This window comes from Arachis hypogaea, chromosome 14, assembly GCF_003086295.3.
Source record: "Arachis hypogaea cultivar Tifrunner chromosome 14, arahy.Tifrunner.gnm2.J5K5, whole genome shotgun sequence".
NCBI classification, from domain to species: Eukaryota; Viridiplantae; Streptophyta; class Magnoliopsida; order Fabales; family Fabaceae; genus Arachis; species Arachis hypogaea.
In genome coordinates, this window is record NC_092049.1 from 31,027,256 (window position 1) to 31,093,902 (window position 66,647).

The 66,647-nt window shown below is 37.9% G+C and overlaps 2 protein-coding genes across 2 annotated transcripts; one reads left to right on the forward strand and one right to left on the reverse strand.

The window, feature by feature from the left end:
• The first annotated feature begins 13,480 nt into the window (after nt 1–13,480).
• On the forward strand, nt 13,481–16,081 carry LOC140178564 (uncharacterized). Its single transcript, XM_072215752.1, has 4 exons — nt 13,481–13,639; nt 13,826–15,148; nt 15,401–15,469; nt 15,593–16,081. Exons 1-4 carry the CDS (start codon nt 13,481–13,483, stop codon nt 16,079–16,081), a joined length of 2,040 nt encoding a protein of 679 aa, XP_072071853.1.
• Nucleotides 16,082–37,503: 21,422 nt separating this feature from the next.
• LOC112741918 (transcription factor Pur-alpha 1) lies at nt 37,504–41,051 on the reverse strand. Its single transcript, XM_025791102.2, has 5 exons — nt 40,391–41,051; nt 40,249–40,296; nt 38,527–38,667; nt 38,212–38,448; nt 37,504–38,112 (listed from the first exon to the last, which is right to left on the reverse strand). Exons 1-5 carry the CDS (start codon nt 40,694–40,696, stop codon nt 37,960–37,962), a joined length of 885 nt encoding a protein of 294 aa, XP_025646887.1. The 5' UTR covers nt 40,697–41,051; the 3' UTR covers nt 37,504–37,959.
• Between the last annotated feature and the right edge of the window lie 25,596 nt (nt 41,052–66,647).

A 66,647-nucleotide genomic window follows, 5' to 3' on the forward strand; every position in this document is an offset into this window, starting at 1 on the left:
AAAAATATTTTTAAAATTTTCAAAAATAACTTAAGAAAAATGAAAAAGATTTGATTTTTGAAAAAGATTTTGAAAAAGATGAGATTTTTTTTTTTAAATTGAAAATTTGATTTGACTCATAAAAACAACTAGATTTTAGAAATATTTTTGAAAAAGTCAAATCTAATTTTCGAAATTTTAAGAGAGAAAAAGGGAAAGATATTTTCTTTTTTGAATTTTTATGATGAGAGAGAAAAAATAAGAAAAATGATGCAATGCATGAAAGTTATGGATCAAAACAATGAATGCATGAAAGAATGCTATGAATGTCAAGATGAACACCAAGAACACTATGAAGATCATGATGAACATCAAGAACACATTTTTGAAAAATTTTTAATGCAAAGAAAACATGCAAGACACCAAACTTAGAATTCTTTAATGCTTAGACATAAAGAATTCAAGAATGCATATGAAAAACAAGAAAAGACACAAAACATGCAAATGCAAAGATCAAACAAGAAGACTTACCAAGAACAACTTGAAGATCATGAAGAACACTATGAATGCATGAATTTTTTCGAAAAAAATGCAAGATGAACATGCAATTGACACCAAACTTATAACATGACTCAAGACTCAAACAAGAAACATGAAATATTTTTGGATTTTATGATTTTCTAATTTTTTTTGTATTTTTTTTTTCGAAAATTAATTGAAAAACAAAAACAAGGATTCCAAAATTTTTAATATGAATTCCAGGAATCTTGCCATGTTAGTCTAAAGCTCCAATCTGAGGGTTAGACATGGCTTAATAGCCAGTCAAGCTTTAGCAGAACTTTACATTCAGTAGCCAATTTGCTGAGAAAGATAAAGAAGCTCTTCTCTTGAGTCCAAAAGAATTGAGACATGGCTTTACAGCCAGCCAGGCTTCAACATGCTTCATGAAACACTAGAAATTATTCTTAAAAATTCTGAAGAAAAATATATTTTTGAAAATATTTTTTTTTTCGAAAACAAAGGAAAAATTTTTTTTGAAAGATTTTTGAAAAAATTTTGAAAATAAAACAAAAAGAAAATTACCTAATCTGAGCAACAAGATGAACCGTCAGTTGTCCAAACTCAAACAATCCCCGGCAACGGTGCCAAAAACTTGGTGTTGTTGCCGGATCAAACTTGGCACTGATGTTACCGGACCAAAAGCTTGCCGAAAACTCAAACAATCCCCGGCAACGACGCCAAAAACTTGGTATGTGAAATTGTTACTCAGGATGTGAATTGTTGTTCGAAATTGATTCCCTGGCAATGGCACCAAAAACGGATGCACAGAACCACGGTCTAAACATATCTTCAAAACTTCGCATAACTGACCAGCAAGTGCACTGGGTCGTCCAAGTAATACCTTACGTGAGTAAGGGTCGAATCCCACGGAGATTGTTGGTATGAGGCAAGCTATGGTCACCTTGTAAATCTCAGTCAGGCGGATATAAAATAGTAATGGGGTTTTCGAAATTTAATAATAAAAGAAGGATAGAAATACTTATGTAAATCATTGGTGAGAATTTCAGATAAGCGTATGGAGATGCATTCGTTCCTCTGAACCTCCGCTTTCCTGCTGTCTTCATCCAATCAGTCTTACTCCTTTCTATGGCTGGCTTTATGCAAGGGCATCACCGTTGTCAGTGGCTACATCCCCTCCTCTTGTGAAAATGGTCCAAGATGCCCTATCACGGCACGGCTAATCATCTGAGGTTCCCGATCATGCTAGAATAGGATTCACCCTTCTTTTGCGTCTGTCACTACGCCCAGCACTCACGAGTTTGAAGCTCGTCACAGTCATTCAATCATTGAATCCTACTCGGAATACCACAGACAAGGTTTAGACTTTCCGGATTCTCTTGAATGCCGCCATCATTCTAGCTTACACCACGAAGATTCCGATTAAGAGATCTAAGAGACACTCATTCCATCTAAGGTAGAACGGAGGTGGTTGTCAGGCACGCGTTCATAGGGAATGATGATGATTGTCACGTTCATCACATTCAGGTTGAAGTGCGAATGAATATCTTAGAAGCGAAATAAGATGAATTGAATAGAAAACAGTAGTACTTTGCATTAATCTTTGAGGAACAGCAGAGCTCCACACCTTAATCTATGGAGTGTAGAAACTCTACCGTTAAAAATACATAAGTGAAAGGTCCAGGCATGGCCGAATGGCTAGCCCCCTAAAACGTGATCACAGGATCAAAAATACAATCCAGGATGTCTAATACAATAGTAAAAAGTTCTATTTATAATAAACTAGCTACTAGGGTTTACAGAAGTAAGTAATTGATGTATAAATCCACTTTCGGGGCCCACTTGGTGTGTGCTTGGGCTGACCTTGAATGTTACACGTGCAGAGGCCCTTTCTGGAGTTGAACGCCAGGTTGTAACGTATTTCTGGCGTTCAACTCTGGTTTGTGACTTGTTTTTGGCGTTTAACTTCAGACAGCAGCATAGAACGGGCGTTAAACGCCCTTTTACGTCGTCTAAACTCGGACAAAGTATGGACTATTATACATTTCTGGAAAGCCCTGGATGTCTACTTTCCAACGCAATTAGAAGCGCGCCATTTTGGGTTTTGTAGCTCCAGAAAATCCACTTTGAGTGCAGGGAGGTCAGAATCCAACAGCATCAGCAGTCCTTCTTCAACCTCTGAATCTGATTTTTGCTCAAGTCCCACAATTTCAGCCAGAAAATACCTGAAATTACAGAAAAACAGACAAACTCATAGTAAAGTCCAGAAATGTGAATTTAACATAAAAACTAATGAAAACATCCCTAAAAGTAACTAGATCCTACTAAAAACATACTAAAAACAATGCCAAAAAGCGTACAAATTATCCGCTCATCAATAAGCTGAGCGTTGTTATTCCTGTAGGCCAAAGTTCACCTACAGTGAATATCAATTGTGTATCTCAAAGTGTTGCTCCTGTAGGCCGAATTTCAGCTACAGATAGTTGTTCATCTTGTAAGCCGAAATTCACTTACAGGGGTGCCATTTCTGTAAGCCGAAGTTCACTTACAAGGGTGCCGTTTCTGTAGGCCGAAGTTCACCTATAGAAAGTTGTTGTGTTGTGGTTAGACTATACCCGTAAGCCGAAGTTCACTTACAAGAGTGCTATTTCTGTAGGCCGAAGTTCACCTACAAAGATGAAGCCATATCTAGGACTAGTTCCTAGGTAATGTCGGGCTGCAGGGTGTAAACTGACACGTGAGCTCATGGCCTGCATAGGACAGACATGCATCATACTTGGTTGTGTATTTCCTCTGTTATGATTGTTGTATGAATGTATGCTTTCCTTATTTGTATGTAATCTCTATGTCTGTGTTTTACTTTCTTGTATCCTTCTGTTCGTGATCTGTTTTCTGTTTTTTCTATTTATCTGTCTTCTATTTACTGCTTCTCTATATTCTGTTATTCGTCTGCCAAACAACACAGAATTAATAAACTTAACTAATAACCCCAGCCTTACTAAGAACTCCCTAGTTCTTACCCCTTCTCTCCCTTATCCCTTCAGATGGAAGTAACAGTACCCTTCTGTAGTTCGTTGATGATTATTCTGCAAAGAAGATTCCACTCTAGGTAGTCTTCCGAGTCTAGAGTGAACTCGATTATCTTATATATGTATATACTATGAGACCAGCCAACATCTGCACCCCATTTGTATGCGAACTTTATCCTAAATCCTATGTACGAGACTCCTGTTATGTTGCTACTTGATGGAGTACCAGTGGGACGTCATATGGTAATGTATGATCATACAGAGGAGTAGTATACGACCTTCTACCTTTTTGATGACATTCGACCTGACTCGAGTGTTGAAGACCTAAAATGTATTTTCCCTCGCTTTAGTAGTTTAGAGGGACTAGGTGAGTATAGAGTCTAGGCTAGCCTGGGCACTAGCTTATGGACTTCTTGAACAGATCAGGGCCTGGGATGTTGTATGTATATATATGTATAAGGTTACTATCTAACTATATCTAGGGGTGTTCTAACTAAAGATTTTTACTCTAATAAAGGCAAGATAAATGAATATTGTTAACTTTTTGAGATGTATATACGTGTGGTTGTTTATAACTATTGTATCTGTTATTATTTGCGAATTGATTGTGAATGATTCCGTTTATTAGTCCAAACATTTTTAAAAAAAAATACCTCGCTAAATAACTACGCTTTTAACAATGAGTCAGGCTCATATAATAAATAATAGATAATAATTAGGAAGACAATTTGGTAGCGCTAAGTTTCCAATATGATCTAGACATACTGAAAATTGGGACGTTACAGGTACTTCTCAAAACTAATTGAGCAGTGCATCATGTTGATTGCTTTAGCGTTCAGCTCCACCTTTTTCTTGTTTTTATTATTCCATTCAGCTTCTTCTTTGGGTGTTACAACTCTTTCTACACTTGTTTGGGTTACAACTTGTGGACCGTTCATGATGATCTTCCAAATATTGTAGTCCACAGATTGAACAAATATCCACATTCTTTCCTTCCAGTAGTTATAGTATTTGTCGTTGAAGAAAGGAAGTTTGTTGTTGGACCGACCTTCAGTGAGTGTGTAAGCCACGACATTTGAACCCATGTTATTTGCCATTGGATATTTTCTCCATGCTGTGAAGCTTAATCTCTTTAGACCAAGCTCTGATACCAATTGAAGGTTTGTAAATGGCCTAAAGAAGGAGGTTAAATATAAGAACCGAAAAAGGTGGAAAATATAAGAGGTTAAATATTAGGACTCGGTAGATTTTTCTGAGTTGGAAAATATAATTTTCTGCAGAAAATTACGTAAAAATGCGTACCAGTAAATTAGCCAGCAGCACCGGCTTAAGTCTCTCCGGTACTGCGTGAGAATAATAAAAATCATAGAAAAACTTAGGAATAATTAAAGTTAAAAATCGAGCCCTAATTCTAAAGGTTTGGCCCAATTTTGGGTCAAATGGACTAAAAACACTAGCGGGTTGGACCGGGCCCAAGTTGGGCCCAAGCCCAACATATATATATATATATATATATATTAAATGAAGGCCAATCAACCTCACACATAACCTAAAAACACAAAGGGCAGCTGCTGAATTGAGAGAGAGAGGAGGAGGAAGAAGTGGTACTATTCACTTTCTTCTTCAAATGATCATATCTCAAGTTACAGTGCTCCAATTTGCGTTTTGTTTGCGGCCATGCGAAGCTCTCGCTGAGTTCGTCATTTCTACCAAAGTATAGCTGGTAAGGAATCATATTTTACACTCCCTTTCTCAGTCCTAACAATTTTCACGTTTTTAGGTTTAAGTTTTGAAGAAGTTTTGTGATTTTGATTGTTTAGGAGTGATCTAGCAGTATTGAAGTATTGTTGTGTTTTGCCCCTATTTCCTTTGGGTAAGGTGAGTTGCTTTGAAACTCTTGTGGTTTAGTATTTTGTGAACCCTCAATATTCATTTTGGGTATATTGCTTGTGTATAGTTTGAATTTGTGATTGTTGGAGTTGATTTGGAGCATTCAATTTTTGTTGGTGAGTTGTTCATGATTAGAGGCTTGATTTTGGACTCAAATTTGGTATTTTTCACATATTAGAAATCGGCCAAGGTATGGTTTCGGTTTTCTCTATGTAATATGTAATATTTCTGGACACTTAGGCTAGTAGGCCTTAGGATAGGATTGAATTGGTTGTTGATAATTGTTGATATATGATGATTATGATGATTGGATGATTTCGAGGAATGATGATGTTGATAAATGATGTTGAAGTTGTGAATAATGATGATGATAATGGTTGATGATTGATGAGGATATTGAATTACGAACACGAGATTTGAAATGAATAATGAATTCTGAGGATTGATAATGAAGTATGTTGCTAAGTTATGGAATGATGAGAAAGTATACAAGTATAAATTAGGAACTTTTGGGCTATTTTGGAAGTGGGATAATTGGTTTTGAATTGAGAGTTTTGGTAAATTTGAGTTTTAAAGGTTTTGGTAAAAACTTATTTTTTGCCAAATTTAGCAGATCATATTTTAAGCCTTGGTTTTTGAAATTGATTGGATTTTCTATCAAATTAAAGATAACTCAAATAGCTTTAAAACGGTATAGATTTCGTGAAAATCAAAATTTTGTAGAAAAATATATTATCATTGGAATTTGGTGTAAAAAATCTGAATTTTGTGATGTTGCAGAAAACTGTAAGTTCTGGTTTGTGTACCCACGCACACATCTGTGCCTATGCACTGAGTAGAACAGGTGTTATGACTCGTGCGTACGCACACCCTGTGAAGGTTGTATGTTGTGCTTACGCACAACATCATGCATATGCACAAGCTGGGAAGAGCATTCTATTGAGTGCGTCCGCACGTATTCATGCGTACTCACAAGATGGAAAATTTTACTTTGTGTGCATACGCACAAGTTAAGAAAACTCTATTGGTGCGTGCGTACGCACAACCCTATTGTTTTCAATCATTTTACCTTCCGGGTAAGCTTGTGAACTTTCATAACGCTTGTTTAAAATCCTTTAGCTTGTTTTTAGGCCTGAAACATAGAGAATACCATAAGTGAGTTTAACTGGATATTTTATGGTAAAAAGTTTAGAAGGCGGAGACTTAGCTTTCTAGAGTACTGAGGATGGATTAATAGAGTGAGATGGCAGAGTACTGTAATGATGATTAATGTGAAGAGTTGTGGAATTATGGACTTATGATGGTTATGACGAGTCTGGAGACTCAAAGAAAAATGATGAATTATTGAATGTTGAAAGTGATCACTGAATGAGATATGCATATGTATTGTATTATACTGATATTGTTGAGACGCTATGCGCCTGGCAGGGACGGTAGGTTAATCCCACCTATCGAGGTTGCGGCGGTGGCATAAGGGCGGTGGTTAGTCACGCTTACGTTCAGATGTGAGGTCTGTGGCTGAGTATCCCACTCGCATCCTTTCAGAATCACAAGAGTATGCCGGGCACTATATCCCTGGACCGTGTGCCGGGCATGATATCCTTGGGGGTTCACATTTATATTCGTGACCAAAAGGCAACATCTCTATGGGAATGTGTCGGGTTGGCAGTTGAACCGATAATTTAATATCACAGCCAAATAGGACATGCATTCATCATGTGCATATTCTATATGTTTGCTTGCTTTGCCGACTTGCATTGTTTACCTAATTGTATAACATGCTTAATTGCTTCTTGAATTACTTGATATACATGATCATACTTGTGTTTTACTTGTATTTCTATTACTTGTGTTTTCTACTAGGATTGAGGAGGTTCGGAAGGCGGTGGCGATGGGATCGCAAGGAGGTTAGGCTGGTGAAAGATGTAGGATAGCGGTGAACTGATAGTTTCGAAATCCCCTAAAATAGATGACCTGATTAAGGATTTATTTAAATTTCTTTATAAGTTGAATCTCATGATGATGTGAAGTTTTAGGATTGCCTCTGGCGTTCCAAAATCTTGTATCTTACATTACTGGGCACTGTTACCATACTGAGAACCTCCGGTTCTTATACCATATTCTGTTGTTACTTTTCAGATGCTGGTCATAACCCACCTCGGTGAGTTGTGCGATGGTGACAGAGCGGAGGATCCCTGATATCTATTTTGTGTATTTTTGGATATTTTGTTATAGTTCTCTCTATCTTTTGTATATTTATACTTTGTTGCCTTAGAGGCTTGACTATGAGAGATAAGTTGTATAAGCTGTTTTAACTCAAAACTCTGTTATGTCTATATGTAAGATGTAACTAGTCCGCCTAAACTCCGTGGGTTAAGACTAGTACTCTATAACTATTATGCTTATATATGTGTGTGTGTGTGTGTGTGTGTGTGTGTGTGTATGTGTGTGTGTGTGTGTACTTTGTTATTTTTTTGCCTGTATCTTGACCTTTACTCTTTTAGTTATCATGTGAACGCTTTGCGCTTTTGTATCTCAGTTTTTGAACTATAATCCTTCATCGGGCTTCTCGTACTATTATTCCTTTCTATATATATGTATATTATCGTATAAGCCTTAGAATTGTCGTGGCACTTAGTTATCCTTTACTTTACGGGTAAAGGTAAGGCTTAGTGTAATTAGGGTGTTACATTTAGTGGTATTAGAGCGGTTCGTCCTCGTGAGCCTGAGGGATGGACGGATTATGCTTCATTGCATACTCTGGGTCATTTTTCTTTTGTGCTATTTAGGATATCTGCTTGATATGTATAGCATGCTTGTTTGTGAGTGCCTTTTTGGAATAATTGAAGTACTAGGCTTGAGATATTGAGAATGATCACCTTGATATCGATTGTATGGTGTAGACAAGATCTGAATGGCATCTTGCAGATGAGGTCGGTCAAGTACACGGACCCACTAACGACCAAGCCGAGTTTATGGCTGCGATGACTAACTTAGCAAACTTTATGCAAGCGAACGCTATTGTCATGACTCAAGCTATGGAAACGATAGGATGACCAGCTAGAACTGGGAACGGAGAAGGGACCGGGTCTAATTTGGATGTGGTTTCGATGGCACTAACCATTTTCTTGAAAGTTAATCCCCCAATTTTCAAGGGAACAACAAATCTTACTAAAGCAAATAACTGGTTCAAAGCTGTGGAGTGTGTGTAAGTACTGCGACTAATCAACCGGTTAATTAAGTGATTAATTGCCCAAATTAGATTCTTAAAAGTTAGAGAGAGAATTTTAGGATTTAAAGGTAATTTTTGGACCTAGTGGGTTTTTCTGAGTCAGAAAATATGCCTTCTGCGAAAAACTGTGAAAAATTGCGAATCGGTAGTTGAACCGGTTGAACCGGTTCAAGTCTGCCCGATACCGCATGAGAAAAAGTAAAAACCAGCAAAAACCTTAGAAAAATGTTAGAAATGAAAAACCGGACGTTAATTTTAAAGGTTTGGCTCAAAGTTGGGCCAAACGGGCTAAAAACGCTAACGGGTTGGACCGGGCCCAAGTTAGGCCCAAGCCCAATATATAAAAGCACTTAAGTGAACCCTTTTCACACACTAAACACAACAACACACAACAAAAAATAGAAAGGGGAAAAGGGGAAGAAGAAGCACAATTCACCCTCTTCTTCCAAAGCTCATATCTTGAGCTAGAGAGCTCCGATTGCCGCACTGTTTACGACTACGCGTTCCTCGTGAAGAGCTCTATAAAACCGTTAGAGATTGAAGTGGGAGAACATGTATTTCTTCACGTGACACCGACAACTGGGATTGGAAGAGCAATTAAGACCAAGAAGTTGAATCCAAGATATATAGGACCATTTGAGATTTTGAAGAGATTCGGGTCGGTGGCGTATCAAGTTGCCTTGCCACCTCATCTGTCTAACTTGCATGACGTATTCCACATGTCACAACTTTGTAAGTACACGTCAGATGCGGCTCATGTGTTGGAGCCTGAGTTGGTTGAGTTAAATGAGAATTTAACCTTCCAAGTAACACCAGTGAGAATCGATGACACTAGTGTGAAGCAGCTGCGAAGGAAAGAAGTTCAGTTGGTTAAAGTTGCTTAGGAGTGAGCAGAAGTAGAAGAGCACACTTGGGAATTGGAATCTGAGATGCGAAAGGATTATCCCGAGTTTCTCTCAGGTAATTCAAATTTTGAGGGAAAAAATTCTTATTTGGTGAGGAGAATGTAAGAACCGCGACTAATCAATCGGTTAATTAAGTGATTAACTGCCCAAATTAGATTCCGAAAAGTTAGAGAGAGAATTTGAGGATTTAAAGGTATTTTTCGACTCAGTGAGTTTTTCTGAGTCAGAAAATGTGCCTTCTGTGAAAAACTGTAAAAAATCGTGAACCGGTTCAATTCTGCCTGGTACCACATTAGAAAAAGTGAAAACCGGCAAAAACCTTAGAAAAATATTAGAAATGGAAAACCGGGCGTTAATTTTAAAGATTTAGCCCGAAGTTGGGCCAAACGGGCTAAAAACGTTAACGGGTTAGACCGGACTCAAGTTGGACCCAAGACCAACATATAAAAGCACTTTAGTGAACCCTTTTCACTCACTAAACACAACAACACACAGCAGAAAATAGAAAGGGGAGACGGGGAAGAAGAAGCACTATTCACCCTCTTCTTCCAAAGCTCATATCTTGAGCTAGAGAGCTCCGATCGCCGCACCGTTTGCGGCTACGTGTTCCTCGTGAAGAGCTCTACAAAACCCATACAAGAAACTGGAGAGGTAACTACGAAATCCTTTCTATTCTTCTCTCCAAAATTTCGGTTCCTAGGGCTTTGGGGTTAAATGAGTTTTTGTGATTTTGGATGTTTAGGTTTTCTCTAAGCCTTGCTTAGCCTTGAGTTTTGACATCCAAATCTGTTGGAAGAGGTAAGAGCCATTAAACCCTTGTGAATTTATGTTTAATTGGAACTCTAGGTTGATTTGAGTTGAATTGTATGCATATAGTTTGATTATTGTGGCTTTGGGAGCTTTTGGAACCTAATTGTGCTTATTGGAGTTGAATTGAAAGCTTGGATTGTGTTGGAAAGCATAGCTTGTGCTCGTTTGGGTTTTGGTGCATAAAGGGAATCGGCCAAGGTATGGTTTCGGTTTCCTCTATGTAGTATGTAATATTCATGGACACTTAGGCTAGTGACCCATAGGATAGGTTTGAATTATAATGGTTGATGAGTTGTTTGAAATGTTAAGGTATGATGATTCATGATGGTATGATGATTATTGAGATGAAGGTATGATGATTGCTAATGTTAAGATATATGTGAAATTAATGTTAATGATATGGTTATGTAGTTTGAAGAGTTGAATGGAGATTTATTGTGATATTGCATGATTGGTATTGGTGGTTGGAGAATGGTGAAATGTGATGAAAATATGTGCTAAGTGGTGAATTTTTGACCCAAGAGGGTAGTTGTGCTGTAAATGGGAGGTTGATGTTGTTTTGGTTGGAGGTGGTTTGAGAATTGTGAAAATTTGGTAAATTATGGCTTTTGGTAAAATGGGATTTTTGGTGAAATTTTCTCGATCATAACTTTTGCCTCAGTTTTCAAAATGATTTAAATTTGTTTATAATTAAAGATCTTTGAAAACCCTTTACATCGATATAAAGTTTGTGAAATTTGGAATTTTGTAGAGGAAGTTATGATCATTCAAAGTTGGTGTTAAAAATCTGAAATTCTACAAAGTTGCAGAATTTCAGGATTTCTGATATGTGCGGCGCACACCCTGTAAAAATTTTGACCTGTGCGGATGCACACACCTGTGTGCACGCACAGGCAGGGAAGTGCATTTTATTTGCAGCGCTAGCACAGCTTGTGCGCGCACATATCTAAGGAAAAATTTCAACCCGTGCAGACGCACACGTCGGGAAGGCCAGTCTGTTGGGGGCGCTGGCACAGGTTGTGCGAGTGAACAGACCTTTTTAGTTTTGACACCTATGCGTACGCACACTTTTAAAAATTTTCCTAGGCGTGCGCACGCACATCTCTGTGAGGCCGCACACGTCCTGTTTCTCAAATTTTACTTGTTTATCAACTATTCTACCTTCCCAACAAGGTTGTAAGCTTCTATAACACCATTTTAAGACTTTTGGGCCTAGTTTTGAGTAATAGAACATGGGATATGACTTAAAGGTTCTAGTACATGATTTTATGATAAATTAGAAAATAGAGGCCTAGGTTTCTGGCATGCTGAGAACGATTTGACGTTAGGAGAAGGGTGATGGATATATGAGACGAGGAATGATGAACTTTTGATAAGTGGAAACTGAGTTATGAATGGACAGTGGTTGAGACGAGTCGAGGACTCGGATTGAGATGATGGATCTCTGTATACTGAAAATGCTTTTCGAAAACCACTGAAATAATGTATTTACTGAGATTATGAGACGTTATGCGCCCAGCAGGGACGGTGGTTAATCCCGCTTGTCGTGGTATCGGCGGCGGCGTAAGGACGGTGGTTAATCCCGCTTACGTTGAGATGTGAGGTCTGAGGCAAGAGTATCCCGCTCGCATCTCTTCGGATCTATAGGCGTGCAGGCGTCGGTACCTGGACAGTGATCCGGGCACTATATCTCGGGGGTTCCCATATGAGAAATACGAAGGGCGACGTCTCCATAGAGATGTGTCGGGTTGGTAGTTGAACCGACAATGTGATATCACAGCCAGTAGGGCAGGCGTTCATCATATGCATTTTCTATCTGCTTATTTGCTTTGCTGACTTGTAATTGTATGTCTAATTGAATAACATGACTATTTGCTTACTTGATCTACTTGCCTTGTATGCTTTTACTTGTGAATTTCTTGCATTGTTATTAATTGTGCTTTCTACTGGGACTGAGGAGGTTTGGAAGGCGGTAGCGATGGGATTGCATGGAGGATAGGTTGGTGAAGGATGTGGGACAGTGATGTTTAGTTAGAATAGAAATCCCTTAAGATAGATTACCCGGTTTATTTATGATAAGGTTTATATTATGCTTATTTGTTTTAGAATGCTTAAGTTTGAATCTTGTGATGGATATGAAGCTTAGGATTGCCTTTGGCATCCCGGAGTCTTATATCCTACATCACTGGGCACTGTTACCATACTGAGAACCTCCGGTTCTCATACCATGTCTTTGTTGTGTTTTTCAGATGCAGGTCGCAACCCACCTCGGTGAGTTGCTTTGGATGGTGACAGAAGCGGAGGATCTTGGATTCTTTTGGAGTCTTTTAGTTTATTTTGTTTATATGTCTCTCACTTTTGTATTTTGTCTTTGCCTAGAGGCTTGTATTATGAGAGAACAACTTGTATAAGCTGTTTTTAAACTGTCAGGTTTCTATATGGTCTGTATATGGCTAGCCGGCTTAAACTCCACAAGTCGTGGCTAGTTTTCTTATGATGTTACACTATTATACTATTACCTTGTTTATATCACTTCTGTTTCTTATGCTATAAGATAGTAGCTTCGTTAGTACGTTTTGCACTTCTGAAGCCCTGTTTTTGAGCTATATCCTTCATCGGGCTTCTAGATTTTATTATTTCTTCTATATATATATATATATATATATATATATATATATATATATATATATATATATTACGTATGAGTTTTGGAACTGTCGTAATCTCTGATTAGCCTTTGCTTTATGGCGCGAGGTAAGACTTAGGGTAATTAAGGTGTTACATTTAGTGGTATCAGAGTGGTTCGTCTTCGTGAGCCTGAGGGATGGACCGATTGTGCTTCATTGCATACTCTGTGTGTCTTTTTCTTTGATGCTATTAGGTTATCTGTTTGATATTGCATAGCATGCTTGTTTGTGAGTGCCTGCTTGGGATAATTGAAGCACTAGGCTTTTGATATTGAGACTGATCACCTTGATATCGATTGTTTGGTGTAGACAGAAACCCTAATGGCCACTCGCGGGCGAGGTCGAACGCGTACCCAAGAGAGTAGGAATGAGCAACCGGCTGATAACCATGCCGAGTCTATGGTGGCCATGGCTAACTTAACGAACACCATGGAAGCGAATGCTGCTGCGACTCAGCAAGCTGTGCAGAGGTTAGGCCAACCGGCGAGGAATGGTAATGTGAATGGCAAAGGAAATACCAATGATAATGTTGAGGGAAATGGCGATAACACGGGAGGAGTTCCGATGACCTTGGCGATGTTTTTCAAGGTTCATCCGCCCACTTTCCGAGGATCCATAAATCCTACTGAAGCGGATCACTAGTTTCAGGCTATAGAGCATGCTTTACAGGCGCAGCATGTTCCACTCAATCAGTATGTAGAGTTTTCTACTTATCAGCTTGTGGGAGAGGCCCAGCCCTGGTGGTAAGCAGAGTGACGCTTGCTACAACTTCAGAACGCTGACATTCTGTGGGAGGTGTTTCAAACGGCCTTCTATAAGAAGTATTTCCCTGAGTCTGCAATGGAGGCAAAGGAGATGGAACTGATGCAGCTGAAGCAAGGTTCCATGTCTATGGCAGATTACACCAACAAGTTTGAGGAACTCTGTAGGTTTTCTAGGGTATGTCAAGGTGCCCCGGAGACTTACGAGAGTTGGAAGTGCATTAAGAATCAGAGAGGTTTAAGGGATAGCATTATGACTGCTGTGGCGCCTATGGAGATCCGTGTCTTCTCTGACTTGGTGAACAAGGCGAGAGTGGTGGAAGAATATGCCAAGACGGTAGCTTCATCCAAGGAAACTCGTGGAGGGAGCTCTAGTCGGGGGCGTGGCAAGTATTTTCATCCGAAAGGGCAAAGCTTCAAGAGAGGAGGATATGCGCTTCAAGGTCAAGGAGGTTTCAGAAAGAACACTCAGACTCAATTTCAGTATGCTAAGGGGAGAGGAAATCAGAGTAAGAATTCTCCGGATTTGACTTGTGTACATTGTGCGCGTTTCCATCCTTATGACTCATGCAAAATTGGTTTAGGTGGTTGTTTTATTTGTGGGTTTTCTGGCCACATTGCGAGGGATTACACTCGTGGGAGGAACCAGAATGCGGGCCAGAGTCAGCATCAAGGTCGAGTCTTTGCTGTGAATGCCAAGGATGCTTCTAAAGCGGATCCGTTGATGAAAGGTATATGTCTAATTGGTGATAAGTCATTAGTTGCATTATATGATACTGGAGCTTCGCATTCGTTTATTTCATTTGCTAAAGTTGAGAAACTAGGCTTGAAAGTGTCAGAGTTACCTTTTGATATGCATGTACATACTCCGCATCAGACAGTTATGACTAGGTCAGGTTGTAGACAAGTAGGTTTCAAGCTCGAGGGTAGAGACTTTGTGCAGGATTTGATCTGTTTACCAATGGTGGGGCTAGAGATGATTTTGGGGTTTGATTGGCTGTCGAAGAATCTGGTTTTGTTGGATTGTTTTGAACGGACAATTCGGTTTATGCCGGACAGAGAAAAGGGAGCGGTGGTAGCTATGGGATATTACCTGAACTCTGTAATGGTGCATTGTAGTGGGAAGGAGTGGCAGGGCTATATTCTATTGGCTGCTAATGCGTTGGGTGATGCCCAGAACTTGGATCAAATACCAGTGGTTAAAGATTTTCCAGAAGTGTTCCCGGAAGATATCCCTGAGTTTCCACCTCAAAGGAAAATTGAATTTACGATTGAATTGGTGCCGGGAGCCGGACCAATGTCGATTGCGCCTTATAGAATGGCTCCGATAGAGCTGGCAGAGTTAAAGACTCAGTTGGAAGAGCTTCTGAACAAGAGGTTCATTCGACCGAGTGTATCACCGTGGGGAGTGCCAGTTTTATTGGTAAAGAAGAAAGATGGAGGAATGCCATTATGTGTGGATTACCGACAGCTGAATAAAGTGACTGTGAAGAATAAGTACCCGCTGCCAAGGATAGATGACTTGATGGATCAATTACAAGGAGCTGGAGTGTTTTCCAAGATAGATTTGAGATCCGGTTACCATCAGATAAGGGTGAAGGAGGATGATATTCCTAAGACTGCGTTTAGAACACGCTGTGGACACTACGAGTTTACGGTAATGTATTTTGGGTTAACGAATACACCTGCTGTTTTCATGGATTACATGAACAAAGTCTTTCGTCCCTTTTTGGACAAATTCGTGGTGGTTTTCATAGATGACATCTTAGTTTACTCTAAGATGGCAAAGGAGCACGAGGAACACTTGAGGACTATGTTGCAAATCTTAAGGGAGCGGAAGTTGTACGCTAAGCTGTCAAAGTGCGAGTTCTGGAAGGAGGAGGTAAAGTTCTTAGGCCATGTGGTGAGCAAAGGAGGAATAGCTATAGATCCTTCTAAGGTAGAAGCGGTGATGGAGTGGGAAAGACCAACGACGGTGACGGAAATTAGGAGCTTCTTGGGCTTAGCAGGATATTACCAAAGATTCGTTGAAGGATTTTCCGGGATTGCATTACCAATGACGAAGTTAACAAGGAAAGAAGTGCCATTTGTGTGGACGTCGGAGTGTGAAGAGAGTTTTCAGACTTTGAAGCAGAAGTTAACTTCAGCACCTGTTTTAATCTTGCCGAAACCGCATGAACCGTTTGAAGTATATTGTGATGCGTCACTGAAGGGTTTGGGTTGTGTGTTAATGCAACACCGGAATGTGGTGACTTACGCATCGCATTAGCTGAGACCGCATGAGGTAAACTACCCCACTCATGACTTGGAATTAGCGGCAATTGTGTTTGCATTAAAGATTTGGAGGCACCACTTGTATGGAGTAAGGTTTAGCATCTTTTCTGATCATAAGAGTCTCAAGTACATCTTTAATTAGAAAGAGCTTAATATGCGCCAGAGGAGGTGGATGGAGTTGCTTAAAGATTATGATTTCGAGTTGAGTTATCACCCTGGAAAGGCGACGTGGTAGCAGACGCTTTGAGTAAAAAATCTCTAACAATAGCTTGGATGAGGATTAAGGAAGAGGAGCTAGTAGATAAGTTCATGGATCTTAAGCTAGACATTGGTGAAGTTGCTGGAAGAGCTTGTTTAAATCAGCTGTAGATCTCAAGCACGTTCAAATAAAAAATACAAAGGGCTCAGCAAGATGAGCAGAAGCTTCAGCAGTTGTTTCAACCAGTTGGTGATAAGAGGCGTGAAGAATTCACTAAGGATGATGAAGGGTTATGGAGGTACAAGCGAAGAATTTGCATACTGGATGTTGGGAGTTTGAGATAGGATTTGTTGTCGAAAGCTCACAACAGTGGGTTTTCTATTCATCTCGGAAGCACGAAGATGTATTATGACTTAAAGAAGATGTTCTGGTGGCTAGGGATAAAGGGTGATATAGCAACAGTAGTATCCAAGTGTTTAACTTGCCAGAAGGTAAAGATAGAGCACCAGAAACTGTCGGGAATGCTACAACCACTTGAGATTCCTCAGTGGAAGTGGGAAGGAATTGCCATGGATTTTGTGACCGGTTTACCGAGGACTAGGTCGGGATTTGATGCGATTTGGGTGATCGTGGATCGCTTGACCAAATCCGCTCATTTTCTGCCTATCCGAATAAATTGTTCTATGGAGGAGTTGGCGAGATTGTACATCAGGGAGATAGTAAGGTTGCATGGTGTGCCATCGAGCATAGTGTCGGACCGTGATCTCCGATTCACTTCAAGGTTTTAGAGAGATTTTCAAAGGGCTTTCGGTACGAAGCTATGTCTCAGTACTGCATACCATCCCCAAACTATTGGACAGTCGGAAAGGACTATTCAAACCTTAGAGGATATGCTGAGAGCATGTGTTTTGGATCAACCCGTAAGTTGGGACCGATACATGCCATTAGTGGAGTTTGCGTACAACAACAGCTTTCATGCAAGCATTGAGATGGCTCCGTATGAGACCTTGTATGGACGAAAGTGCCAGTCTCCCCTTTGTTGGTATGAATCTGGTGAAGCAAGTGTTTTGGGTCCTGAAGTAATAGCAGAGACTACTGAGAACATTAAGAAGATTCGTGCACAGATTCTAACTGCTCAGAGTCGACAGAAGAGTTATGCGGATCAGAGGAGGATACCGTTAGAGTTTTAAGTGGGAGAACATGTATTTCTTCGGGTGATACCGACAACTGGGATTGGAAGAGCAATTAAAGACCAAGAAGTTGAATCCAAGATATATAGGACCGTTTGAGATTTTGAAGAGATTCGGGCCGGTAGCGTATCAAGTTGCCTTGCCACCTCATCTGTCTAACTTGCATGACGTATTCCACGTGTCACAACTCCGTAAGTATACGTCGGATGCGGGTCATGTGTTGGAGCCTGAGTTGGTTGAGTTAAAGGAGAACTTAACCTTCCAAGTAACGCCAGTAAGAATCGATGACACTAGTGTGAAGAAGCTGCGAGGGAAAGAAGTTCAGTTGGTTAAAGTTGCTTGGGAGCGAGCAGGAGTAGAAGAGCACACTTGGGAATTGGAATCTGAGATGTGAAAGGATTATCCCGAGCTTTTCTACGGTAATTCAAATTTTGAGGGAAAAAATTCTTATTTGGTGGGGAGAATGTAAGAACCGCGACTAATCAACCGGTTAATTAATGATTAATTGCCCAAATTAGATTTCGAAAAGTTAGAGAGAGAATTTGAGGATTTAAAGGTGTTTTTGGACTCAGTGGGTTTTTCTGAGTCAGAAAATGTGCCTTCTGTGAAAAATCGTGAAAAACTGTGAACCAGTTCAAGTCTGCCCAGTACCACATAAGAAAAAGTGAAAACCGGCAAAAACCTTAGAAAAATGTTAGAAATTGAAAACCGGGTGTTAATTTTAAAGGTTTGGCCCGAAGTTGGGCCAAACGGGCTAAAAACATTAACGGGCTGGACCGGGCCCAAGTTTGGCCCAAGACCAACATATAAAAGCACTTAAGTGAACCCTTTTCACTCACTAAACACAACAACACACATCAGAAAATAGAAAGGGGAGAAGGGGAAGAAGAAGCACTATTCACCTTCTTCTTCCAAAGCTCATATCTTGAGCTAGAGAGCTCCAATCGCCGCACCGTTTGTGGCTACGCATTCCTCGTGAAGAACTCTACAAAACCCATACAAGAAACTGGAGAGGTAACCACGAAATCCTTTCTATTCTTCTCTCCAAATTTCAGTTCCTAGGACTTTGGGGTTAAATGTGTTTTTGTGATTTTGGATATTTAGGTTTGCTCTAAGCCTTGCTTAGCCTTGGGTTTTGACATCCAAATCTGTTGGAAGTAGTAAGAGCCATTAAACCCTTGTGAGTTTATGTTTAATTAGAACCCTAGGTTTATTTGAGGTGAATTGTATGCATATAGATTGATTATTGTGGCTTTGGGAGCCTTTGGAACCTAATTGTGCTTATTGGAGTGGAATTGAAAGCTTGGATTATGTTGGAAAGCATAGCTTGTGCTCGTTTGGGTTTTGGTGTATAAAGGAAATCGGCCAAGGTATGGTTTCGGTTTCCTCTATGTAGTATGTAATATTGATGGACACTTAGGCTAGTGACCCATAGGATAGGTTTGAATTATAATGGTTGATGAGTTGTTTGAAATGTTAATGTATGATGATTCATGATGGTGTGATGATTATTGATATGAAGGTATGATATTGCTAATGTTAAGATATATGTGAAATTAATGTTAACGATATGGTTATGTAGTTTGAAGAGTTGAATGGAGATTTATTGTGATATTGCATGATTGGTATTGGTGGTTGGAGAATGGTGAAATGTGATGAAAATATGTGCTAAGTGGTGAATTTTTGACCCAAGAGGGTAGTTGTGCTGTAAATGGGAGGTTGATGTTGTTTTGGTTGGAGGTGGTTTGAGAATTGTGAAAATTTGGTAAAATGGGGTTTTTGGTGAAATTTGCTCGATCATAACTTTTGCCTCAATTTTCAAAACTGATTGAAATTTTTTAGAATTAAAGATCTTTGAAAACCCTTTACATCGATATAAAGTGTGTCAAAACTGGAAGTTTGTAGAGGAAGTTATGATCATTCAAAGTTGGTGTTAAAAATATGAAATTCTGCAAATTTACAGAATTTCAGGATTTCTGATATGTGTGGGCGCACACCCTCGTGCGAACGCACACCCTCTAAAAATTTTGACCTGTGCAGACGCACACACCTGTACGCACGCACAGGCAGGGAAGTGCGTTCTGTTTGCAGCGCTAGCACAGCTTTTGTGCGCACATATCTAAGGAAAAATTTCAACCCGTGTGGACGCACACGTCTGTGCGGACGCACACGTCGGGAAGGCCAGTCTGTTGGAGGCGCTGGCATAAGTTGTGCGAGTGAACAGACCTTTTTAGTTTTGACACCTGTGCATACGCACACCCCTGTGCGTACGTACACTTTTAAAAATTTTCCTGGGCGTGCGCACGCACATCTCTATGCGGCCGCACACGTCCTGTTTCTCAAATTTTACTTGTTTTTCAACTATTCTACCTTCCCAACAAGGTTGTAAGCTTCTATAACACAATTTTAAGACTTTTGGGATTAGTTTTGAGTAATAGAACATGGGATATGACTTAAGGGTTCTAGTACATAATTTTATGATAAATTAGAAAATGGAGGCCTAGGTTTCTGGCGTGCTGAGAACGGTTTGACGTTAGGTGAAGGGTGATGGATATATGAGATGAGGAATGATGAATTTTGATAAGTGGAAACTGAGTTATGAATGGACAGTGGTTGAGATGAGTTGAGGACTCGGATTGAGATGATGGATATCTGTATACTGAAATAATATTTTTACTGAGATTATGACACGCTATGCGCCCGGCAGGGACGGTGGTTAATCCCTCCTGTCGTGGTAGCGGCGGCAGCGTAAGGACGGTGGTTAATCCTACTTACGTTGAGATGTGAGGTCTGAGGCAAGAGTATCCCGCTCGCATCCCTTCGGATCTATAGGCGTGCAGGCGCCGGTACCTGGACAGTGATCCGGGCACTATATCTCGGGGGTTCCCATATGAGAAATCCGAAGGGCGACGTCTCCATGGAGATGTGTCAGGTTGGTAGTTGAACCGACAATGTGATATCACAGCCAGTAGTGCAGGCATTCATCATATGCATTTTCTATCTGCTTATTTGCTTTGCCGACTTGTAATTGTATGTCTAATTGAATAACACGACTATTTGCTTACTTGTCTACTTGCCTTGTATGCTTTTACTTGTGAATTTCTTGCATTGTTATTAATTGTGCTTTCTACTGGGATTGAGGAGGTTTGGAAGGCGCTGGCGATGGGATCGCATGGAGGATAGGTTGGTGAAGGCTGTGGGACAGCGGTGTTTAGTTAGAATAGAAATCCCTTAAGATAGATTACCTGGTTTATTTATCATAAGGTTTATATTATGCTTATTTGTTTTAGAATGCTTAACTTTGAATCTTGTGATGGATATGAAGCTTAGGATTGCCTTTGGCGACCCGGGGTCTTATATCCTACATCACTGGGCACTGTTACCATACTAAGAACCTCCAGTTCTCATACCATATCTTTGTTGTATTTTTCAGATGCAGGTCGCAACCCACCTCGGTGAGTTACTTTGGATGGTGACAGAAGCGGAGGATCTTGGATTCTTTTGGAGTCTTTTGGTTTATTTTGTTTATATGTCTCTCACTTTTGTATTTTGTCTTTGCCTAGAGGCTTGTATTATGAGAGAACAACTTGTATAAGCTGCTTTTAAACTGTCAGGTTTCTATATGGTCTGTATATGGCTAGCCGGCTTAAACTCCGCAACTCGTGGCTAGTTTTCTTATGATGTTACACTATTATACTATTACCTTGTTTATATCACTTCTGTTTCTTATGTTATAAGATAGTATCTTCGTTAGTACGTTTTGCGCTTTTGAAATCCTATTTTTGAGCTATATCCTTCATCGGACTTCTAGATTTTATTATTTCTTCTATATATATATATATATATATATATATATATATATATATATATATATATATATATATATATATATATTACGTATGAGCTTTAGAACTGTCGTAATCTCTGATTAACCTTTGCTTTACGGCGCGAGGTAAGGCTTAGGGTAATTAGGGTGTTACAGTGTGCATTACAAACTCAGCATGTCTCGAATAATCAGTTCGTGGAGTTTGCTGCATATTAATTAGTGGGAGAAGCTCAGCATTGGTGGCAAGGAGAGTGTCAATTTCTACAACTACAGAATATGGATATTCCATGGGAGTTATTTCGGACTGCTTTCTACAAAAAGTATTTTCCTGATTCAGTAAGGGAAGCCAGAGAGTTAGAGCTTATACAGCTGAAGCAAGGTTCAATGTCTGTAGCTGAGTATACAAGTAAGTTCGAAGAGCTCTGTAGGTTCTCAAGGGTATGTCGATGAGCCCTTGAGTCCTATGAGAGTTGGAAGTGTGTAAGGTACCAAGAAGGTTTGAGGAAAACTATTATGAATGTTGTGGTTGCATTAGAGATTCAGAGATTCTCTGAATTGGTAAACAAGGCAAGAATTGTTGAAGATTATGCCAAGAAGACGACTCTGGTGGGAGATGATCGGGGAGGTACTAGTAGCAGAGGTCGTGGGAAGTGTGCTCCGCCAAGAGGCCAGAATTTCAAGAGAGGTAGACATACCCCTCAGCGATCCCAAGGTCAAGGGCATATCAGAAGGATTAACCATGACTAGTATCACCAGGCGAGAGGGGGAGGTAAGCAGGCGTGGGCTCAACAAGAGGAGTTAAGGTGCCCGAGATCTGGAAGATACCATCCGGATACGCCGTGCATGGCCGGGTTCAGTGGATGTTACCACTGCGAATTGTCAGGGCATATCTCTATACGTTATCCTTACAGGAAGGACTAGGGTACGGATCGGTCTCAGCAACGGGATTAAGGATCTCTAATTTGAGGTAACGATAAAATTGATAACTGAGTTTTAATCACGTTGTAGGAGGTTGTAATTCGACCCTCCTTACTAACTTATGATGGGGACAAGGATTTAGAACTAGGAATATCAGATTGAATGTCAGGCTTAGGACCAGAGTTTAGCTTAATTTTATTTTATTGAACGTTGCTGTTAGGGATGGCCAAACTTAGCGTCAAAGGTACCAAGGGAAGAAGATAATTCTGGTGGATGCAGCCAAGCGATTCAGATTCTTTGTAAGAACCAATTAGAGTGACATAGCGGAAGGCGTGAGGGAGCACTGATATAGTAGAATTATGAAAGATGAAGTACTTTAACAACTTGAATTAGGTTGGCGATATTAAGTAGCAGAACACTTTGTGGAAGGAGGGAAAGTTGTAGATGAGGGTTATATACACTTGGTGATGAATGCGACTCTGCTGGATTACCAACGGTTGAACAAAGTGAGTATGAAGAACAAGTATCCGTTGCCGAGGATAGATGACTTAATGGATCAGTTGAAATGATTTTTCTTTCAGTTACTCCTAGACATTGGTGCTCAAAGCCTTTGGCATACTCTATTAAATGCACTTGATCTCGACTCTTAGTGCTCTGTCTCAAGGATTACTTGACACATTTACACCACAAGCATATGACTAAGGAAACAACTCTTTGAGTTTTTAATCATGTCTGACCTCCCAAGTCATTAATTCTCAGAGCCTTGGACCTTGCTTTTATTTTTCTTTTGCTATTTTTTTTTTGCTTCAAGGATTAAGCTTTTGTTTAAATTCTTGTTCTTCACACATCAACATCCTTTTATTCAAATTCAAATATGCACTATTCATATCATGCATTCAGAATCACAGATAATACCACCACATTTAAGTAAATAAGACTACTCTTAAATATAAACTCAATTTTTCATGCAATACATCACTTCTTTTCTTTTCTTTTTCAGATTCAAGCTCAGTGAGCAGTACATGAGAGAAATTTTTATTTTTACTAAAAGAAAGTAATAGAATGAAACTAAAAGTACTAAATATCATGCAGGCATTCAAAGCAACAGAAAACAGAAGACAACAAAATAAGAATAGAAGGGGAAATAGAATAAAAGGAACTCAACCACCTCAGTTATACTGGTGGCCGTCTCATTCCTCCGGCTGTGCTCCTCCATGAAGAACATTCATCTCCCCATGGTGCCACTAATGATAAGGTAAACAGAGAGTGCACTCTACAACACCAAACTTAAAAGTTTGCTTGTCCCCAAGCAAAGAAAAACTCCAGGGTGTCAAAAATTCCTTTTAATTGCTCCTGTTCCTGTTCTAACCACTCTGCATGACCAAAACACATGTAAAACATGAAAAATTCTAAAAAAATTGAGATAAAGTAATTTAAAACCAGAACTAAAATAACTATAATGCTAAAATAAAAATAACTATAAAATTAAAACCAAAGTAACTGCAAAACCAAGGATACTAGTAGTTGGGTTGCCTCCCAACAAGCACTTCTTTAGGCTGTGTTTGGTTCATGTATGGGTTAAAACATAGACACAAGAACATAGACATGATGAGACACAAAATTTTTACTTTGTTTGGCAACTTCACATAAGACATGACACTAAATTACAAATGTCAATATTATCCTTATAAAAAAATACCACTATCACCACTTTTTTTCTGTCATCACTACCACTTCTCTACTGCAATTTATAACTATTAGACTAATCAAATAATTCATTCAAACAACATAATACAAGATCATAATGTGTATTAATCTAATATCACTTTACATCTTAAAAACCAAACAGGACAAGAGTTCAAATAAATCAAATTTCCTTTTTTTTACAAACAAATTCCAAATAAATTGATAACAATCTCCAACAAGAAAAAGTAAAAAAGACAAATTGCTAAACTAGCTGCATGCAACAATGAAAACATCAACTCATGCTAATGTACTCTCCAAAGACCAAACCAAATCTGAATTTATAATAATTTTTTTATGGTCAAGCTCTACAATAATAAAAAATTAAATATACATTAAAAAAAAGAAGAGTACATGCGGTGAAGAATAGAGGAGAAGGAGGAAGAAGATGATGGCATGGAAGACGGTAGTGAAGAATAGAGGTAGATCTGGAAGACGACAACGAAGGCAACACGAAAACAAACGTAGATTTGGAAATCAATGCACAATAGTATGCAGAGGAGGCTACAGTGATTTTTGTTGCAGAGGCAACAATGGCAGAAAAGGGCGAAAAAAAGTATAGACAAAGATGAAGAAGAGAAAATGAGGGAAAAGATCATGATGGTGTCGGTGACGGTAACAGAGTCGGCGACGGCTACAACAATAGAAGATCTTGATGTGGAAGAGGAGATGGAAGAAGGAAGACCTAAGAGGGATAAACTGAACTGGGAGGGAAGGGAATGATGTAGAAGGGAGGGAAGATTTTGGAATTTTATAAATTTATTAAGGATAGCATTGTCCAAAAAATTATTATAATCTGTGTCAATCTAAAAAGATCCATGTCTCACCATTTTGAGAAGACACAAATTACATGTCTCTAGTGTGTAACCATGTGTAACCGTGTCTTTCTTAAATTTATGTCTTACAAAACAAACACTGGACATGTACTACCGTGTCTGTGTCTTTGATGGACACGGACATCAAACAAACACTGCCTTAATGTCACTAGCCTGACACTTGGTTGTTGAATTTTCTTCCTCTTCTTCTACTTGGTTAAAAGAAATGTCTCCAAGGGGGGAGAGGTGAAAATTAGTGTCCCCTGATATAAATTTCTCCTAACAATCTTTCTTTTATTATGGTTAACTTGATTCACCTTGCTTGTTGGGGTAGATGTTAGATTGGTTTTTGCTGACCTTCTTTTTTTCATGGATATTTTCTTCTATTTCTTGGTCAAAATCCCCTTTTTAGTGCTTTCCTTGGTTGTCTTCACTTCTTTGATTTCAAAATTTGGGTGTTGTGTGATGGTTAGAGTGTACCCTTCATCAAGAATTTCTTGAATTGGTGGTTCAATAAACTCACCCTCTATGCCACTCTCTGCTTCATTAGCACCAAGGAAAGCATATTCAAGTGTTAGGGGAGAAGACTTCAATTCAAATGTGGGCAGTGCATTCAGATTTTTCTTCTCAGGAGCTTGCATGCATAGAATTATAGGGAGTTGTGTGGTTTCTTCTGGAATTATTGGAATGTGCAAGCATGGAGTGTGCATGGCTTCCTCCTTTGTTTGTGTATCATCCTCCTTTGTTTGTGCATCTTCCTCCTTTGTTTTTGCATCTTCCTCTTCTTCCATGTGTGAGGGTGGAGAGTTCTCTAATTCACTGGAGTATGAACTCCTTTGATTGATTTTCTCACTTTCTTCCATAGGATCTTGCATTGTATCTCTTGGGAAGGAATTTGCTTGTTTCTCTTCCTGGGGCTTGATAATCAACTCCACATATTTCTCTATATTTTTTACACTCATCTTCATATCATGTATGAATTCTTTCATGTGAAGCTCAAGAGCTGATGGTTCTTGATATGAATAAGGAGAGGAGGGTGGTTCTTGATATGAATAAGAAGAAGATTATGGTTCTTGATAAGAGTAAAAAGAGGATGGTTCTTTGTATGGATAGGGAGATGGTGGCTCTTGATATAGGTAGAGAGATTATGGTTCTTGATATGGATAGAGAGGTGGTGGTTCTTGGTAGAATATGGAGATGGTGGTTCTTGATAATTGGAACATGGAGCATTGAAGTTTCTTTGGTTTTGACTCTGCCAACCAAAATTCGGGTAGTTCCTCCATCCACAATAATAAGAATTACTCCTTGGGTGTGAGTAATAACTCATATGATCTCTCTCCATTATTTTTCCTTAGCACAAAGCACCAAATAGAATTAAACGCACCATGTGGTAAACAGGCAAGCAAAGAAGATAGAACATAAAGGAAAATAAAATAAAATATAAAAGAAAACAAAAATAAAAGAAAAATAAAATAAAAAATAAACTGAATAATTAAGAAAATAAAATAACTAATAAGCAAAAAGGAGTATAAAATTTAAACTCAATAAATAAAATAACTAGGAAGAATAAAACAACTAAGGGGACACCAAACTTAATTTTAGAAATTAAGCGGAAAAAATTTAAATAAAATAAATCAAAATATTTTATTTTATTTTTTTTAATTTTAAAGAAATAAGTTAAATGAAATTAAAGCAAAAACGTCTAATCTAAGAAATCAAACAACCAGTAGTTGTCAATCACAGTCAATCCCCGGCAACGGCGCCAAAAACTTGGTGCAAAATTTATAAACCACAAACTAACCGGTAAGTGTACCGGGTCGTACCAAGTAGTACCTCAAGTGAATGAGGGTCGATCGCACGAGGATTGATGGACTAAGCAACAATGGTTAAGTGATTTACTTAGTTAGACAAACATAAAATGGTGTTTTGAGAGTTCAAAAGCATAAACAATAAATTCAGGATATCAGAAAACAAGCAGTAAATTGATGTGAATAGTAGATGGAGAAAATAGTTAAGGCTTCAGAGATGTCTATCTTCCAGATTGACTTTTCTTACTAACTATTTTAATCATGCAAGATTCAATTCATGGCAACTGTATGTGACTAAACCCTAATTCCTTAAACATTTTTAGTCTCCTCTAATCTTCATCAACCGCTAATTCCTTGGTCACTTAATTTCAATTAGAGGGTGAAGTTCAATTCTAGTTTATATGGCACAGAAACCCTAATTACCCAAATATAAGAGGATTATATGTCACGTATCCCGTTAAGTCCAGATAATTAGAAATTTAGGAGAAATTATTTTCAAGCTGTTGTTCAAGTAAAGAGCTTTTCCAAGTTATACAAGAACTCAATTAGAACAAGAGTCATACTTCCGTTCCACCCAGATTCATAAGATTAAAGAACGAAAACAATTCTTGAAATAGAAATCAATACATGAATTAAAATAGAAAAATAATAGTATCAATCCATACAATAGACAGAGCTCCTAACCTTAACAATGGAGGTTTAGTTACTCATGGTTCAGAGAGAAAACTAGGATTCAGAAAAACTGTAAATTGCGGAATGAGGTAGGTGAGAAGAGATGAGAGCCCGAAGGGCTGATTCTTTTCCCTTTTATATCTAATCCTAATTAATGTAAATTATATTTCCTAAAACTAAATAATATCTTTTCCTATTTTAAAAATAAAATAAAGTTTAATCAAATTAAAATACTATTTCGTGCAAGCCTTGTACAGCGTGGGACCACTTGATTCATAAGAGGTGGCACCAAACTTGGAGAATCCAAGTTTGGCGCCGTTGAGGCCGTGTGAAATCTTTGAAGACTTCCTTAGCTGGCGCCAAACTTGAGGTATCTCAAGTTTGGCTTCAAATGAACCGTATACATTCCACAATGTGTGCACCCTTGGTGCCAAACTTGAGAAATCTCAAGTTTGGCTTTGGTTGAACGCTCTATACTTCCTGGAGTGGTTGAGTGTGGAAGTTTGGTACCACCAAGGCAACAAGCAAGGAAGGCGTTGTGATGATCATGGCGCCAAACTTGGGATTTCCCAAGTTTGCCGCCACCAAGGCAGTAATTCCATATGAAAGGTGTAGACTATTATATATCGTTGAAAAACTCTAGAAGTTGGCTTTCCAATGCCACTAGAATCACGTTAATTGGACCTCTGTAGCTCAAGTTATTTCTGTTTGAGTGCAAAGAGGTCAGGGTTGACAACATCATCTACTTTCTTCCTCTTCTTCTATAGAAACTCCATCAAATCCATCCGAATGGTACATGAAATAAACAGAATTGCACACAACTCAAAGTAGCATTCATAGTGGCTAAAAGATATTTAAATCTTGATTAAACATAACAATTTAAATGCAAATTCACTAGGAAAATATAGGAAAGATGATCACGCATCACAAGGAGTTAGAGTGTTTTCAAAAAAATTGATTTAAGATCCGGTTACCATCAGATAAGGATGAAGGAGGATGGCAATGGGAAACCTAATATGAGAGAGATATTACTAATAAATGTGTATGACTCGATCTATCTTTCTTTTGTAACCCGAGTTGAAGTACTTTATTCCATGATCTTTTTTGATAATTAGTTTGAACATTTTCCAATCCTATTCTTTGCTCGCATGTATTCTCGCCCGAAACTTATACCCCTTGACATGAGTCTAAACCCGTTTTGACCTAATCAAGTGTGAAGGAGATTACTGTTGAGATAAACCATCTTTATTCACGGACTCGTAATTTTTATTTATTATTTTTTAAATCAGCAAAGACATATTTTGATTCAATGTACTTTATTGTTCCCTCCAACGATTCTTAGTTTGGAATTCTTTCTTGAAGTGCACTCTAATTCTCTTTCTGGTGCATTTTCTTATTTCCTACAACCTTGTCTAATCACAACACAATGTATCTTTTCAATTTCTTACAAATACCATTCAAAATTATTTGCTCTCTTTTGAGCTTGGTATCTCTTCAGATAACTTGAGCTCATTTTGACATCACATGCAATCCTTAGACACAACTATTGATATGTTAGTTCCTTAGGACATGAATTATGAACACGAAGGACGAACTTGTGAGCGTGCGATATCACGAGGAGTTGTGAAGCCTTGCTTTTGTAAATGGCATTACCTATGACTAAATTAATGCACAAGGATGCCCCGTTAGTATGGACGTCAAATTATGGGAAAAATTCCTCAAAAACTTGAAAGAAAGATTAACTACAAAGCTAATGTTGGTGTTTCTGAAACCCCATAAACCAGTTGGGATCTACGACGACACTTCGTTAGAAATCTTAGAGTGCATTCCGATGTAACATTAGGATGTAGTTGTTTATGTGTCGTGACGGTTGAGGCCGTACGAAGTGAATTCTCTTACTCTTAATCTGGAGTCTACTGCATTTGTGCTATGTTGAAGATGTGGAGCAAGGAGTGAACTGCCTCCATGGAGATGGATGAAACTATTAAATGATTATGATTTTGAGTTAAGCTACCACCTAGGGATATCCACATTTGATTTTGGTTTTACGTGTAAATTCTAGGATGATTCATATAACATTTGGTACCTAGCAAATTATTTAAGTGCAGAGATAAGTAGAAAAGGAGAAAAATAAGTAGGCATGAATTTAGGCTTGAATTTTGATTGGGTTTGACATTGAGTGGCATTTGATTTTAGTTATGATAAGTAGAAATTCATTGGTTGTTTAGTATGTCGAGCTGTAGTGTTGCACTTAAAGATGGATAATCTGAGTAGGTACCTTAGTTGTTGTTGAGGTCCTAGATAATACAATTACTGAGATTGAGGATTTAATGAGACCTTGAGTTATGTAATAAGGCCCTAAATTATGACTTAGTCTTAGGATGAGCGTAAACTCTATTTGGGTCAAGTTGAGGAAGTTCAGAAGTAAGCCTAGGTTTTATAATCCGATAATGATGTATTACTTAATTGAACAATTAGATTAGTTAATTAATTAGTGGCTAAAAATCAGAGTGGTACAGCAGAAGCTTGAGGAATGCAATGACATGTGATAGTTGTGAATAGAGATAGTAGAATGGTGACTAGACATATCTTAGGCTTGAATACTTGAAGAGTTTAGTGGTTTAATGTAAGTACAAATTTCTAAGAAACTAAGTTTAATTGTGGCTGTAAGATTAAATTCATTCGGGTAAGTTTTGGAGATGATTACAAGTGTAATTGAATTTTTGCGTAGATGGTAATGGATAAATTATTGGTTTACAAGATAGAGTTGGAGAACATTGAATTGAGATGTTGATGTTGTATTGAGGTTAACTGAAGGGAGCTAAGAGTGAGAAGGATGAGGACAGCATAGGCTTGAATTCAGTTAAAATATGACATTACAAATAAGAATGAAGGATGTAAATTGTAACTTTAACTGACATGGAGGAATGAAAAGATGAATGGCGAGAGGTAGGTTTAAGTTGAGGGAACTTTTAATGATGATAATGGGTAAACCAAATTTTGAGGGTAAAATTTCTAATTTGGTGGGCAGAATGTAAGAAGCGAAAATAATTAACCGATTAATTAATGTAAAATAATAATAAATTAATTGTCCAAAATAGGTTAAAAAAATTAGAATAACAATTAGAAAATTTAAATATGATATTTGGACTCAGTAGATTTTTCTGAGTTGGAAAATGTAATTGTCTCCAGAAAATTACGGAAAAACGTGTACCGGTAAATTAGCTGGTTCTACCGGCTTAAGTCTGTCCGGTACTGCGTCATAATAATAAAACTAGTAGAAAAACTTAGGAATACAATTAAAGTTGAAAACCGAGCGCTAATTCTAAAGGTTTGGCGCAAAGGCCAAAAACGCTAACGGGTTGGACCGGACTCAAGTTGGGCCCAAACCCAATGTGTATATATATATATATATATATATATATATATATATATACTTAAATGAAGGCCATTCAGCCTCATACACAACCTAAAAACACAAAGAGCAGCTGCTAAATTGAGAGAGAGGAGGAAGAAGTGGTACTATTCACTTTCTTCTTCAAATGATCATATATCGAGTTACGGTGCTCCGATTCGCGTTCCATTTGTGGCTACGCAAAGCTCTTGCCAAGCCCGTCATTTCTACCTAAGTATTGCTGGTAAGGAATCACGTTTTATACTCTTTTTCTCTGCCCTAACAGTTTTCACGTTTTTAGGTTTGAGTTTTGAAGAAGTTTTGTAATTTTGATTGTTTAGGGGTGATCTAGCATTGGAGTATTGTTGTGTTTCGCCCCTATTTCCTTTGGATAAGGTGAGTTGCTTTGAAACTCTTGTGGTTTGGTATTTTGTGAACCCTAGATATTCATTTTGGGTATATTGCTTATGTATAGTTTGAATTTGTGATTGTTGGAGTTGATTTGGAGCATTTGATTTGAGTTGGTGAATTGTTGATGATTGGAGGCTTGATTTTGGACTCAAATTTGGTGTTTTTCACATATTAGAAATCGGCCAAGGTATGGTTTCGATTTTCTCTATGTAATATGTAATATTTTTAGACACTTAGGCTAGTAGGCCTTAGGATAGGATTGAATTGGTTATTGATAATTGTTGATGTATGATGATTATGATGATTGGATGATTTCATTTAATGATGATGTTGATAAATGATGTTGAAGTTGTGAATAATGATAATGATAATGGTTGATGATTGATGAGGATATTGAATTATGAACATGAGATTTGAAATGAATAATGAATTATAAGGATTGATAATGAAGTATGTTGCTAAGTTGTGGAATGATGAGAAAGTATATGAATATAAATTAGGTACTTTGGGGCTGTTTTGGATGTGGGATAATTGGTTTTGAATTGAGAGTTTTGATAAACTTGAGTTTTAAAGGTTTTGGTAAAAACTAATTTTTTGCTAACTTTGGCGAATCGTATCTTATGCTTCGGTTTTTGAAATCGATTGGATTTTGTATCAAATTAAATATAATTCAAAGAGCTTTAAAACGGTATAAATTTTGTGGAAATTGGAATTTTGTAGAAAAATATATGATCGTTGGAAGTTGGTGTCAAAAATTTGAATTTTGTGATGTTGCAGAAAATTATAAGTTCTGGTTTGTGTGCCCATGCACACACCTGTGCCTACGCACCCAGCAGAACGGGTGTTATGGCTCGTGCATACGAACAAGCTGGGAAGAGAATTCTATTGAGTGCGTCCGCATGTATTCATGCGTACTCACAAGATGGAAAATTTTACTTTGTGTGTGTACGCACAACTCTATGCGTACACACAAGTTAAGAAAACTCTATTGGTGCATGCGTATGCACAACCCTATGCGTACTCACAAGCCCTGCTTTTCAAATAAAAACTTTGTTTTCAATCATTTTACCTTCTCGGTAAGCTTGCAAACTTTCATAACGCTTGTTTATGATCCTTTAGCTTGTTTTTAGGCTTTGAAACATAGAAAATACCATAAGTGAGTTTAACTAGATATTTTCTGGTAAAACATTTAGAAGACGAAGACTTAGATTTCTGGAGTACTGAGGATGATTTAGTTGAGTGAGATGGTGGACTACTGTAACGATGATTAATGTGATGTGTTGTGAAATTATGGACCGATGATAGTTATGACGAGTCTGGGACTCGAAGAGAAATGATAAATTATTAAATGTTGAAAGTGATCACTGAATGAGATATGCATATGTATTATATTATATTGATATTGTTGAGACGTTATGCACCTGGCAGGGACGGTAGGTTAATCCCGCCTGTCGAGGTTGCGGCGGCGGCATAAGGACGGTGGTTAGTCCCGCTTAGGTTGAGATGTGAGGTCTGTGACTGAGTATCCCACTCGCATCCTTTCGAAATCACAAGAGTGTGCCGGGCACTATATCTTTGGACCGTGTGCCGGGCACGATATCCCTGGGGTTCCCATTTATATTCGTGACCAAAAGGCAACATCTCCATGGGGATGTATCGGGTTGGCAGTTGAATTGACAATGTGATATCACAGCCAAAGAGGACAGGCATTCATCATGTGCATATTCTATATGTTTTCTTGCTTTGCCGACTTGTATTGTTTGCCTAATTGTATAACATGCTTAATTGCTTCTTGAGTTACTTGATATACATGATCATACATGTGTTTTACTTGTATTGATATTACTTGTGTTTTCTATTGGGATTGAGGAGGTTCGGAAGGCGGTGGCAATGGGATCACAAGGAGGTTAGACTGGTGAAGGCTGTAGGACAGCAGTGAACTGATAGTTTAGAAATCCCCTAAGATAGATGACCTGATTAAGGATTTATTTAAATTTCTTTATAAGTTGAATCTCATGATGATGTGAAGTTCTAGGATTGCCTCTGGCATCCCGGAATCTTATATCTTACAATATTGGGCACTGTTACCATACTGAGAACCTCCAGTTCTTATACCATATTCTGTTGTTATTTTTCAGATGCAGGTCGTAACCCACCTCGGTGAGTTGCGTGATGGGGACAGAACGGAGGATCCCTGATATCTATTTTGTGTATTTTTGGATATTTTGTTGTAGTTCTCTCTATCTTTTGTATATTTACACTTTGTTGCCTTAGAGGCTTGACTATGAGAGATAAGTTATATAAGCTATTTTAACTCAAAACTCTGTTATGTTTGTATGTAACTAGTCCGCCTAAACTCCGTGAGCTGCGGCTAGTACTCTATAACTATTATGCTTCTATATATATCACAAAAATAACAAATATATATATATATATATATATATATATATATATATATATATATATACTTTGTTATTTTTGTGCCTGTATCTTGACCTTTACTCTTTTAGTTATCGTGTGAACGCTTTGCGCTTTTGTATTTCGGTTTTTGAACTGTAAACATTCATCGGGCTTCTCGTACTATTATTCCTTTCTATATATACATGTATATTATTGTATAAGTCTTAGAACTATCGTGGCACTTAGTTATCCTTTGCTTTACGGCTAGAGGTAAGGCTTAGGGTAATTAGGGTGTTACATTAAATCTATGGCCTCCTTTTTGAACTTCTTTTGCTTTTGCTTCTGATTGTAATAGGAACATAGTTGCTGTTTGGTATGTTAAGTTGAACTATCAGGAGAGTTTATATTGTCTCTTCACGATGCGATCAAGAACAGAGCAACTCTTTGCTTTTGGATAGCTGTGACTTCTGAGAGATAGATAATGCAGGAAACATTTTTATTTTGTCTCACATCGAAGTAAAACAGAAGAAGAGTTGAGAAGAGAGAATCACATAGCCATGTATTCTGATTCAACCACCATATGCAATGTGACCTACATCCAATCTCTCCCACAACAGTGGTAGAATTTTCACTATCTTTCACAAGATTAAAAACACCAATTTCTCTATGATTCAACCCAATCCTATTTAGGAAAAATCCAGCTTCAACCCAAGCTAGATTTGGCTAAGTTCACTCCCTATACTTGCAACCATTAAGTGCTCACCCAACTTAGCAAGGGAATCTGACAGGTGAAAAATGTCGGTAAAGATTTCACAAAAATTATCGCGTTGCAAGTATAGTCTGAACCGACAATTAAACCTCAATCAAAATTTAATTTGTTTATCACTAAAGCAAACCCAATAAAAATAACCGAAGTATTAAACCTCGGGTCATCTCTCAAGGAATTGCAAGGAAGTGTAGTTATTATTGGTTCTGGAAAAGTATCATTTTGCGTTTTGTAATAAGAGACAAGTAATATAAATAACAAGGAAATAAAATAACAACTAAGAAAAGTCCTAACAAGAATTGATAATTGGACTTCCTATCCTCATTATCATCATCAAATGTGATGGTAATTGTCTTTTGTTCTCACTTAGTCAACCTCTAACAATGAAGGAAAGTCAAGTGAGCAAAAGTCAACTTAAGTTCACAAGTCCTAATCAAAGACTAGATTTAGTGAAACCTAAGCCAACTAGCAAGTCTCAATCACCAATCAACAAAAGAATTCTGATAACTCAAGAGTCTCTAAATATTCAATCCAAGTTAAGAATATAAAAATCTAATTTAAAACCCAACCAAGCATTTTATCAAACACTTGGAAGGAATAACATAAAAACATAGAAAATTAATAAGAAATAATAAAACCTAAGACTAACAATTGCAACAAATCAACAACCAACGATGAAATAAAGAAGCCATAAACATGAAACATAAAATTGTATTAATATAGATCAAAGGAGACATAAGAGTTCATAAACTAAATTGGCAACATAAAGTAATCAACAAGAGAAGTAAATAACCAAGGTACTAGAACAAATAAAAGTAGAAGAGAAACTAAATTAAAGTAAAGTAGAATTCTGAATTTGAGAAGAAACAATACTAAAAACCCTAAAACCTAGAGATAGGAGAGAGAGGAAAACTACATCTAAAACCTAACTAATGTTAATGAAAGTGTGAATGAGTGATCCCCCCCCCCCATCCAGCTCCACTCTACAGCCTCTAAGCTTCACTTTTGAGCTTGAAACTGGGCCAAAAGCAGCCCAGAAATTGCCCCCAGTGTCTTTTATTTAATGCAGCACGTGACGCTTATGCGTCGGCCACGCGTACGCGTCAGTCACGCGTACGCATCGCTGTAAAATGCTCCAATTCGCGTGCCGCATCGCTGTAAAATACTCCAATTCACGCGCATGCGTCAGCCATGTGTGCGCGTCGCTTCTCGCTTCTCAACTCCTTAGTTTCTTGTGTTCCTTCCACTTTAAGATGCTTCCTCTTCATCCTTCAAGTCATTCATGCCCTGTAAACCTGAAAACACTTAACAAACATATCACGGCATCGAGTGGTAATAAGAGAGGGTTAAAATTAGTAAATTTAAGGCCAAAGAAGCATGTTTTCAACCATAGCACAAAATTAGGAAGGAAAATGTAAAACATGCAATTTATATGAATAAGTGTGAGAATAATTGATAAAATCCGCTCAATTCAATACAAAATAAACCGTAAAATAGCAGTTTATCAGAATTCATCAGGATCATGTGTACAAAACAGAAAAATATACAAAAGAGTTTTGACAAAATTTTTTGACTTTTTTTATAACTCTCTTTGCCTTTTCTCTCAATGACTTTTTCTGATTCTTTACTTATAGCCTTTTTTCCATTGAAAAGGAACAAAGAAAGATGAATACTGAAGAACAAAAAATTTAATGTAAACTCATGAAGGAGAAGAAGGGATACCTTGAAAGCTACGAAGATCCAAACTTGTGTGCTCACTCCTTACTTCAATCTCTAGTCATTTACCCTTTTAATATAATAGTAAAGCTTCCAAAGCTTGAACTTGCCTTGAACAGTTGACTTCTTCTTCCCCAAATACATCAACAGCAGTGCCGAGAAGAGATGGGACAACAGCAGTGGATAAAGCAAACATGCATTCTTATCTAGCTTCTTCTCTTTCTTCCTTTTTCAAATTTCTTCAAAGATCTGAGCCATTCATCAATGTTTTGCCTCCAAGTTTTGTTCTTGACTCTTGATTTGTAGCAGAGTTTCGTAACCTCCATTTTCTTCAAGTTTTTCATTTTGTGCATGTAGGAGGAAAGCATCATCAACAAGCAACAAATGAAGCACAAAAAAAGAAATAATTTTCTAATTCACCTCTGGATTTGATCTTTGCTTGAGTCCTAACTTCTAACTTTCTTCTTCTTTCCTTTTTATTTCTTGATTTTGGTAATTCACTTTTTCTTCTTGATTTGAACCCTAATCAGACTTTCTTTTTCTACCTTGCTTTTTGGAACTGATTCACGTGGGTTAGAGAAGAGAGAAGTGAGAGAATGAGTTCTTTGCTTCTCTTCATCTTGGATAATAATATGCAACTATTCCTTGGACAATTAGTGAGCAAATTAGGTGAATGCTTTGATCATGGGTCTAAACTATCATTGGACCTTGCCTATTACTCTTTCTTTTGAATATTTTCTGCATATTAGCCGAACAAAATTATTCACACTACTTTAGAGTTTTCAGTCCAATGTTATAATGTATGATGATCATCAAATTATTGTTATTGTTTCTTCAAATTCAACAAATAATAATAATAATAATAATAATAATAGTGGAGGAGGAGGAAGAGGAGGAGGAGGGCATACAGTCCAACCCGCCAATTGGCAATACCGTTTGGCTGAATTATACTAAAAATCTTAGCCGTACCTGTATTTTTTGGTGAATTTGGCAAATCCATTATCCATCCGTTTTGCCATTGGATCTTCTGCCAACTTAATGCAACGCTTCCATTTGTTTGATATGTCTATGATGTATCTCATACGGACACCTTACCGAATTAGCTTACTTTTTCCGTGTTTCATAAAATAATACTGACTTGCTAGTTACCTGCTCATAACTTCCGTGTTTCTCTGTTCTCTGTCTCTTTCTCATTTTTGTATTGTCGCTTGAAACTGGCTCAACCATAAGGATATGTTTCTTTTATTATTGGACAGATATGTCTCGGTCTTTCTCTATCTCTATTACAGAAAGAAAGATGGATGCTGTTTACCATAATTTATCTGTGCTATTATTCACCGAAACTATTCATTTTTTATGCGAAATGGACACTTCAAGATTAGCATTATATTTCCGTCTTTTTTATAGATAAAATGTTCATGCTTCCGACTTAAAAGTTAAAACGCATCCCCACCTCCCCAAATTGTCTATTTCTTTCTAAATGTTCATGTTAATCGTAATATCAAGGTTTTCATTTCCATATCAAACAATGCACAAAGTAACCATGGAGAAGGAGAAAGTAAGTGGACGAATTATCATTACTCTTTGACTTCATTGAACTCTAGATAGATGATGATAAGACATAAGCCACTATCAAAGTTTAGTTCACCTAGGATGGAGAGCCAAACAATCAAACAAGCATTATTACAAAATATAGCACAGGTGCCAAAAATATCCAATCAAGTACAAGGCTCTCTTTGGTCTAATGTTCACCTATTATTTCCTGTTCATACTAACATTGCCCGCCAATTCCAATTCCAATTAGTCTTCTTGGCCAACCAGAGTTCCCATTATTTCAAAAGCATTAATGGAAGAACAATATGAGAAGTAGGAGATTAAGGGAGAGAAAAAAGAAAGAAAAAAAAAAGACAAACCCAAACCAGACACAGATGACCAACACCCACTTGTATCCCTAATAACACCTTGACGGAGAGGGTGTGATTATTTTTATTCTTACAGAACACACCAATTAGCATTCATCTTTGAGGGGGATCAACTGTACGGACACTAGCAATGGACATTCCCTCAATTCGGTCCTTGGTGATTTCCACAAAGTGACCAACTATCTCATGAAATTGCTTTAGCCCTGACAGTGGAAGAATTATTGAGGATCGATCAGAACCTGCAACCTGCAATGTAATAACATGAATTTGCAGCAAAATATCGAGCATCAAAACAAACTTAACAAAATAAGATTTGAAAAAGGGCAAAAGGATAAGGCAGCACACCTCAGAGATTCTTAAAAAATGGCCCCTATTATTGCTCCCAAGATCAAAGAAGAATCTTTTTTGATCAGCCCTAATCACTTTTGAGACCCCCACATTCCCAATTTCTTCTTGCGCAGGCAAATCAACAGACCTGTCCAACTCAGAAGTGGTTGGTGGTTGATTACTATGGCCAGCGATAAAGCCGGCACCAACATCATCAGAAAGTCCAACAATACGTTCAGAGGATTCAGAACTTTGCTGTAGCAGAATGCACACCATAACATGAGATAAGAACATATCACTGATTGCATAGGATGTTAATATACAAAGTGTTACCTGATTGGGTAGAATGAAAAGCCTTGATCCTTCGTTGATATCAGCCAAAATGTTCCTAAATGCTGCCCAACCTTCATCTCTGGAACTTCCTGCAGGAACAATGATAGTACTACGGTTTCTACTCACAGAAGCTTCAGACACCTTCATAAAATAAAATAAAATGATAATTCTGAAATCAATTAGACATTTTTATAAGATAGCACATCTACAATATCTACACTATACACATGATTTCCTTAGACACCAGTAACAACTTAAATCTGACGGTTATAGATATGTGATTCTTTGGAGAATAGCAGTCTAAAAATAAGCAAACTACATCTAAATCTTTTTATACATTACAAATGCAAAATAAAAAATCTATAGAAATTCTCGTTAAAATATTCAACACTTTGTTATACATATACATGGATCACCTAACAATCTAACACCTAATTATGTGTGTGCACAGGCATGGACACTAAAATAACTGATATTTGTAAGCATCCTTAATATTGGTAAGAATCCTAGATATTCTAACCTTCATTCTAATAAAGAAAAAGAAACGCAAGGATAAAATGTTATAAGCAAATGATCAAGGACAATTATGTTAAAACAAAACAAACACAAAAAATAAATTACAATTTATAACTCATCTCTGGACACTGGGTGTTAAATTAATGGAGAAAAGATGAAACGAAGAATTATTACTGGAGTAATTACTAAATAATACAGGATAAAATTTCCACTTCAGCATAAAAAAACGTGTCAAACAATTTTTAGTTGTCTGTAATTCATTGAATCCCAAGTCCTTATGTTCACACTCAGTCTCTGCTTCCTTTGCTCTAATGCAGTTCCAGCCGTTGAATATGATGGAGCTTCCTCTGCCTAGATGGGGAGAGTAAGTCTTATCTTCAATTAAGACAGAGATCCATGAGTCCCTTGCCATTGTCCCAGTATAAAAAATTGATACCATTGTGAGCTAAACACATATTGAAAGGATCAAGAAGAGAATACAAGATCAAGATGCGGAGAACAAATGGTTGAAAGTGTTTGACAAAACTCTCTTGGAGCAAAGAGGTTGTTATTGCCGTGATAAGTGAGGGTAGGGGGGGTCCAACTGAGGCTCCAAGAATGCAGTAATGGACAGAGGATCTGTAGTTGCAGGAGGAGGCAAAGTTGGTGGCAGAAAAATCAAAAGCGGTTCAGACAGGGTAACACGGGTTCTCTCAAGGGCCAATTCAACTTAAAAATTGAAGACAGAGAAAATGAAAAGGGGAAAATTTTCCCCTATTCACGATAAGGGTATCACTTACTCACAGAATGGAGGAAATATTGTTTTCCTAGTTTTAATCACCTTTCTTTCCTAATCAAACCAAAGACAGTTTGTTTCTCGTTAAATTTCCTTTTACTCCCTTACTTACCATAGGCAAGAGTAAGGACTATGCAGGGATTCACAAACACTTCCATGAAAATTCATTGCCAAGAGGAGTAAAGCATCCCACAAAGGAGTAAAAATTCTAACAATTAACATACTCCTACTTATCATTTCCCACAAAAACCGCCAGAGTCATAACTACCAAAGCATAAACACCACAGTGGAGGAATACCGACACCTAATTATTGGGATTAACAATTAAATCCAGCTTAAAGATGCTACTGACTTCAATTCGGAAAAAAAAAATCTCTTGATAGATACAAAACATATAGATATGAAGCTGAAGAAGGCAATTAAGTGAGCACCTTTAAGAAACGGCCCCTCCTATTCTCCCCAATGTCGAAGTAGAAAATCTGAAAAACAAAATATCGAGCAATTAAAGTAATAACAGACTATTAGTACTATAATTAAGTAAATTACGAAGAAAGATATAGAAAGGGTGGTTACCTTAGTGTCGAGCTGCAATTCCTTGCTATATAGCTCATGATCTTCAGAATTGACGTAGTAATTGAAGAGATCGAGGAACCAGGAGATGCCAGAGGAGGGGACGATGATGGTGGACCTCGTCGCAGAGGTCTTCTCCGATATCTTGAGATAGCGGCCGCGAGGATTCTCCTTCAGATCGAAGTAGAACAACTTGTGCTCCACCTGCAGAGTCTTGCACATCAGCTCCACGTCGTTTCCTCCACCACCGCCGACACCGCCACCAGCGGCCGCAGCACCGCCACCACCTCCTCCGGAGCTAGCCTCCATGACGCCAAACGGATCTGAACGGGGAATTGGTGGTTAGTTAGTTACTAGCACATGTGTGTGTGGACATGAATGGTTAGGGTTTTGATTTGGGGATGAGAAGAGTAATGGTGATTGCGCGGTGGGTGTCGGGTGTGGTTTGGGAGAGTGAGAGACCAGCAAGCTAGAGTTAGTAGTGTTTGGTTGGCGTTAGTGCGTGTGTTGAAGGACGTGTTCCCCGATGTCCTCAACTCGAGAAAACTGAACTAACACCTTCTAAGATCCATCTGATGTGATGTGATCTTTTCACCCCCCAAGTCAAGTAGTGCCGTTGTGGCGTTTTGGGAGCTGTCTAGAACTCTAAATTACTCAATATGGAAAATGTAAATTGTTTTTGAGATTAATTAAATAAGGTCGTTTCTCAAGTGCACTTCTTAATTAATTAATTAATTTGATTTGATTTGGGTAGGACATATTTATGAATTTTATATGTTTATTTTATGAATTTAACTATTTTATGTCTTTAAGATACGTATTAAAATTATAAATTGAAATATTTTTTATTAAAAAATGAAAAATTTAAATTTTTAATATATTTATTTTATATTTAAAACAAATTACTGCTAAGAATGATCGAAAAACTTTAATTAACAAAAAAAAATAATTATATTAAACTTATTAAAAAAATCAAATAAATATTATATTGAAGAAGGACTAATAAATAAAATTTAAAATGATAAAATTATCTTATTAATCTCTTCTACTTTTTTAATTTTTTATTCCGTATTTTTTCCTTCTACATCATCTCTATTGTCATTATGTTTTCTCTTTTTCTTTTTTATCATATCTTTTTTTTTTAGTTTCTGTTGGCTTTTTCTTTTTGTACACTGATGTCTTAGTATTATTGGAGTTCTTTCGATAAGTTCTTCTCCATTTCTGAGTTCTCTATAAATCTACTTTCTCAGGTGTATCATGTAATTTTTGCCAAAATTACTAATTTTTTGTTTATGTTATGGAATTTGATGAATTCTGTCCTTTATTATTTATTTGAATTGAATAGAGGTACTTAGATTTACTTGTTTATCTATGATGAACAAAAAGAGAATATCACCAAAAATCTATATATATATTCCTATTATGGACAAGAATAATACTCATGATTATGAGTAAATAAGAATTTGACTTTACCAATTAACAGACACAACATACATGCTAATAACATCATAAATTCATAAAATTGTCAAATTATGGCATTTAAAGCATATAATGAAGACAGTAAACACTTAGAAAACGGTTACTCTGAAAAAAGAGAATAAAAAGAAAAAGGAAAGCTTAGCAGGTAGTTTCGAATTCTCTGAACACCAAAAAAATTTACTGACTTAAGTATCGAAATATTTTGCAAGTTATTCTGACATCGCTCAAATTACTGAATTAGAATCTCCAATCTCCTTATCTCACAAACTCGTTGCCTCAACAAAACGTAGGAATATTTAGCGCCATCTATGAGAATTTTTTATTGTAATCATAGGTGAATAGAAAATTCATCCACTAATTAACACAATCACTCTTTTTAAGAATCAATATCATGATGATGGGTATAAAACGGATGTCATCTGCCTACTAATTAAAAATATCAAATTTCTCCACGGTAATGCTAGGAAGACATAAAAAAAATAGTCAAAAATTGTCTTATTTAATATTTATTAATTCTCATAATAATTAATAAATATTAAATAAGATAAGTTATATCAATTTTTTATTAATTTTTCTTGACTACTGAACATTTTCAATTTCTCCAAAATTCGAAAACCATAAAATACAAAACGCTGAAGTTTAAAACACTAGAATTTAAAACATTGGCGCTTGTCACTTTGTTGGATTAGGACACGACTACATTCATAATTTTATAAAGTAAATGGTAGTATTAACTTTATAACTTCCATAAAATATATGTCCAACTGTTTTAATTTAAAAATAATTAATTTTTTATTTTATTATTTTATCGACTTTCTTACTCTAAAAAATCTTAATCCCTTTAATTTAATCTTAAGAGTGCTTTCTAAATTTCTTATTCTCCATCCCACAATTCTGCCATTCTTCGGAAAAAGTGGAGATACGATACTGAATGAGGAAGAAATGCTTCCCCCTACTTAAATGCTACATGACCATACAATAATTTCTCTAGTGTCACAGACGTCTTAATGCTGAATTACTAACGGAGATGGAGAATTTAACATCACCCTTATTAGAGAATGTGGATATTTTATTTAAATAAATATTAAAAACATTAATTATGCATCCATAGAAATGATTACTTTTTAAATACGAGATTGTTATACATATTGGATTAGGATTTTTTTCGTATATAAAATAAAATTAATTAATTATTTTTTTAAAAAAAATTTTTCAATTTTATTTTCAAGGATACGAATTTTTTTTTGGGAATAAGAACAAGTTCGCTGTACCCCAGCAAACTTTATAATTTATAGAGTTTGCCGCCCCTCCCCCTTCGGCGAACTCTATGATGAGTTCGGCACACTATTTAAACTGGTGGGACCATTTTTATTTATCCTTTTCTTCCTCTATTCTCTCTTCCAAATTTTCTCTATTACTCTTTTCTGTCTTTTCGACATTTGTAAAATTTAGTGTGGACGATTTTCTCAGTTCCAGGTTAGTAAATAATAGTCTATTTTTTTTTATCTTAATTAGAATTATTTGGTTTACTGTTACATGTTAGATAAAATTGTTAGGTATAAATTGTTTGTTGGTAACAGATTTACTGTTTACATGTTAGCTAGTTAGACGTACTTTTTTAAGTGTTGTTGTAAACCCCGATTAATTAGTAGATAATTAGTCAGTAAATTAGTTTTTAATAAGGAGGTTAGAAATGTAAAAATTATATTAAATTAGGATAGAGCTCATCGAAACGAGAATTTTGACACTAACTTCGAAGAAAACGGTCCAAGATTGGACCGAACAGACCGAACCGGTTGAACCGGGCCCAAACCGGACCGTCGGTCCAACCGGACCGACCTATTAAGTGAACCCAGCTATGTCTTCTCCCTCATTACAACAGCAACGAAGCCTTCAGCTTCCAGGGAGAAGAGAAACGAGAAATATCCCATAACCCTTACATTAATTTTCAACTCCCGTAACTTCTCCGTCTGAGCTCCGATTGCCGCATCGTTTGCGTCCACGCGTCCACCGCGTTGAGATCTACATTTCTACTGGAACAATTTCACTGGTAACTTGTTTAATCACTATCAGCATCCTCTTTCCCCAATTTTTGAATTTTGAATAGGAAGGTTGAATTTCTTTAATTTCTGATGTTTTAGGATCCAATTAGCTTGGGGAAAACGTTCACTTTTGCTTATGTGAAGCTTGGGTAAGGTGAGGATACGATAATTCTATTTTAATTTCATTGAATTTGAGCTTTGAGTATTAAATTGGATGTATATGTGTAATAAATGTGTATTAGGTTGAAAATAAATAATTGGAGCTTGAAATTATGAATACTGGAACTTGGAGGAAGCGAATTAGTTGAGGTTTTGAGGACTGGGTTCTTTTAGAAAAATTGTCTTGGAATAATACTTGGGAATCGGCTAAGGTATGGTTTAGGTTTCTTGCATTTAATATATAATATTCTTTGAAAACTTAGGTTAGATGACCATAGGATAAGTTGGATTGCATGTGTATATTTAATACTTAGTATCCTGTTGATGAACATGGTTGGTTTGGTGCTTGTTGATTAAGTGGTGATTTGGTGAATTATTGATTTGAGGTATAACTATTGGGGATGTTGTTGTGATAATAAGGTATTTTGTGTTAAAAGCCTAGGATTTGTGAACTATGATTCTTAGTTGAATTTTGGTTGTTGGATTTGAATATTATATGAGTATAATTGTTGATCTGAGGTAGATTTATTGTGGTGATTGTTATGATGATGAGGAAGGGTATGTTGAATTGAAAAGAATGCAGGTTTGGACCCGAAAAGGGTGGCAAAGTCCGAGTTCTAGAGGAGATGCTGCCAACATTTTATAAAAATTTGAGATTTTGTTTAGATGATTATTTAAAAAGATTTAGATTCAAAAGTTATATGGTTGATTTTGAGTTATTAAGAAAATGAGTAAATTTTAAGTTTGATTCATTTAGAAAAGAATGAATTATGTTTTGAATTAGAACTATTGATGGACGGAATGGGAGGTGTGATAATGAAGGATAAGGATTGAATATGATTGATGTATAATGATGAATGAGATGCGATTGAGAATGATGTGGATGTTGATGAATTATAATTGAATTATTTATATGGCTTATGAATTTGAATAATCTGAGATACGAGATTCCCTGGATAAAGTGCCGTGGCTTGCCACCACGTGTAACAGGTTGAAAACTCGATACTCTGTTGACCCTACGACGTAAGTGTGACTGGGCACTATATAAATTCCCGGGAATGTTACCCCCATTGAGCAATATTGATTATTTGAGATAAATGACGATCGGTTTTTCTATCAGTAAAGAAATATAAAAATATGATCGCGTTGTAAGTATAGCTTCTAAACCAACAGAAAATCTTTTCGTACAAACCTTTTGGTTATCACAAGTAACAAACCCCTTTAAAATTGATAACCGAAGTATTTAAACCTCGGGTCGTCTTCTCAAGAAACTGCAGGGAGGTGTTCTTATTATTGGTTATGAGTTTTGTAAATTGGGGGTTTTGAAAGTAAGGAACAAGTAATTTAAATGACAAATAAAGTAAATAAATAACTATAAAATAAACTCTTGGCAAGGTATGAAAATTCGGAAGTCCTATCCTAGTTACTCCTATGAGAATTGAAGTTAATCCCACTTAGTTAACCTTTACGAAAGCAAGGGAAAGTCAAGTGAACTAATTAGTTAGATTCCCAAATCCTAGCCAACTCCTAAGGAAAGACTAGAGTTAGTGGAATTCCAGTCAATTAGCAGACATAACAATCAATCACGATAAGTTGATAACTCAAGAGCCTCCAGTTAATCAATTAAAGTCAAGAATATAAAAAGCTAAATAAGAATCATAAATCTGAAATACCTCAATTGCATTAATAAGAGAAAATCAATCTAAACATAGAGAGTTCATAAGCCAATTTGGCAACTGGTGCACGAAATTGTGATCTCCAGGCTCGAACAAATCCTGGTAATGGCTCCAAAGCTTGGTGCTCTGATCTTATTTCATAATTGTCACAACTTCGATACAACTAACCAGCAAGTGCACTGGGTCGTCCAAGTAATACCTTACGTGAGTAAGGGTCGAATCCCACGGAGATTGTTGGTATGAAGCAAGCTATGGTCACCTTGCAAATCTCAGTCAGGCGGATATAAAGTGATAATGGTGTTTTCGAATATTATATAATAAAATAGAGATAGAGATACTTATGTAAATCATTGGTAGGAATTTCAGATAAGCGAATGGAGATGCTTTTCGTTCCTCTGAACCTCTGCTTTCCTGCTATCTTCATCCAATCTGTCTTACTCCTTTCCATGGCTGGCTGTATGCAAGGGCATCACCGTTGTCAGTGGCTACATCCCCTCCTCTCAGTGAATAATATGCTCACGCACCCTGTCACGGCACGGCTATTCATCTGTCGGTTCTCGATCATGCTGGAATAGGATTCACCCTCCTTTTGCGTCTGTCACTAACGCCCAACACTCGCGAGTTTGAAGCTCGTCACAGTCATTCAATCATTGAATCCTACTCAGAATACCACAGACAAGGTTTAGACCTTCCGGATTCTCTTGAATGCCGCCATCATTCTAGCTTACGCCACGAAGATTCTGGTTAGGAGATCTAAGAGATACTCATTCTAGCTTAATTCATGTAGAACAGAAGTGTTTGTCAGGCACGCGTTCATAAGGGAGAAGGATGATGAGCGTCACACATAATCATCACCTTCATCACTTTCTTGGGTGCGAATGGATATCTTAGAAGAGAAATAAGAAGAATTGAATAGAAAACAGTAGTACTTTGCATTAATCTTTGAGGAACAGTAGAGCTCCACACCTTAATCTATGGAGTGTAGAAACTCTACCGTATGAAAATACATAAGTGAAGGTCCAGGCATGGCCGAGATGGCCAGCCCCCTAAACGAGATCACAGGATCAAAATACAATCCAGGATGGTCAAAAAGACTAGTAAAGGGTCCTATTTATAATAAACTAGCTACTAGGGTTTACATGAGTAAGTAATTGATGCATAAATCCACTTCCTGGGCCCACTTGGTGTGTGTTTGGGCTGAGCTTAAGTGTAGCACGTGCAGAGGCCATTTGTGGAGTTGAACGCCAGTTTCTGTGCCAGTTTGGGCGTTCAACTCTGGTTTTGGATCATTTTCTGGCGCAGGACGCCAGATTTGGGCAGAAGGCTGGCGTTGAACGCCAGTTTACATCGTCAATTCTTGGCCAAAGTATGGACTATTATATATTTCTAGAAAGCCCTGGATGTCTACTTTCCAACGCAATTGGAAGCGCGCCATTTCGAGTTCTGTAGCTCCAGAAAATCCACTTTGAGTGCAGGGAGGTCAGAATCCAACAGCATCAGCAGTCCTTTTTCAACCTCTGAATCTGATTTCTGCTCAAGTCCCTCAATTTCAGCCAGAAAATACCTGAAATCACAGAAAAACACACAAACTCATAGTAAAGTCCAGAAATGTGAATTTAACATAAAAACTAATGAAAACATCCCTAAAAGTAACTAGATCCTACTAAAAACATACTAAAAACAATGCCAAAAAGCGTATAAATTATCCGCTCATCACAACACCAAACTTAAATTGTTGCTTGTCCCCAAGCAACTGAAAATCAAATAGGATAAAAAGAAGAGAATATACTATAAATTTCAAACTATCAATGAAACATAGCTGTAATCATATGAGCGGGACTTATAGCTTTTTGCCTCTTGAATAGTTTTGGCATCTCACTTCATCCATTGAAGTTTAGAATGATTGGCATCTATAGGAACTTCAGATTTCGAATAGTGTTATTGACTCTCCTAGTTCAGTATGATGATTCTTGAACACAGCTTCTTTATGAGTCTTGGCCGTGGCCCTAAGCACTTTGTTTTCCAGTATTATCACCGGATACATAAATGCCACAGACACATAATTGGGTGAACCTTTTCAGATTGTGACTCAGCTTTGCTAAAGTCCCCAATTAGAGGTGTCCAGGGTTCTTAAGCACACTCTTTGTTTTTGCTTTGGACCTTGACTTTAACCGCTCAGTCTCAAGTTTTCACTTGACACCTACACGCCACAAGCACATGGTTAGGGACAGCTTGGTTTAGCCGCTTAGACCAGGATTTTATTCCTTTAGGCCCTCCTATCCACTGATGCTCAAAGCCTTGGGATCCTTTTTATTTGCCCTTGCCTTTTGGTTTTAAGGGTTATTGGCTTTTTCTTCTTGCTTTTTCTTTTTCTTTCTATATATATATATATATATATTTATTTTTTCCGCCTATTTTTTTCTCTTTCTTTTTTTTTTTTTTCTGCAAGCTTTGTTTTTTTGCTGCTTTTTCTTGCTTCAAAAATCATTTTTATGATTTTTCAGATTATCAAATAACATGTCTCCTAGTCATCATTCTTTCAAGAGCCAACATATTTAACATTCTTAAACAACAACTTCAAAAGACATATGCACTGTTCAAGCATACATTCAGAAAACAAGAAGCATTGTCACCACATCAATATAATTAAGCTAAGTTCAAGGATAAATTCGAAACTCATGTACTTCTTGTTCTTTTGAATTAAAACATTTTTCATTTAAGAGAGGTGATGGATTCATAGGACATTCATATCTTTAAGACAAAGTTACTACTACTAATGATCATGTAATGAAGAAACAAACATAGATAAGCACATAATACAGAAAACGAAAAACAGAGAAAGTAAGAACAAGGAATGAGTCCACCTTAGTGATGTCCTTGAGCTCTTCTATGTCTCTTCCTTGCCTTGGCTGCTCCTCCTTCATTGCTTTTAGATCTTCTCTGATTTCATGAAGGATGATGGAGTGCTCTTGATGTTCCACCCTTAGTTGCTTCCAATAATTGTGTGGAAGAAAATGTATCCCCTGAGGTATCTCAGGGATCTCTTGATTTGCAGTCAAATGTTCTACCACTGAGCTATAGACCCTTGATGGAAGCTTTTGTCTTCCCTTTCCTCTTTCTAGAGGTTTCTCTGGTCTTAGGTGCCATCAATGGTTATGGAAAAAACAAAAAAGCTATGCTTTTACCACACCAAACTTAGAATGTTGCTCGCCCTCGAGCAAAAGAAGAAAGAATAGAAGAATAAGAAGAAGATATGGAGGAGATGGAGGGAGATGTGTATTCGGCCATATGGGTGGGATTGGGTGGGAAAGAGATGTTGAATTTTGAAGGAAAGTGGGTGTTTGGATGTGAGTGGTAAAGGGTTAATTAGGGAAGAGTGTTTATTGGGAATAGAGGATGATTGAGAAGAGAGAAGAGAGTGAGTGGAGGTAGGTGGGGATCCTGTGGAGTCCACAGATCCTGAGGTGATCCTGTGAGGTCCACAGATCTTGAGGTGTCAAGGCATTTACATCCCTGCACCAAGTTAGGCATGCAAAATGCCCTTGCACACAACTCTGGGCGTTCAGCGCCAGGTTAGTGCCCATTTTGGGCGTTCAACGCCCATTTGCTGCCATTTCTGGCGTTGAACGCCAGAACCATGCTTGTTCTGGGCGTTCAGCGCCAGGATGCTCCCATTCTGGGCGTTCAGTGCCAGAACTATGCTCTGTTCTGGCGTTTGAACTCCAGACAGATGCTCCTCCAGGGTGTAATTTTTCTTCTGCTGTTTTTGATTCCGTTTTCTATTTTTATATTTATTTTGTGACTCCACATGATCATTACCCTAAGAAAACATGAAAAACAATAAAAATAAGAATTAGATAAACATTGGGTTGCCTCCCAACAAGCGCTTCTTTAATGTCAATAGCTTGATAGTGGGCTCTCATGGAGCCTCACAGATGTGCAGAGCTTTGTTAAGACTCTCCAACACCAAACTTAGAGTTTGGATATGGGAGTTCAACACCAAACTTAGAGTTTGGTTGTGGCCTCCCAACACCAAACTTAGAGTTTGACTGTGGGGGCTCTGGTTGACTCTGCTTTGAGAGAAGCTTTTCAAGCTTCCTCTCCATGGTTGCAGAGGGAGATCCTTGAGTTTTGAATACAAGGGAGTTCTCATTCCATTGAAGGACTATTTTACCTCTGTCAACATCAATCACAGCTCTTGCTGTGGCCAGGAAAGGTCTTCCTAGGATGATGGATTCATCCTCTTCCTTTCCAGTATCCAGGACTATGAAATCACCAGGGATGTAAAGGCCCTCAACCTTTACTAAAACGTCCTCTACTTGTCCATAAGCCTGTCTTCTTGAGCTGTCTACCATCTCTAGTGAGATTTTAGCAGCTTGCACCCCATAGATTCCCAGTTTCTCTATTACAGAGAGGGGCATGAGGTTTATCCCTGAACCAAGGTCACACAGAGCTTTAAAGATCATGGTGCCTATAGTGCAGGGTATTATGAACTTTCCAGGATCCTGTCTCTTCTGAGGCAATGTCAGTTGATCCAGATCACTTAGTTCATTGATGAACAAGGGAGGTTCGACTTCCCAAGCATCAATGCCAAATAATTTGGCATTCAGCTTCATGATTACACCAAGAAACTTGGCAGTTTGCTCTTCAGTGACATCCTCATTCTCTTCAGAAGAGGAATACTCATCAGAGCTCATGAAGGGCATAAGGAGGTTCAATGGAATCTCTATGGTCTCTAGATGAGTCTCAGATTCCTTTGGTTTCTCAGAGGGAAGCTCCTTATTGACCACTGGACGTCCCAGGAGGTCTTCCTCCTTGGGATTCACGTCCTCTCCTCTCCTCACAGGTTCGGCCATGGCGCTTATGTCAATGGCCTTGCACTCTCCTTTTGGGTTTTCTTCTGTATTGCTTGGGAGAGTACTAGGAGGGATTTCAGTGATCCTTTTACTCAGCTGGCCCACTTGTGCTTCCAGATTTCTAATGGAAGACCTTGTTTCATTCATGAAACTTACAGTGGCCTTAGATAGATCAGAGACTAGATTTGCTAAATTAGAAGCATTTTGTTCAGAGTTCTCTGTCTGTTGCTGAGTTGATGATGGAAAAGGCTTGCTATTGCTAAACCTGTTTCTTCCACCATTATTAAAGCCTTGTTGGGGCTTTTGATCCTTCCATTAGAAATTTGGATGATTTCTCCATGTTGAGTTATAGGTGTTTTCATAAGGTTCACCTAAGTAATTTACCTCTGCTATTGCAGGGTTCTCAGGATCATAGGCTTCTTCTTCAGAAGATGCCTCTTGAGTACTGTTGGATGCAGCTTGCATTCCATGCAGACTCTGAGAGATCATATTGACTTGCTGAGTCAATATTTTATTCTGAGCCAATATGGCATTCAGAGTATCAACCTCAAGAACTCCCTTCTTCATAGGCGTCCCATTAATCACAGGATTCCTTTCAGAAGTGTACATGAACTGGTTATTAGCAACCATGTCAATGAGTTCTTGAGCTTCTGCAGGCGTTTTCTTTAGGTGAATGGATCCACCTGCAGAAGTATCCAATGACATCTTAGATAACTCAGACAGACCATCATAGAATATATCCAGGATGGTCCATTCTAAAAGCATGTCAGAAGGACACTTTTTGGTCAACTGTTTGTATCTTTCCCAAGCTTCATAGAGAGATTCACCTTCTTTTTGTCTGAAGGTTTGAACATCAGCTCTAAGCTTGCTCAGCTTTTGAGGAGGAAAGTACTTGGCTAAGAAAGCCGTGACCAGCTTATCCCAAGAGTTCATGCTGTCTTTGGGTTGAGAATCCAACCATAATCTAGCTCTGTCTCTTACAGCAAAAGGGAAAAGCATGAGCCTGTAGACTTCAGGATCTATTCCATTAGTCTTAACAGTATCACATATCTGCAAGAATTCAGTTAAGAACTGAAAAGGATCTTCAGATGGAAGTCCATGAAACTTGCAGTTCTGTTGCATCAGAGAAACTAATTGAGGTTTCAGCTCAAAGTTGTTTGCTCCAATGGCAGGAATGGAGATGCTTCTTCCATGTAAATTGGAATTAGGTGCAGTAAAGTCACCAAGCATCTTCCTTACATTATTATTATTTTCGGCTGCCATCTCCTCTGCCTGTTCGAAAATTTCTGAAAGGTTATCTCTGGATTGTTGTATTTTAGCTTCTCTTAATTTTCTCTTCAGAGTCCTTTCAGGTTCTGGATCTGCTTCCACAAGAATGTTCTTATCCTTGCTCCTGCTCATATGACAAGGAAGAATGGATAGAAAAATAATAATAATAATAGAGATCCTTTATACCACAGTATAGGGATCCCTTTTTGAGTGGAAGAAAAGAGGGGGAGACAAAGAATGTGATGTAAAGGAAGAAACACATCTGTGAGGATGGAAGAGAGGTGAAATGAGATGTTAGGATATGAATGAATAAATAGAATAGGATGAGAGAGAAGGAGGGAATTTTCGAAAATTATTTTTGAAAAGGGGTTAGTGATTTTTGAAAATGGTTTTTGAAAAATTGTTAGTAATTTTCGAAAATTAAGTTTTAAAACTTAAAATAATTAATAAATTAAAAAGAAATTTTGAAAAAGGGGAGAGATATTTTCGAAAATGAGAGAGAGAGAGTTAGTTAGGTGGTTTTGAAAAAGTTAAGAAACAAACAAAAAGTTAGTTAGTTAGTTGAAACAAATTTTGAAAAGATAAGAAGTTAGGAAGTTAGAAAAGATATTTTGAAATCAAATTTTTTGAAAAAGATAAGATAAGAAGATATTTTGAAAAGATATGATAGAAATTAGTTTTGAAAAAGATTTGATTTTTAAAATCACAATTAATGACTTGATTCACAAGAAATCATAAGATATGATTCTAGAACTTAAAGTTTGAATCTTTCTTAACAAGCAAGTAACAAACTTCAAATTTTTGAATCAAAACATTAATTGATTATGTTATTTTCGAAAATTTGGTATAAAAATAAGAAAAATGAAAAATATTTTTGGAATTTTCGAAAATAACTAAGAATTTTGAAAAAGATTTGATTTTTGAAAAAGATTTTGAAAAAGATAAGATTTTCAAATTGAAAATTTGATTTGACTCATGAGAAACAATTTGATTTTAAAAATTTTTGAAAAAGTCAATCCAAATTTTCGAATTTGATGAGAGAAAAAGGGGAGGATATTTTTTTTATTTTTGAAATTTTTATGAAAAACATGAAAAATATGCAATGCATGAAATTTTTAGATCAAAACAATGAATGCATGCAAGAATGCTATGAATGTCAAGATGAACACCAAGAACACTTTGAATGTCATGATGAACATCAAGAACATATTTTTGAAAAATTTTTAATGCAAAGAAAACATGCAAGACACCAAACTTAGAATTCTTTAATGCTTAGACACTAAGAATTCAAGAATGCATATGATAAACATGAAAAGACACAAAACAAAAAATCATCAAGATCAAACAAGAAGACTTACCAAGAACAACTTGAAGATCATGAAGAACACTATGAATGCATGATATTTTTGAAAAATGCAAAATGCATATGCAAGTGACACCAAACTTATGATATGACTCAAGACTCAAACAAGAAACACAAAATATTTTTGATTTTTATGATTTTCTAATTTTTTTGGATTTTTTTTTCGAAAATAATATGAAAAGGAAAAATAAGGATTCCAAAATTTTTAATATGAATTCCAGGAATCTTGCATTCTTAGTCTAAAGCTTCAGTCCAGGAATTAGACATGGCTCACTAGCCAGCCAAGCTTTCAATGAAAGCTCCAGTCCAAAACACTAGACATGGCCAATGGCCAGCCAAGCTGTGATATATGGAATTACATGCATTGAAGTTATTAGTTGAAGCCTCAGTCCAAAAGAATTTAGACATGGCTTTACAGCCAGCCAGGCTTCAACATGCTTCATGAAACACTAGAATTCATTCTTAAAAATTTTGAATAAAAATTTTTGAAAACACATTTTTTTTTTTGAAAACAGATGAGAAAATTTTAGAAATATTTTTGAAAAATTTTTGAAAAGAAAGCAAAAAGAAAATTACCTAATCTGAGCAACAAGATGAACCGTCAGTTGTCCAAACTCAAACAATCCCCGGCAACGGCGCCAAAAACTTGGTGCTGTTGCCGGATCAAAAGGGAATCTGGCACTGATGTTACCGGACCAAAAGCTTGCCGAGAACTCAAACAATCCCCGGCAACGGCGCCAAAAACTTGGTGCACGAAGTTGTGATCTCCAGGCTCGAACAAATCCTGGTAATGGCTCCAAAGCTTGGTGCTCTGATCTTATTTCATAATTGTCACAACTTCGATACAACTAACCAGCAAGTGCACTGGGTCGTCCAAGTAATACCTTACGTGAGTAAGGGTCGAATCCCACGGAGATTGTTGGTATGAAGCAAGCTATGGTCACCTTGCAAATCTCAGTCAGGCGGATATAAAGTGATAATGGTGTTTTCGAATATTATATAATAAAATAGAGATAGAGATACTTATGTAAATCATTGGTAGGAATTTCAGATAAGCGAATGGAGATGCTTTTCGTTCCTCTGAACCTCTGCTTTCCTGCTATCTTCATCCAATCTGTCTTACTCCTTTCCATGGCTGGCTGTATGCAAGGGCATCACCATTGTCAGTGGCTACATCCCCTCCTCTCAGTGAATAATATGCTCACGCACCCTGTCACGGCACGGCTATTCATCTGTCGGTTCTCGATCATGCTGGAATAGGATTCACCCTCCTTTTGCGTCTGTCACTAACGCCCAACACTCGCGAGTTTGAAGCTCGTCACAGTCATTCAATCATTGAATCCTACTCAGAATACCACAGACAAGGTTTAGACCTTCCGGATTCTCTTGAATGCCGCCATCATTCTAGCTTAATTCATGTAGAACAGAAGTGTTTGTCAGGCACGCGTTCATAAGGGAGAAGGATGATGAGCGTCACACATAATCATCACCTTCATCACGTTCTTGGGTGCGAACGGATATCTTAGAAGAGAAATAAGAAGAATTGAATAGAAAACAGTAGTACTTTGCATTAATCTTTGAGGAACAGTAGAGCTCCACACCTTAATCTATGGAGTGTAGAAACTCTACCGTATGAAAATACATAAGTGAAGGTCCAGGCATGGCCGAGATGGCCAGCCCCCTAAACGAGATCACAGGATCAAAATACAATCCAGGATGGTCAAAAAGACTAGTAAAGGGTCCTATTTATAATAAACTAGCTACTAGGATTTACATGAGTAAGTAATTGATGCATAAATCCACTTCCTGGGCCCACTTGGTGTGTGTTTGGGCTGAGCTTAAGTGTAGCACGTGCAGAGGCTATTTGTGGAGTTGAACGCTAGTTTCTGTGCCAGTTTGGGCGTTCAACTCTGGTTTTGGATCCTTTTCTGGCGCTGGACGCCAGATTTGGGCAGAAGGCTGGCGTTGAACGCCAGTTTACGTCGTCAATTCTTGGCCAAAGTATGGACTATTATATATTGCTGGAAAGCCCTGGATGTCTAATTTCCAACGCAATTGGAAGCGCGCCATTTCGAGTTCTGTAGCTCCAGAAAATCCACTTTGAGTGCAGGGAGGTCAGAATCCAACAGCATCAGCAGTCCTTTTTCAACCTCTGAATCTGATTTCTGCTCAAGTCCCTCAATTTCAGCCAGAAAATACCTGAAATCACAGAAAAACACACAAACTCATAGTAAAGTCCAGAAATGTGAATTTAACATAAAAACTAATGAAAACATCTCTAAAAGTAACTAGATCCTACTAAAAACATACTAAAAATAATGCCAAAAAGCGTATAAATTATCCGCTCATCAGCAACATAAGTAATTAAAGGAAAGCATTAAAGTTTCTGAAAGTAAGAGAGAAATATGAAGTAAAAGAAATATTGAACCTGAGAGGAAGTTGAAATAATCCTAAATCCTAAAACTAAATCCTAAGAGAGAGGAGAGAACCTCTCTCTCTAAAAACTACATCTAATCCTAAAATTATGAATTATCAGCTCTCCTTATGAATGAATGGATTCCCCCACTTTATAGCCTCTAATCTGTGTTTTCTGAACTTGGATCTGGGCTAGAAAAGGTCTCAGAAATTGCTGGGGGCATTTTCTGTAGTTTCTGCACGTGGCGTCTGTCACGCGTCCGCGTGGGTCACGCGGTCGTGTCATCTGGAGTTTTCCTTATCACGCATTCGCTTTGGTCACGCGTACGCGCCATCTGCGTTCTGCTCAAGGCGCGCGTCCGCGTCAGTCACGAGTTTGCATCGCTGCCTTTTCGCGCTAAGCATGCGACCGCGTCGTCCACGCGTTCGCATCGCTGCCAGTTTCTTCAAAAACTCCATTTTGTGCTTTCCTTCCATTTTTGTACGTTTCCTTTCCATCTTTTAAATCATTCCTGCCTTAGGAGATCTGAAAATACTTAACACACAAATCACGGCATCGAATGATAATAGAAGGTAATTAAAATAGATATTTTTAAAGCATAGCAAACATGTTTTTTACGTATATCACATAATAAGGAAGGGAAAGTAAAACCATGCAATTTCACATGAATAAGTGGATGAAGGATTGAATAAATCACTTAAATTGAGCACAAAATATATCATAAAATATGGTTTTATCAACTTCCCTACACTTAAACAATAGCATGTCCTCATGCTAAATCCAAGATAAAGAGTAAGGTAAAGTGGTGGAATTTCATGCAATGCAATCTATTCTAAATGCAACTACCTAAATGAATCATGCAATTCTAGTTATTATTCACTTGTATATAAAGCTTACATGCAGTCAAATTAATTCATATCCTCAAGGAATCATATATGCATAGCCAACCCTTAGATAATGTTAAAGCACTTTTACAATTGAGATGGGTAAAAAGTATTTTACAAACTTGCAAGACAATTAACAATTAAGCAGAGATATATGGTGATGAGCTATTGAACCCTCACTGGATTTTGTATTTACTCTCTAGTCACTCAGTGTTTATTGGGTTAATCACTCTATTCTTTTTCTATCCTTACTTTCTATAACTTTGTTCTTCATCTAACCAATCAACAATTATAGAATACAGACATACAAAAATCATGAGGTCTTCTTCAAGGTTGTAATGGGGCCAAGGTAAAGGTAAGGGTATATGTATAAGGTTAAGTGAGCTAATAAGTGAATCCTTGATTAGTCTAAGATCTCACCTAACATACATACTATATATAATTTTAAAGTTCCTTAACCTATTTACCCAAAATTTTCCCTTTTTGGATTACAAGCTCATACATTAATTTTAAGTTTGAAATTTTTGACCCATGTGCATTGACTCTTTTTTTTTTTTTTTTTTTTTGCATTTGGGGGAATTTTGTATTCCCTTATTTAAATACTGAAAATGTAAATTTTTTTTAATCAATGCACATGGTAATTCCATTGTTTTGATTTCGCATGAGCATGCTTCCCAAATTTTTGTTTTTGAAATAGCTTACTATTTTTAAATTCCTACTTTGTTTCTATCATCCCATGTTCCCATAAAATTTCCCACACTTAAATTGTACACAATATCTATCTTAAGCTAACCAAGGATTCAACCTGGGATTTTTATTTTGTTTTTCTGCTTAAGGCTAGTAATGTGGTTTATAGAACAAAAGGAATTAAAAAGCTCAAGGGGGCTAACAAGGGCGATGCAAAAAGGTAGGCTAATTTGGGATAAGTGAGGAAAAAAATTCAAATAATGGCCTCAATCATCTCTTGGTATGTATCTATATTCTATAATTGGACATATAGATTAAAACAAAGTAAAGAACATCAGAATGAAAAAGAAGGGTAAAACACACATGAATGGAATTTATGGTCTGAATGCAACCATACAATTAAGCTCAGAACTCATAGGCTGTGTGTTCTCCAGCTCGAAAATCATATATCAGTTATACATATCATGCAAGTAGAGATTAAGAGTTCCCATTATTCTCAATGTAATTTTTAGGGTGGCCCTTAAAATCTTAGTGTTGTTCCTTGATGAAATGTTGTTAACTAACTAACATGTAATGCTATATATACAAGGTGTGTGGATTATTTTAATTTACTAAAATTTCTAGTTTACTTCTTTTATTTTCAATTAAACCAAATTATCATATGCTAAAAGGGTAAACTATACTAATGAATCCACATATTCTATAACTAATAAGTTTAGAATTACAAACTAAACTAAATGGCTAAAATATGAACTAAAGTGCAAAATGCGGAAAATAGGGTAAAAATACAGCAAAAGAACAATGTATAAGTACTGAAAAATAAAAATAAAAATAAAAATAAAAATACAGGAAAATAACAAAATAAGATAAAAGAGTCTGTAGTGGTTCACCAAAAAGATACACCAGGGATGGCGACCTCCCCACACTTAAAATGTAGCATCGTCCTCGATGCTCACTCAAGCTGGGTGTGAAGGAGTGTCATCACCGGAAGGATGGGCTGCTGAAGTCTCGGTGGTGGCCTGAGGATCTACAGACTGGATAAGTGTAGGAGGATCTGTCTGCTGCAGGGGAAACACTGACTGGAGAGGAATCTCTGGGTCTGCGGCCTGAATCTGGTGTGGCTCCTCCTGCTGTGCCTGCTCAACCTCTCTCTGTGCATGCGTCTCCTCCTCATGCTCGTCCGCCTCCTCCTCAGATGGCTCTGATGGTGTGTCAGGCTCGGAGGGGATGTCGCCGCCAGATCAGATCATTTACTTGAGGTGCTCATAACATCGCTTGTTGCGATGCTCAGATCGTTCATATCACCGCCGATTGCGGCGCTCCATCTGGTCCAGCTGCTGAAATAGGCGGTGCACGTGGTGGTAAACGGGTTCTGAGGCAGGTGGAGGTGCAGTGGTGGTAGCTGGGGCAATAGTAGATGAAGAAGGGGCAGCTGATGGTGTGGCTGTCTCATCAGAAGCGGTGAAGAATGGGGGTCTGTAACCTAGAGCCTGAAACTTTCTGCTGTGAGGGATAATCTTCTTGCAGTCTGCAGCAGGTGGCTTCTCATCAGCCAGCTCCCAAGGCACGTCAGCTTGACGGCCAAGCTGGGTAATCAGATAAGGGAAAGGGAGAGTGCCTCTGACATGGACCCTGGCCATGTAGTACCGGATGAATCGTGGAAGATACAGGTCCTTACCCTCCATCACACACCAGAGGAGGGTGATCATAGCAGCAGGCAGCTCCGTCTCATGAGTGCTTGGCATAACAAAGTTGCTCAGGATTTGGTGCCAGAGCCGAGCCTCATCATTCAGATACATCAGCTTGATACCCTTAGGCATTGCTGTATTCTTTCTCATGACCTAGGGGACAGTAGGATCAAGGACTATCCTCTGCTTGACAGCATCCCAGTCTAATCTCATAAAGCGCATATCCTCTTCAGCCCTTTGGTAACCGTCAGGCTGATCTGACTTAGTCTGAAGCTACAGAATATCCTCAATGGCTTCCTCAGTGACCAGTATCTGTTTCCCTCTGAGGTGCACTGCATCCAGGAAAGTCTTGAAGTAGTTGCATTAAAACTCTCTTACCCAGGAAGCATTGACCTCTTTCAAGTTTCTCTCCAAGAAGAATCAGCCTCTCTGTTTCATCTGTTCGGAGGTGTACTGCTGTAGTTCTTCTAGAATTTTCAGAGTCCTCTCCAGGTACAGGTTCCTGGAGGTGGCAAACACTGGATACTTCAGCTCACAGTATCTGTTTGCAAATTTAACTGGATCATTGGCAGGGAGGAGCTGGTCAGCCTTCTTCTGCGGGGTAAAGTGCTTTTCCCGCCAGGAGTCATCATGCATAATGTCCAGGATAGACATAGAGGATTCGCTTCTTTTCCTTTTGCCAGTGGTGGCTTTGCCTTTTCCTGTGCGTTGAGGGTCAGACATCCTGAAAAACAGAAATTCCAGGATATAATTGAAGAACAAAAGCAGGAAAACAAGTAGGCAAATAGAATAATAACAATAGAAGCACATAGTGGCAAAAGAGCAGTAGAATTATGAAATGAGTTAAGTATATGTGCATTATGGATTGTATTTGAGTTAGGAATCCAAGATGAAAAATCACAATCCAAATGGTAATATAAGTAGAATTCATGTTAATTAGGAAAAACCATAATCATGCCTTGAGTTAGAAAGTTAAAGTAAATAGTTAAAAACCAAAAAGAGAAGTTTGAAAGTTAAAATGGTTAGGAGTGAAAAAGAAAGTTAGAAAGGTAAAGTTAGTGAGTTAGTGAAAAGAAGGGTAAAGTAAGTGGCATGAGGATTGATTCCTAGGTAACAATAAATTCTCAATTTTAAAGAATAATCAACTCATATTCAAGCAAGGATATCAGGTTTTTGATGATGAATCATATAGATAAAAAATAGCAAAAATTAAAATCGAATCATTAATAAGGCAATTTATTAACCAGGAAATTTGAAAGGAAAAAGAATGCTGGCCCTGTGCATTCATGAATTGGGTTCGTTGTAGCTAAGTAGTGCAAAATTGAAAATTGCCAAAACCAATTCCTGAATGTAAAAATGAAACAATTTGCAGAAAATTGGGCAGCATTCCGGCTAAAATTGGATGTTCCCAGGTAATAAACAGCAAGCAGAACAGTTCATATAAATTAAAATAAAGCTGCAAATATACATAAGTAATATGAACATGAAAGAGCAGTGTAACAACAGCATGAAACAGTAAAGAACAACATATGAACAGTATTAACATCACAGCCAGACTAAAATTGCAGAATAGGTGAAACAAGCAACAAGTGCGGCGCAATTATCAGGCCTAAATCCACTAACCACATCCTAGCTACCTAACCACCTAGAATCCACTACAAACATGCATCTCTAACTAGCCTAATTTGAATATAATCTGAAAAATAAATAACGACAAGTGATAGAGAAATTGGCGTTCGGCGGAACCTGGTATATGTAAGAACAGAGGTGAGGACAGAGAGATGGTGGTGGGGAAACGGCGGCACTGGGGGGCAGTGTCGGCGCTGTGGTGGAGCAGGGCGGGTTGGAGGTTGGGGTTTGGGTTGGGTGAGGGAGAGAGGAAGGGAGAAGGGGGCGAGGGTTGTGGGTTGGAGGCGGCGCTGGTGGCGTAGTGGTGGTGGCTGGCCGTGGTGGGGGCAGCGGTGGTGGAGGGAAGAAGAGAGAGAAGAAGGGGAGGGAAGGAAGAAGGAGAGAAAGGGGAGAGGGGTGGGTGTCGCGTGGTGGTCTGGGTGGTTGGGGGTGGTGCGGCGGTCGGAGTGGTGGTTGGGGGTGGTGGTGTTTGGGTGGGGAGAAGAGAGGGAGCAGAGGGGTTGAGGGGAAGAGAATGGTGACGCGGGGGGGGGGGAATAGGGTTTCGCGTGGTTGGGGTTAGTGATTTTGAATCCACGCGAACGCGTGGAGCACGCAGTCGCGTGATGGACGCGATCGCGTGGAATGGATAAAAGATGGATGACGCGGTCGCGTGCCTGTCGCTGAAATTTGTGCTAGACGCACACTTCCAGCGTCGTTTCAGCGCAACTCTCTGTCTCCATTTAGGGGGCCATAATATCCATGCGACGCGGACGCGTTGCTCACGCTTTCGCGTGGGATGAGTGTTTTTCAAGTGATGCGTTCGCATCAGGGACGTGGACGCGTGGGCCGTTTTTTGCTAAACGCACACCAGCCACACGATTCTGGCCCAGATTTCAGGGCGTTGGATTTTTTTACGCCGATTTCCAGATCACGCGTTCGCGTGAGTGACGCGGACGCGTGGGAGGTGTTTTTCGCAACTGACGCGAACGCGTTAGCGATGCGGTCGCGTGGGACAATTTGTGCCAAAGGCACGCCTCCAACCACGCTTTCGCGTGACTTTCTGTTCACTTTCCTTTTCTTCCTAATGCACTTATGACGCGGACGCGTCGGCGACGCTGTCGCGTCGCGTGCGATTTTTTTTTTTTTGAAATTATGCAATATGCAATGCTAATGTAAATGCTACGGATAATATCCAGGTTCAATAAAAAGAATATAATATAAAAACAAACAATACGAAATAAAATTAAAAAAGAAACGACCATACCATGGTGGGTTGTCTCCCACCTAGCACTTTTAGTTAAAGTCCTTAAGTTGGACATTTGATGAGCTTCCTATTATGGTGGCTTGTACTTAAATTCATCCAGAAATCTCCACCAATGTTTGGAATGCTAACAGCCTTTGGGGTCCCAAACTAGGCATGTAAAGCTTTTGAGCAGCTTCAAACAGATTCTCAGGCTCCTGGGGTGACGAATGTCAGAATAGATTCCAGGATCCCAAAATTTGCTTTTAAATCCGCCTTTGTCTTGACCTATATTTTTCCATCTGGGCGGTTTAGAAATTGTATTCTCACCAAGATGACCAAACGCCTTCCGAGACCCATTCAATTGATCTTGGTACCAATCCGTGCACTTCGAATTGAAGCGTAGGACCTTATTGAATCTTGCACACCAGCTCTGAGTACGAGCCATTTCCCTCTTGCTCTTAAAGCCGCAGAGAGCTCTAAGCTGGCCATCTGTTTCAAGCAAACAATATTCAAGTGGAAAAGTAAAGATAAAGGTTAAGGATTGTACCCACTTGAAGCTTGTATTAGGTGGTAATGGCCTTGGGATAGGTGTTTCCAGTGGTTCTGTAAGCTCTACTCCCTTGTATTCTTCTGTGAATTCCTCCACTTCTTTGCAAAATTTTTCAACTGCAACTGCGTCCTGATCAAAGTCTTTTGGAGGTTGAGAGAAATCTACCTCGACATCATCTTCGTATTCACTTGGATAAGGTTCTTCAGGCTCAAGGAGTTCACGGATGTGAGTTTGTGATTAGGAGAGCTTGATGCATGATCATCACTGCCTATGGAATCAACTTCTTGGTCTGTTCCGCCCAATTTTTCACAAGGTATATGCTTTGGAGGTTGTGCACTGTCCTCTTTGGCATCAATTTTGAACTTCTCAACAGAATCCTTTACAGTTCTCGACTCCCATGGAGGTTCAGCATCTCCTAAATCTTCAACCACTTCTTTCTCTACAACTATCATGGCTTCCTCTACTTGTTCCAATACAAAGCCATGCTCCTCATTGTCCACCGAGGTTTCTAGTGTCTCCTTCATGTTACGCTCCTCTTTTGATTCTCCACATGCAGCCATGGGAGTACTTTGAGTGCTCAGATGTCGGGAAGCTATTATATTTACTACCTCAGTTAAGGCAGTAGTGAGTTCCAGTACGCCCTTTTGCATCCTCGCTTGCCCTTGAAGAAGAACACGAAGTTTGTCATTCATTGGAGGTTGGGGTGGGTATGAGGGTTCATTGGTTGGGAGAGAGGGTTCATAATAAGAATGTGGTGGTTCTTGGAAGTAATTGGATTGGGATTGTGGTGGATAAGGGTCATATGATGGTGAATGGTGAAAAGGAACTTGTGAGTGTGGTGGTTCAAAGCTACGTTGAGAGGATGGTCTATAAACACATGGTGGGGCTTGTTGGAAATTAGAAGGGGGCCCACCATGTCTATCAGCTTGGTATGCATTGTAGAGTGGTCCTTGCCCATGATATCTTGGAGGGTGTTGTTACCTAAAGGGTTGATCAGGGCCTCTTGGCTCCATCCATCTTTGATTGCTTAAACCTTGATGCATATTCCTGTTGTAGCTTCCACTCCTTTCAACATATTTAAAACCAAACTCAAAGTGAGAGGGGTGAGAATTCATAGTAGCTAATAGAAATAAAAGGGAAAAACAAAAACAAATAAACAAATAAAAGAAAAATATTTACAATAACCAATAATAAGGCACACGTTTGCAGTTCCCCGGCAACGGAGCCATTTTGACGATCAGTTTTTCTATCGGTAAAGAAATATAAAAATATGATCGCGTTGTAAGTATAACTTCTAAACCAACAGAAAATCCTTTCGTACAAACGTTTTGGTTGTCACAAGTAACAAACCCCTTTAAAATTTATAACCGAAGTATTTAAACCTCGGGTCGTCTTCTCAAGGAACTGCAGGGAGGTGTTCTATTATTGGTTATGAGTTTTGTAAATTGGGGGTTTTGAAAGTAAGGAACAAGTAATTTAAATGACAAATAAAATAAATAAATAACTATAAAATAAACTCTTGGCAAGGTATGAAAATTCGGAAGTCCTATCCTAGTTACTCCTATGAGAATTGAAGTTAATCCCACTTAGTTAACCTTTACGAAAGCAAGGGAAAGTCAAGTTAACTAATTAGTTAGATTCCCAAATCCTAGCCAACTCCTAAGGAAAGACTAGAGTTAGTGGAATTCCAGTCAATTAGCAGACATAACAATCAATCACGATAAGTTGATAACTCAAGAGCCTCCAGTTAATCAATTAAAGCCAAGAATATAAAAAGCTAAATAAGAATCATAAATCTAAAATACCTCAATTGCATTAATAAAAGAAAATCAATCTAAACATAGAGAGTTCATAAGCTAATTTGGCAACATAAGTAATTAAAGGAAAGCATTAAAGTGTCTGAAAGTAAGAGAGAAATATGAAGTAAAAGAAATATTGAACCTGAGAGAAAATTGAAATAATCCTAAATCCTAAAACTAAATCCTAAGAGAGAGGAGAGAACCTCTCTATCTAAAAACTACATCTAATCCTAAAATTATGAATTATCAGCTCTCCTTATGAATGAATGGATTCCCCCACTTTTATAGCTTCTAATCTGTGTTTTCTGGACTTGGATCTGGGCCAGAAAAGGTCTCAGAAATCGCTGGGGGCGTTTTCTGCAGTTTCTGCACGTGGCGTCTGTCACGCGTTCGCTTCGGTCACGCGTACGCGTCATCTGCGTTCTGCTCAAGGCGCGCATTCGCGTCAGTCACGCGTTCGCGTCGCTGCCAGTTTCTTCAAAAACTCCATTTTTTGCTTTCCTTCCATTTTTGTATGTTTCCTTTCCATCCTTTAAATCATTCCTGCCTTAGGAGATCTGAAAATACTTAACACACAAATCACGGTATCGAATGGTAATAGAAGGTAATTAAAATAGATATTTTTAAAGCATAGGAAACATGTTTTTCACGTATATCATATAATAAGGAAGGGAAAGTAAAACCATGCAATTTCACATGAATAAGTGGGTGAAGGATTGAATAAATCACTTAAATTGAGCACAAAATATATCATAAAATATGGGTTTATCAATAAAGCTATGCATAAACTCTTAGGGATGCACGTCGGGGGACAGTCTAAGTACAATTCAGAGTTGTCGGGTTGGCTGGATAATCGACAGACGAGCCTCATCAGCCATAGGACAGGGATGCATCATATGCATATTACTTGAATTACTTGCTTGTGCTTTAATTGCGTGTGCCTATATGTACTTGCCATATTAAATGTGTATTTGTTACCTGCAGTATTTGTAACCTTCTTGTGCTTACCTTTATTTGTCTATTTGTCTGTAAAAATGCATGATGGAGTTGGAGTTATGGAGGAATGGTAGTATGGGACTTAGATTTAAGGTTAAGTTAAGTTAGGTTTAAATATTCTTAGAAAACCACCTTTTATGGCTCCTGCTTAATACTTTAAGCTCTATAATCTGAGTGTCGGCATTCTAGGATTGCCTCTGGCATTCCCAGGACCTTATATATTATGTTTGTGGCACCTTTACCATACTGAGAACATCTGGTTCTCATTCCATACTATGTTGTTATTTTTCAGATGCAGGTCGAGAGGCATCTCGTTAGGCGTCTGGACTCTTGAAGCGGAGTGGTTACTGGGTAGTTTTGTTGTACAGTGATGTATATATATGTACTTAGTTTTCTCTCTGTATAACTTGTTCTTTTTGGATCCTCTTAGAGGTTTATGGAGAGGCAAGTCTGTGTATATGAACTTTTGGGTTTTGGATATGTATATATATGTGTGTAAATATTCTCCGGCCAGTGTTGACTTCGCGGGCTGAGTTAGGAGCTTGTTATTTTGTATCTTTGGCACTCTATTCCTACTTCTGTTATCTTATGTTTAATAATTATGGTTTTTAGCACGTAAGCTAACTCGTGCCTTGAGTGTTGTGCTTTTATTTCGCGATTTTTTTTATTTCCTCTATTCTTCAAGGCTCCCAGCATATTATAATCCTTCTGCTATTATATGTACTCATTTTATTTTAGAGGTCGTAATACCACACCACCCCTATTTTATAACTTAAGCGTAAAGCTTAGTGTGGTAGGGTGTTACAGTTGTTATGTTAGGTAGATTATTTTATATAACTGTTTTTTAGTATAGTTATTGTTTATTGTCTATAAACATGTTAATGAATATAAGAAAGTATATTATTAGTTAATTTAGTCAGCGTTATTAGCTTGCGTTGTGAATTAGAAGGTAATTAGTGGAATAATTAATTAGGTTAACTTAGATAAGAAAGAAACCTGAGCAATAAAATTTAGAGTTGAGTTAGTTATAAGTTAATTAGTTATATGACGACGCCAGTTAAATAGGGTAAACTTAAAATTAGTAGGGTTATAAGCTATTTTTCATTTAGTTTATTTTTTAATAATCTAGTGTGATTTTATTTTACTAGATTGTGTTTTGATGGAGCAGCAGTTATTGGGTTATGAGAATGAGATATATAGATTGGATCATGCTGAGCACATTGTTGGGAGGTTTGATCGAGTGGTATGATTTTTTAATTTTTTTATTTTATTGTATTGAATAAAAAGTGAACTTGCTATTATATTTCTTCACGGTACCTTTTTTTATTAATTTTTTTTTCATTTGGTAGGCGCCTCGGATCTTGAGCACCAGACGAAATCTGGTGACACGGCCGCGGAGCAGATTAGGCCATATCTGAGACGAGCCGGGTTTGAATACGGGGCCTATATGGTCGAGTTCGAGCACGATTGGTCGCTTGCCTCGGCGTTGATAAAGAGGTGGAGGCCTGAGTCCTATACATTTCATTTACCATGCGGGGAGAT

Bases quoted from the DNA above. Each gene is read 5' to 3' on its own strand.
- LOC140178564 (XM_072215752.1), top strand. From the start codon at position 13,481: ATGGAAGCGAATGCTGCTGCGACTCAGCAAGCTGTGCAGAGGTTAGGC. The intron at 13,640-13,825 runs GTTCATCCGCCC...CTACAACTTCAG, and splicing joins CCTTGGCGATGTTTTTCAAG to AACGCTGACATTCTGTGGGA. The intron at 15,149-15,400 runs GCAGAGTTAAAG...GGTTACCATCAG, and splicing joins GAATGGCTCCGATAGAGCTG to ATAAGGGTGAAGGAGGATGA.
- LOC112741918 (XM_025791102.2), bottom strand. From the start codon at position 40,696: ATGGAGGCTAGCTCCGGAGGAGGTGGTGGCGGTGCTGCGGCCGCTGGT. The intron at 40,297-40,390 runs GTAACCACCCTT...TTTGTTTTTCAG, and splicing joins AATTGCAGCTCGACACTAAG to ATTTTCTACTTCGACATTGG. The intron at 38,113-38,211 runs GTGTGCTGCCTT...ATTACATTGCAG, and splicing joins ATTTTTTAAGAATCTCTGAG to GTTGCAGGTTCTGATCGATC.